We start from the raw sequence: 72,089 nt of genomic DNA on the forward strand, positions 1-72,089 counted from the left end.
TGACTTAGCTAAGCGACCCAAGTGGCCGACACAAACACCTGGCCCATCTAGGAGAGGCACTGCAGTGTCAGACAGGATGGCATATTAAAAAAATTGTCCCCAAACAGCACATGATGCAAAGAAAAAAAGAGGCGCAATGAGGTAGCTGTGTGACTAAGCTAAGCGACCCAAGTGGCCGACACAAACACCTGGCCCATCTAGGAGTGGCACTGCAGTGTCAGACATGATGTGCAGATTAAAAAAATTGTTCCCAAACAGCACATGATGCAAAGAAAAAAAGAGACGCAATGAGGAAGCTGTGTGACTAAGCTAAGCGACGCAAGTGGCCGACACAAACACCTGGCCCATCTAGGAGTGGCATTGCAGTGTCAGAAAGGATGGCACTTCAAAAAAATAGTCCCCAAACAGCATTTGATGCAAAGAAAAATGAAAGAAAAAAGAGGTGCAAGATGGAATTGTCCTCGGGCCCTCCCACCCACCCTTATGTTGTATAAACAGGACATGCACACTTTAACGAACCCATCATTTCAGCGACAGGGTCTGCCACACGACTGTGACTGAAATGACTGGTTGGTTTGGGCCCCCACCAAAAAAAAGAAGCAATCAATCTCTCCTTGCACAAACTGGCTCTACAGAGGCAAGATGTCCACCTCATCATCATCCTCACCCCTTTCACTGTGTACATCCCACTCCTCACAGATTATTAATTCGTCCCCACTGGAATCCACCATCTCAGGTCCCTGTGTACTTTCTGGAGGCAATTGCTGCTGGTGAATGTCTCCACGGAGGAATTGATTATAATTCATTTAGATGAACATCATCTTCTCCACATTTTCTGGAAGTAACCTCGTACGCCGATTGCTGACAAGGTGAGCGGCTGCACTAAACACTCTTTCGGAGTACACACTGGAGGGAGGGCAACTTAGGTAGAATAAAGCCAGTTTGTGCAAGGGCCTCCAAATTGCCTCTTTTTCCTGCCAGTATACGTACGGACTGTCTGACGTGCCTACTTGGATGCGGTCACTCATATAAATCCTCCACCATTCTTTCAATGGTGAGAGAATCATATGCAGTGACAGTAGACGACATGTCAGTAATCGTTGGCAGGTCCTTCAGTCCGGACCAGATGTCAGCACTCGCTCCAGACTGCCCTGCATCACCGCCAGCGGGTGGGCTCGGAATTCTTAGCCTTTTCCTCGCACCCCCAGTTGCGGGAGAATGTGAAGGAGGAGATGTTGACGGGTCACGTTCCGCTTGACTTGACAATTTTCTCACCAGCAGGTCTTTGAACCTCTGCAGACTTGTGTCTGCCGGAAAGAGAGATACAACGTAGGTTTTAAACCTAGGATCGAGCACGGTGGCCAAATTGTAGTGCTCTGATTTCAACAGATTGACCACCCGTGAATCCTGGTTAAGCGAATTAAGGGCTCCATCCACAAGTCCCACATGCCTAGCGGAATCGCTGTGTTTTAGCTCCTCCTTCAATTTCTCCAGCTCCTTCTGCAAAAGCCTGATGAGGGGAATGACCTGACTCAGGCTGGCAGTGTCTGAACTGACTTCACATGTGGCAAGTTCAAAGGGTTGCAGAACCTTGCACAACGTTGAAATCATTCTCCACTGCGCTTGAGTCAGGTGCATTCCCCCTCCTTTGCCTATATCGTGGGCAGATGTATAGGCTTGAATGGCCTTTTGCTGCTCCTCCATCCTCTGCAGCATATAGAGGGTTGAATTCCACCTCGTTACCACCTCTTGCTTCAGATGATGGCAGGGCAGGTTCAGGAATGTTTGGTGGTGCTCCAGTCTTTGGCACGCGGTGGCTGAATGCCGAAAGTGGCCCGCAATTCTTCGGGCCACCGACAGCATCTCTTACATGCCCCTGTCGTTTTTAAAATAATTCTGTACCACCAAATTCAATGTATGTGCAAAACATGGGACGTGCTGGAATTGGCCCAGATGTAATGCACGCACAATATTGGTGGCGTTGTCCGATGTCACAAATCCCCAGGAGAGTCCAATTGGGGTAAGCCATTCTGCGATGATGTTCCTCAGTTTCCGTAAGAGGTTGTCAGCTGTGTGCCTCTTATGGAAAGCGGTGATACAAAGCGTATCCTGCCTAGGAACGAGTTGGCGTTTGCGAGATGCTGCTACTGGTGCCGCCGCTGCTGTTCTTGCTGCGGGAGGCAATACATCTACCCAGTGGGCTGTCACAGTCATATAGTCCTGAGTCTGCCCTGCTCCACTTGTCCACATGTCCGTGGTTAAGTGGACATTGGGTACAACTGCATTTTTTAGGACACTGGTGACTCTTTTTCTCAGGTCTGTGTACATTTTCGGTATCGCCTGCCTAGAGAAATGGAACCTAGATGGTATTTGGTACTGGGGATACAGTACCTCAATCAAGTCTCTAGTTGCCTCTGAATTAACGGTGGATACCGGAACCACGTATTTCATCTTCCTGGAAGTAGTACAAGTGGTCTTCCGACTTCCCCTCTGGGATGACGATCGACTCCCAGCAGCAACAACAGCAGCGCCAGCAGCAGTAGGCGTTACACTCAAGGATGCATTGGAGGAATCTCAGGCAGGAGAGGACTCGTCAGACTTGCCAGTGACATGGCCTGCAGGACTATTGGCTTTCCTGTGTAAGGAGGAAATTGACACTGAGGGAGTTGGTGGTGTGGTTTGCAGGAGCTTGGTTACAAGAGGAAGGGATTTAGTTGTCAGTGGACTCCTTCCGCTGTCACCCAAAGTTTTTGAACTTGTCACTGACTTCTGATGAATGCGGTCCAGGTGACGTATAAGGGAGGATGTTCCTAGGTGGTTAACGTCCTTACCCCTACTTATTACAGCTTGACAAAGGCAACACACGGCTTGACACCTGTTGTCCGCATTTGTGTTGAAATAATTCCACACCGAAGTGCTGATTTTTTTTGTATTTTGACCAGGCATGTCAATGGTCATATTCGTCCCATGGACAACAGGTGTCTCCCCGGGTGCCTGACTTAAACAAACCACCTCACCACCAGAATCCTCCTTGTCAATTTCCTCCCCAGCGCCAGCAACACCCATATCCTCATCCTGGTGTACTTCAACAGTGACATCTTCAATTTGACTATCAGGAACTGGACTGTGGGTGCTCCTTCCAGCACTTGCAGGGGGCGTGCAAATGGTGGAAGGCGCAAGATCTTCCCGTCCAGTGTTGGGAAGGTCAGGTATCGCAACCGACACAATTGGACTCTCCTTGGGGATTTGTGATTTAGAAGAACGCACAGTTCTTTGCTGTGCTTTTGCCTGCTTAAGTCTTTTCATTTTTCTAGCGAGAGGATGAGTGCTTCCATCCTCATGTGAATCTGAACCACTAGCCATGAACATAGGCCAGGGCCTCAGCCGTTCCTTGCCACTCCCTGTCGTAAATGGCATATTGGCAAGTTTACGCTTCTCTTCAGACGCTTTTAATTTTGATTTTTGGGTAATTTTACTGAACTTTTGTTTTTTGGATTTTACATGCTCTTTACTATGACATTGGGCATCGGCCTTGGCAGATGACGTTGATGGCATTTCATCGTCTCGGCCATGACTAGTGGCAGCAGCTTCAGCACGAGGTGGAAGTGGATCTTGATCTTTCCCTATTTTACCCTCCACATTTTTGTTCTCCATTTTTTAATGTGTGGAATTATATGCCAGTATCAATAGCAATGGCCTACTACTATATATACTGCGCACAACTGAAATGCACCACAGGTATAGAATGTACATGGATAGTATACTTGACGACACAGAGGTAGGTACAGCAGTGGCCTTCCGTACCGTACTGCTATATATGCTGGTGGTCACTGTGTCAGCAAACTGCAAAACTAAAATGCACCACAGGTATAGAATCTAGATGGATAATATACTTGACGACACAGAGGTAGGTACAGCAGTGGCCTTCCGTACCGTACTGCTATATATACTGGTGGTCACTGTGTCAGCAAACTGCACAACTGATATACACCACAGGTATAGAATCTAGATGGATAGTAAACTTGACGACACAGAGGTAGGTACAGCAGTGGCCTTCCGTACCATACTGCTATATATACTGGTGGTCACTGTGTCAGCAAACTGCAAAACTAAAATGCACCACAGGTATAGAATGTAGATGGATAGTAAACTTGATGACACAGAGGTAGGTACAGCAGTGGCCTTCCGTACCGTACTGCTATATATGCTGGTGGTCACTGTGTCAGCAAACTGCAAAACTAAAATGCACCACAGGTATAGAATGTAGATGGATAGTATACTTGACGACACAGACGTAGGTACAGCAGTGGCCTTCCGTACCGTACTGCTATATATACTGGTGGTCACTGTGTCAGCAAACTGCAAAACTAAAATGCACCACAGGTATAGAATGTAGATGGATAGTATACTTGACGACACAGAGATAGGTACAGCAGTGGCCTTCCGTACCGTACTGCTATATATACTGGTGGTCACTGTGTCAGCAAACTGCAAAACTAAAATGCACCACAGGTATAGAATGTAGATGGATAGTAAACTTGACGACACAGAGGTAGGTACAGCAGTGGCCTTCCGTACCGTACTGCTATATATGCTGGTGGTCACTGTGTCAGCAAACTGCAAAACTAAAATGCACCACAGGTATAGAATGTAGATGGATAGTATACTTGACGACACAGAGGTAGGTACAGCAGTGGCCTTCCGTACCGTACTGCTATATATACTGGTGGTCACTGTGTCAGCAAACTGCAAAACTAAAATGCACCACAGGTATAGAATGTAGATGGATAGTATACTTGACGACACAGAGGTAGGTATAGCAGTGGTCTTCCGTACCGTACTGCTATATATACTGGTGGTCACTGTGTCAGCAAACTGCAAAACTAAAATGCACCACAGGTATAGAATGTAGATGGATAGTATACTTGACGACACAGAGGTAGGTACAGCAGTGGCCTTCCGTACCGCTATATATACTGGTGGTCACTGTGTCAGCAAACTGCACAACTGAAATGCACCACAGGTATAGAATCTAGATGGATAGTATACTTGACGACACAGAGGTAGGTACAGCAGTGGCCTTCCGTACCGTACTGCTATATATACTGGTGGTCACTGTGTCAGCAAACTGCAAAACTAAACTGCACCACAGGTATAGAATGTAGATGGATAGTATACTTGATGACACAGAGGTAGGTACAGCAGTGGCCTACTGTGCCGTAATGCTATATATTATATACTGGTGGTCAGCAAACTGTGCAAAACTAAAATGCACCACAGGTATGGATGGATAGTATACTTGACGACACAGAGGTAAGGTAGGTACAGCAGTGGCCTACTGTACTGTAATGCTATATATTATATACTGGTGGTCAGCAAACTGTGCAAAACTGAAATGCACCACAGGTATGGATGGATAGTATACTTAATGACACAGAGGTAGGTACAGCAGTGGCCTTCTGTACCGTACTCCTATATATTATATACTGGTGGTCAGGAAAATTATGCACTGTACTCCTACTATATACTGTCTACAATGCAGCACAGATATGGATTGTTTTTCAGGCAGACAACGTAAACTGGTGGTCACTGGTCAGCAAAACTCTGCACTGTACTCCTCCTATATAATATTATTGTTATGCACACCAGTGCCTGCAGGAAAGTACTGGTGTCAGGACTGTTATGCACTCCAGTGCCTGCAGGAATGTACTGGTGTTTGAACTGTTATGCAAAACAAATGGACTCACAGACAGACTAGGGAATATGACATAATGTACACAGAAGGTGGTAGGGTAACAAAATACACACAACGTGAACAGAGAAGCCCAGAGGCTAAGGAACTGGGTATCTCCCTTGTATTAGAACTGCTCAGATGTGAAAAGCAAGATGTTGTGTTTTAATACATAGAAAACCCGAAATGCTGTTGCTAAGGGCAACAGCAAAACCCTAAAGGGTTACCAACGGGTGTGGCAGTAAACTCCTTGGTCAGAGATGGAATGATAGACACAAGGAGATTCTCCACAATCCTAATTCTCACTTGCAGTGCACAGGTTCGGTTTACTGCCACTAAACTGACCCCTGACACCTAGCACAGTGAGACAGGATTAGACAGGCAAGTCTTAGAATACAGCCGCAAACTTGCTAAGTTCACAGAGTAGTAACAGAACCCCAGCAAGCTAAACGACTGACTCCAGTCTTACTGCTAGGTCTGGATTGGCAGAGTGTAATACCAAATCCCCAGGCCTATTTGCAGTAAGCAACAAACAAATACAAAGCTACACAGTACTGGCTAACTTTCAGAAACTGACTAACCAACAAAGATTCAGCAGCATCTGCTTACCCTGAAAAGAGGCCTTATAAAGCAGGTGCTGTCCACGCCCCACTCAGACCTCACAGACTGTGAGCACAAAAACCAGCACCGGATCCCCTGCCATGCACAGAGCCTATAACCACTGCACAGCAAAAGACCCGAACCGGAGTATCAGCTGCGCTCAGGTTACTCCGCTAGCACTTGTCTCCCGGTTGCCATGACGACGTGGCAGCACAGGGCAGGAGACCCTAACAATTATACTGGTGGTCCCCAGTCCCCACAATAAAGCAGCACACTGAGCACAGATATGGAGTGTTTTTCAGGCAGACAACGTATACTGGTGGTCACTGTCAGCAAAACTCTGCACTGTACTCCTGCTATATAATACAGCTGCTCCCCAGTCCCCACAATTAAGTAGTGTGAGCACAGATTTATGCAGCACACTGAGCACAGATAAGGAGCGTTTTTTTCATGCAGAGAACGGATAAAACTGGTGGTCACTGATCAGCAAAACTCTGCACTGTACTCCTCCTATATTAATATACTGCAGCTCCCCAGTCCCCACAATTAAGCAATAAGTAAAGCAAGCACAAATATTTGCATCAACAATACACGGAGAGGACGCCAGCCACGTCCTCTCCCTAACATTTCCAATGCACGAGTGAAAATGGCGGCGACGCGCAGCTGCTAATATAGAATCCGAATCTCGCGAGAATCCAACAGCGGGATGACGACGTTCGGGCGCGCTCGGGTTAACCGAGCCATACGGGAGAATCCGAGTATGGCTCGGACCCGTGTAAAAAGGGTGAAGTTTGGGGGGGTTCGGGTTTCCGAGAAACCAAACCCGCTCATCACTAATCAGTTCAGTGGTGGTGTATTGTGCTGCATCAGTCCAGTCACAGTGGTGGTGTCCTTTGCTGCCATAAATCCAGTGCTGCTGTATAATAAATCCCTTACAGTGTTGCTGTGTTGTCCTGCATCAGACCAGTGGTAGTGTCCTGTGCATCAGTCAATCCAGTGACCAGTTACAGTGGTGTCCTCTGCTGCCATATACTGTAGCCAGTCCATTGCAGTGGTGCTGTGTTGTCCTGCATCAGTCCAGGGATGATGTAGCTGTGCTGTCGTAAATGTTCAATGGTACTGCCGCATATGTCCAGTGATCCTGCCATATAATTCCAGTAATCCTGCCGTATTATTACAGTAATCCTGCCGTATGATTCCAGTAATCCTGCCGTATAATTCCAGTGATCCTGCCGTTTAATTCCAGTAATCCTGCCGTATAATTCCAGTAATCCTGCCGTATAATTCCAGTAATCCTGCCGTATAATCCCAGTGGTACTGGCGTATAATTCCAGTAATCCTGCCGTATAATTCCAGTGATCCTGCCGTATAATTCCAGTAATCCTGCCGTATAATTCCAGTGATCCTGCCATATAATTACAGTAATCCTACCGTATAATTACAGTAATCCTGCCGTATAATTGCAGTAATCTTGCCGTATAATTTCAGTAATCCTGCCGTATAATTACAGTGGTACTGGCGTATAATTCCAGTAATTCTGCCATATAATTTTTGTAATCCTGCCGTATAAGTACAGTGATCCTGCCGTATAATTCCAGTAATCCTGCCGTATAATTACAGTAATCCTGTCGTATAATTACAGTGGTACTGAAATATAATTCCAGTAATCCTGCCGTATGATTCCAGTAATCCTGCCGTATTATCCTGCCGTATAATTCCAGTAATCCAGCCGTCTAATTCCAGTAATCCTGCCGTATAATTCCAGTGATCCTGTCGTATAATTCCAGTAATCCTGCCATATAATTCCAGTGATCCTGCCGTATAATTCCAGTGAGCCTGCTATAAAAAATTCAGTAATCCTGCCGTATAATTACAGTAATCCTGCTGTTTAATTCCAGTAATCCTGCCATATAATTCCAGTGATCCTGCCGTATAATTCTGGTAATCCTGCTGTATAATTCCAGTAATCCTGCCATATAATTACAGTGGTACTGGCGTATAATTACAGTGATCCTGCCTTATAATTCCAGTGGTACTGGCGTATAAGTAATATTTAATCTAAATAATTTTTACAGGATTTGCCCTGTGAGGTGTAGGGGTACTGTCTCCTGTGCCGCAAATGTTGTTATACAACTCCAGAAAAATAATGGAGAACAAACATGTGAAGGATAAAATAGAGAAAGATCAAGAACCACTTCCTCCTAGTGCTGAAGCTGCCGCCACTAGTCATGACATAGATGATGAAATGCCATCAATGTTGTCTGCCAATGCCGATGCCCAATGTGATAGTAGAGGTCATGTAAAATCCAAAAAGCCAAAGCTCAGTAAAAAGACTCCAAAAAAATAAATTTAAATGGTGTGAGGAGAAATGTTAACTTCCCAATATGCCATTTACGACACGGAGTGGCAAGGAACAGCTGAGGCCCTGGCCTATGTTCATGACTAATGGTTCGGCTTCACATGACGATGGAAGCCCTCATGCTCCCACTAGAAAAATTATAAGAGTTAAGATGGAAAGAGCACAGAAAAGAACTGAGCACTCTAAGATGGTATCACAAATCCCCAAGTAGAGTCCAAGTGTGTCGGCAGTTTCGATGCCTGACCTTCCCAACACTGGAGAGGAAGAGTTGGCTCCTTCCACCATTTGCACGCCCCCTGCAAGTGCTGGAAGGAGCACCCACAGTCCAGTTTCTGAAATTCAAATTGAAGATGTCACTGTTGAAGTACACCAGGAGGAGGATATGGGTGTTGCTGGCGCTGAGGAGGAAGTTGACGATGAGGATTCTGATGTGATTTGTTTAAATCAGGCACCAGGGGAGACACCTGTTGTCCGTGGGATGAATAAACCCATTGTGATGCCTGGGCAAAATATAAAAAAAACGACCTCTTTGGTGTGGAATTATTTCTCCACAAATCCGGACAACAGGCGTCAAGACGTGTGTTGTCTCTGTCAATCTGTAATAAGTAGGGGTAAGTATGGTAACCAGCTAGGAACATCCTTCCTTATATGTCATCTGCTGCACATTCATCAGAAGTCAATGTCAAGTTGTGAAACTTTGGATAAGAGCGTAAGCAGTCCACTGACACCTAAACCCTTCTTCCTTTTGTACCCAAGCTCCTAAAAGCCACACCACCAACTCCCTCAACGTCAACTTCCATCTCAGTCAGGAACGTCAGTAGTCCTGCAGGCCATGTCATAGTCAAGACTGAGGAGTCCTCTCCTAACCGGGATTCTTCCAAAGGATCCTTGAGTGGTATGCCTGCTGTTGCTGCCGCTGCTGTTGTTGCTGCTGGGAGTTGATCGTAATCCCAGAGGGGAAGTCGGAAGACCACTTGTACTACTTCCAGTAAGCAATTGACTGTCCAACAGTCCTTTGTGAGGAAAATGAAATATGACAGCAGTCATCCTTTTGCAACGCGGCTATCTGAGGCCTTGACATCTATGTTGGTGTTAGACGTTTGTCCTGTATCTGCCATTAGTTCAGTGGGACCTAGAGAATTGTTTGAGGTATGTCCACGGTATCAAATCCCATCTAGGCTCCACTTCTCTAGACAGGCGATACCGAGAATGTACAGAGACGTTATAAAAAGGGGCCTCAGTGAACTACAAAATGCAGTTGTACCCACTATCCACTTAACCACAGACATGTGGACAAGTGGAAAAGGGCAGACTAAGGACTATATGACTGTGACAGCCCATTGGGTAGATGTATGGCCTCCCACAGCAACAACAGCAGCGGCACCAGTAGCAGCATCTCGCAAACGCCAGCTCATTCCTAGGCAGGCTACGCTATGTATCACCGCTTTCTGTAAGAGGCACACAGCTGACAACCTCTTATGGAAACTGAGGGACATCATCGCAGAATGGCTTATCCCAATTAGACTCTCCTGGGGATTTGTGATATCGGACAACGCCACCAATATTGTGCGTGCATTGCATCTGGGCATATTCCAGCACGTCCAATGTTTTGCACATACAATTAATTTGGTGGTGCAGAATTTTTTTTTTCAAATGACAGGGGTGGCCCCAAAAAATTGCGGGCAACTTTCCGCATTCAGCCACTGTGTGCCGAAGACTGGAGCGCGATCAAACATGCCTGATCCTGCCCTGCCATAAACTGAAGAAAGAGGTGGAAACGAGGTGGAATTCAACACTCTATATGCTTCATACGATGGAGGAGCAGCAAAAGGTCATTCAAGCCTATACATCCACCTACGATATAGGCAAAGGAGGTGGAATGCACCTGACTCAAGCGCAGTGGAGAATGATTTCCATCTTGTGCGAGGTTCTCCAACCCTTCGAACTTGCCACACGTGAAGTTAGATCAGACACTGCAAGCTTGAGTCAGGTCATTCCCCTCATCAGGCTTTTGCAGTAGCAGCTGGAGAAATTGAAGGAGGAGCTAAGACGTCTGCATTCCGCAATGTATACGGGACTTGTGGATGGAGCCCTTCATTCGCTTTGCCAGGATTCAAGGGTTGTTAATCTGTTGAAATCGGAGCACTACATTTTGGCCACCGTGCTCGATTCTAGGTTTAAAGCCTACATTGTATCTCTCTTTCCGACAGACACAAGTCTGCAGAGGTTCAAAGACCTGCTGGTGAGAAAATTGTCAACTCAAGTTAGAGATGAGCGGGTTCGGTTCCTCGGAATCCGAACCCGCCCGAACTTCATGTTTTTTTACACGGGTCCGAGCGACTCGGATCTTCCCGCCTTGCTCGGTTAACCCGAGCGCGCCCGAACGTCATCATCCCGCTGTCGGATTCTCGCGAGGCTCGGATTCTATCGCGAGACTCGGATTCTATATAAGGAGCCGCGCGTCGCCGCCATTTTCACACGTGCATTGAGATTCATAGGGAGAGGACGTGGCTGGCGTCCTCTCCGTTTATAGTGAAGAGAGTGAGACAGTAGAGAGAGACACAGTAGTAATTTTGGGGAGCATTAGGAGGAGTACTAGACTAGTTACTTGCTGAAGTGATAGATAGTGTGAGTGTGACTGTATTATCTGACTTGTGGGGGAGACACTGACAGTGGGGAGCAGTTAGAGTCTGAGAGCAGGAGTCAGGAGTACATATAACGTACAGTGCACACTTTTGCTGCCAGAGTGCCACACTGCCATTGTGACCACACTGACCACCAGTATAATATATATTGTGATTGTCTGCTTAGGAGTACTACTTGCAAGTTGCTGATAGTGTGACCAGTGACCTGACCACCAGTTTAATAATCACCACCAGTTTAATATATATATATATATATATATATATATATATATATATATATATAAAATTGTATATAATATATATATAATATTGTATGCCACCTACCCGTGTTTTTTTTTTCTTTCTTCTTTATACATACTACTATAGTAGCTTACTGTAGCAGTCTGCGGTGCTGCTGAGCTGACAGTGTCCAGCAGGTCCGTCATCAGTCATTACATAATAAATATATCTACCTGTCCGGCTGCAGTACTAGTGTGATATAATATATATTGATTTCATCTCATTATCATCCAGTCTATATTAGCAGCAGACACAGTACTGTAGTCCACGGCTGTAGCTACCTCTGTGTCGGCACTCGGCAGTCGCTCGTCCATCCATAATTGTACACCACCTACCCGTGGTTTTTTTTTCTTTCTTCTTTATACATACTACTATAGTAGCTTACTGTAGCAGTCTGCGGTGCTGCTGAGCTGACAGTGTCCAGCAGGTCCGTCATCAGTCATTACATAATAAATATATCTACCTGTCCGGCTGCAGTACTAGTGTGATATAATATATATTGATTTCATCTCATTATCATCCAGTCTATATTAGCAGCAGACACAGTACGGTAGTCCACGGCTGTAGCTACCTCTGTGTCGGCACTCGGCAGTCGCTCGTCCATCCATAATTGTATACCACCTACCCGTGGTTTTTTTTTTTCTTTCTTCTTTATACATACTACTATAGTAGCTTACTGTAGCAGTCTGCGGTGCTGCTGAGCTGACAGTGTCCAGCAGGTCCGTCATCAGTCATTACATAATAAATATATCTACCTGTCCGGCTGCAGTACTAGTGTGATATAATATATATTGATTTCATCTCATTATCATCCAGTCTATATTAGCAGCAGACACAGTACGGTAGTCCACGGCTGTAGCTACCTCTGTGTCGGCACTCGGCAGTCGCTCGTCCATCCATAATTGTATACCACCTACCCGTGTTTTTTTTTTCTTTCTTCTTTATACATACTACTATAGTAGCTTACTGTAGCAGTCTGCGGTGCTGCTGAGCTGACAGTGTCCAGCAGGTCCGTCATCAGTCATTACATAATAAATATATATACCTGTCCGGCTGCAGTACTAGTGTGATATAATATATATTGATTTAATCTCATTATCATCCAGTCTATATTAGCAGCAGACACAGTACGGTAGTCCACGGCTGTAGCTACCTCTGTGTCGGCAGTCGCTCGTCCATCCATCATTGTATACCACCTACCCGTGTTATTTTTTTCTTTCTTCTTTATACATACTACTATAGTAGCTTACTGTAGCAGTCTGCGGTGCTGCTGAGCTGACAGTGTCCAGCAGGTCCGTCATCAGTCATTACATAATAAATATATCTACCTGTCCGGCTGCAGTACTAGTGTGATATAATATATATTGATTTCATCTCATTATCATCCAGTCTATATTAGCAGCAGACACAGTATGGTAGTCCACAGCTGTAGCTACCTCTGTGTCGGCACTCGGCAGTCGCTCGTCCATCCATAATTGTATACCACCTACCCGTGTTTTTTTTTTATTTCATCTTTATACATACTACTATAGTAGCTTACTGTAGCAGTCTGCGGTGCTGCTGAGCTGACAGTGTCCAGCAGGTCCGTCATCAGTCATTACATAATAAATATATATACCTGTCCGGCTGCAGTACTAGTGTGATATAATATATATTGATTTCATCTCATTATCATCCAGTCTATATTAGCAGCAGACACAGTAAGGTAGTCCACAGCTGTAGCTACCTCTGTGTCGGCAGTCGCTCGTCCATCCATAATTGTATACCACCTACCCGTGTTTTTTTTTTTCTTTCTTCTTTATACATACTACTATAGTAGCTTACTGTAGCAGTCTGCAGTGCTGCTGAGCTGACAGTGTCCAGCAGGTCCGTCATCAGTCATTACATAATAAATATATCTATCTGTCCGGCTGCAGTACTAGTGTGATATAATATATATTGATTTCATCTCATTATCATCCAGTCTATATTAGCAGCAGACACAGTACGGTAGTCCACAGCTTTAGCTACCTCTGTGTCGGCACTCGGCAGTCGCTCGTCCATCCATAATTGTATACCACCTACCCGTGTTTTTTTTTTTTTCTTTCTTCTTTATACATACTACTATAGTAGCTTACTGTAGCAGTCTGCGGTGCTGCTGAGTTGACAGTGTCCAGCAGGTCCGTCATAGTCATTACATAATAAATATATCTACCTGTCCGGCTGCAGTACTAGTGTGATATAATATATATTGATTTCATCTCATTATCATCCAGTCTATATTAGCAGCAGACACAGTACGGTAGTCCACGGCTGTAGCTACCTCTGTGTCGGCACTCGGCAGTCGCTCGTCCATCCATAATTGTATACCACCTACCTGTGGTTTTTTCTTTCTTTCTTCTTTATACATACTACTATAGTAGCTTACTGTAGCAGTCTGCGGTGCTGCTGAGCTGACAGTGTCCAGCAGGTCCGTCATCAGTCATTACATAATAAATATATCTACCTGTCCGGCTGCAGTACTAGTGTGATATAATATATATTGATTTCATCTCATTATCATCCAGTCTATATTAGCAGCAGACACAGTACGGTAGTCCACGGCTGTAGCTACCTCTGTGTCGGCACTCGGCAGTCGCTCGTCCATCCATAATTGTATACCACCTACCCGTGGTTTTTTTTTTTCTTTCTTCTTTATACATACTACTATAGTAGCTTACTGTAGCAGTCTGCGGTGCTGCTGAGCTGACAGTGTCCAGCAGGTCCGTCATCAGTCATTACATAATAAATATATCTACCTGTCCGGCTGCAGTACTAGTGTGATATAATATATATTGATTTCATCTCATTATCATCCAGTCTATATTAGCAGCAGACACAGTACGGTAGTCCACGGCTGTAGCTACCTCTGTGTCGGCACTCGGCAGTCGCTCGTCCATCCATAATTGTATACCACCTACCCGTGGTTTTTTTTTTTTTTTTCTTCTTTATACATACTACTATAGTAGCTTACTGTAGCAGTCTGCGGTGCTGCTGAGCTGACAGTGTCCAGCAGGTCCGTCATCAGTCATTACATAATAAATATATCTACCTGTCCGGCTGCAGTACTAGTGTGATATAATATATATTGATTTCATCTCATTATCATCCAGTCTATATTAGCAGCAGACACAGTACGGTAGTCCACGGCTGTAGCTACCTCTGTGTCGGCACTCGGCAGTCGCTCGTCCATCCATAATTGTATACCACCTACCCGTGGTTTTTTTTTTCTTTCTTCTTTATACATACTACTATAGTAGCTTACTGTAGCAGTCTGCGGTGCTGCTGAGCTGACAGTGTCCAGCAGGTCCGTCATCAGTCATTACATAATAAATATATATACCTGTCCGGCTGCAGTACTAGTGTGATATAATATATATTGATTTCATCTCATTATCATCCAGTCTATATTAGCAGCAGACACAGTACGGTAGTCCACGGCTGTAGCTACCTCTGTGTCGGCACTCGGCAGTCGCTCGTCCATCCATAATTGTATACCACCTACCCGTGGTTTTTTTTTTCTTTCTTCTTTATACATACTACTATAGTAGCTTACTGTAGCAGTCTGCGGTGCTGCTGAGCTGACAGTGTCCAGCAGGTCCGTCATCAGTCATTACATAATAAATATATATACCTGTCCGGCTGCAGTACTAGTGTGATATAATATATATTGATTTCATCTCATTATCATCCAGTCTATATTAGCAGCAGACACAGTACGGTAGTCCACGGCTGTAGCTACCTTTGTGTCGGCAGTCGCTCGTCCATCCATAAGTATACTAGTATCCATCCATCTCCATTGTTTACCTGAGGTGCCTTTTAGTTGTGCCTATTAAAATATGGAGAACAAAAATGTTGAGGTTCCAAAATTAGGGAAAGATCAAGATCCACTTCCACCTCGTGCTGAAGCTGCTGCCATTAGTCATGGCCGAGACGATGAAATGCCAGCAACGTCGTCTGCCAAGGCCGATGCCCAATGTCATAGTACAGAGCATGTAAAATCCAAAACACCAAATATCAGTAAAAAAAGGACTCCAAAATCTAAAATAAAATTGTCGGAGGAGAAGCGTAAACTTGCCAATATGCCATTTACCACACGGAGTGGCAAGGAACGGCTGAGGCCCTGGCCTATGTTCATGGCTAGTGGTTCAGCTTCACATGAGGATGGAAGCACTCAGCCTCTCGCTAGAAAAATGAAAAGACTCAAGCTGGCAAAAGCACCGCAAAGAACTGTGCGTTCTTCGAAATCCCAAATCCACAAGGAGAGTCCAATTGTGTCGGTTGCGATGCCTGACCTTCCCAACACTGGACGTGAAGAGCATGCGCCTTCCACCATTTGCACGCCCCCTGCAAGTGCTGGAAGGAGCACCCGCAGTCCAGTTCCTGATAGTCAGATTGAAGATGTCAGTGTTGAAGTACACCAGGATGAGGAGGATATGGGTGTTGCTGGCGCTGGGGAGGAAATTGACAAGGAGGATTCTGATGGTGAGGTGGTTTGTTTAAGTCAGGCACCCGGGGAGACACCTGTTGTCCGTGGGAGGAATAGGGCCGTTGACATGCCTGGTGAAAATACCAAAAAAATCAGCTCTTCGGTGTGGAAGTATTTCACCAGAAATGCGGACAACATTTGTCAAGCCGTGTGTTGCCTTTGTCAAGCTGTAATAAGTAGGGGTAAGGACGTTAACCACCTCGGAACATCCTCCCTTATACGTCACCTGCAGCGCATTCATAATAAGTCAGTGACAAGTTCAAAAACTTTGGGTGACAGCGGAAGGAGTCCACTGACAACTAAATCCCTTCCTCTTGTAACCAAGCTCCTGCAAACCACACCACCAACTCCCTCAGTGTCAATTTCCTCCTTCCCCAGGAATGCCAATAGTCCTGCAGGCCATGTCACTGGCAATTCTGACGAGTCCTCTCCTGCCTGGGATTCCTCCGATGCATCCTTGCGTGTAACGCCTACTGCTGCTGGCGCTGCTGTTGTTGCTGCTGGGAGTCGATGGTCATCCCAGAGGGGAAGTCGTAAGCCCACTTTTACTACTTCCACCAAGCAATTGACTGTCCAACAGTCCTTTGCGAGGAAGATGAAATATCACAGCAGTCATCCTGTTGCAAAGCGGATAACTGAGGCCTTGACAACTATGTTGGTGTTAGACGTGCGTCCGGTATCCGCCGTTAGTTCACAGGGAACTAGACAATTTCTTGAGGTAGTGTGCCCCCGTTACCAAATACCATCTAGGTTCCACTTCTCTAGGCAGGCGATACCGAGAATGTACACGGACGTCAGAAAAAGACTCACCAGTGTCCTAAAAAATGCAGTTGTACCCAATGTCCACTTAACCACGGACATGTGGACAAGTGGAGCAGGGCAGGGTCAGGACTATATGACTGTGACAGCCCACTGGGTAGATGTATGGACTCCCGCCGCAAGAACAGCAGCGGCGGCACCAGTAGCAGCATCTCGCAAACGCCAACTCTTTCCTAGGCAGGCTACGCTTTGTATCACCGGATTCCAGAATACGCACACAGCTGAAAACCTCTTGTTTTGCACATACCTTGAATTTGGTGGTGCAGAATTTTTAAAAAAACGACAGGGGCGTGCAAAAGATGCTGTCGGTGGCCAGAAGAATTGCGGGACACTTTCGGCATACAGGCACCACGTACAGAAGACTGGAGCACCACCAAAAACGCCTGAACCTGCCCTGCCATCATCTGAAGCAAGAAGTGGTAACGAGGTGGAATTCAACCCTATATATGCTTCAGAGGTTGGAGGAGCAGCAAAAGGCCATTCAAGCCTATACAATTGAGTACGATATAGGAGGTGGAATGTACCTGTCTCAAGCGCAGTGGAGAATGATTTCAACGTTGTGCAAGGTTCTGCAACCTTTTGAACTGGCCACACGTGAAGTCAGTTCAGACACTGCCAGCCTGAGTCAGGTCATTCCCCTCATCAGGCTTTTGCAGATGAAGCTGGAGGCATTGAAGGAGGAGCTAAAAGGGAGCGATTCCGCTAGGCATGTGGGACTTGTGGATGGAGCCCTTAATTCGCTTAACAAGGATTCACGGGTGGTCAATCTGTTGAAATCAGAGCACTACATTTTGGCCACCGTGCTCGATCCTAGATTTAAAACCTACCTTGGATCTCTCTTTCCGGCAGACACAAGTCTGCTGGGGTTCAAAGACCTGCTGGTGACAAAATTGTCAAGTCAAGCGGAACGCGACCTGTCAACATCTCCTCCTTCACATTCTCCCGCAACTGGGGGTGCGAGGAAAAGGCTCAGAATTCCGAGCCCACCCGCTGGCGGTGATGCAGGGCAGTCTGGAGCAACTGCTGATGCTGACATCTGGTCCGGACTGAAGGACCTGACAACGATTATGGACATGTCGTCTACTGTCACTGCATATGATTCTCTCCCCATTGAAAGAATGGTGGAGGATTATATGAGTGACCGCATCCAAGTAGGCACGTCAGACAGTCCGTACTTTCCTGGCAGGAAAAAGAGGCAATTTGGAGGCCCTTGCACAAACTGGCTTTATTCTACCTAAGTTGCCCTCCCACAAGTGTGTACTCCGAAAGAGTGTTTAGTGCCGCCACTCACCTTGTCAGCAATCGGCGTACGAGGTTACTTCCAGAAAATGTGGAGAAGATGATGTTCATTAAAATGAATTATAATCAATTCCTCCGTGGAGACATTGACCAGCAGCAATTGCCTCCACAAAGTACACAGGGAGCTGAGATGGTGGATTCCAGTGGGGACGAATTGATAATCTGTGAGGAGGGGGATGTACACGGTGATATATCGGAGGATGATGATGAGGTGGACATCTTGCCTCTGTAGAGCCAGTTTGTGCAAGGAGAGATTAATTGCTTCTTTTTTGGTGGGGGTCCAAACCAACCCGTCATTTCAGTCATAGTCGTGTGGCAGACCCTGTCACTGAAATGATGGGTTGGTTAAAGTGTGCATGTCCTGTTTATACAACATAAAGGTGGGTGGGAGGGCCTAAGGACAATTCCATCTTGCACCTCTTTTTTCTTTAATTTTTCTTTGCGTCATGTGCTGTTTGGGGAGTGTTTTTTGGAAGGGCCATCCTGCGTGACACTGCAGTGCCACTCCTAGATGGGCCCGGTGTTTGTGTCGGCCACTAGGGTCGCTTATCTTACTCACACAGCTACCTCATTGCGCCTCTTTTTTTCTTTGCGTCATGTGCTGTTTGGGGAGTGTTTTTTGGAAGGGCCATCCTGCGTGACACTGCAGTGCCACTCCTAGATGGGCCAGGTGTTTGTGTCGGCCACTAGGGTCGCTTATCTTACTCACACAGCTACCTCATTGCACCTCTTTTTTTCTTTGCGTCATGTGCTGTTTGGGGAGTGTTTTTTGGAAGGGCCATCCTGCGTGACACTGCAGTGCCACTCCTAGATGGGCCAGGTGTTTGTGTCGGCCACTAGGGTCGCTTATCTTACTCACACAGCTACCTCATTGCGCCTCTTTTTTTCTTTGCGTCATGTGCTGTTTGGGGAGTGTTTTTTGGAAGGGCCATCCTGCGTGACACTGCAGTGCCATTCCTAGATGGGCCAGGTGTTTGTGTCGGCCACTAGGGTCGCTTATCTTACTCACACAGCTACCTCATTGCGCCTCTTTTTTTCTTTGCGTCATGTGCTGTTTGGGGAGTGTTTTTTGGAAGGGCCATCCTGTGTGACACTGCAGTGCCACTCCTAGATGGGCCAGGTGTTTGTGTCGGCCATTAGGGTCGCTTATCTTACTCACACAGCTACCTCATTGCGCCTCTTTTTTTCTTTGCGTCATGTGCTGTTTGGGGAGTGTTTTTTGGAAGGGCCATCCTGCGTGACACTGCAGTGCCACTCCTAGATGGGCCAGGTGTTTGTGTCGGCCACTAGGGTCGCTTATCTTACTCACACAGCTACCTCATTGCGCCTCTTTTTTTCTTTGCGTCATGTGCTGTTTGGGGAGTGTTTTTTGGAAGGGCCATCCTGCGTGACACTGCAGTGCCACTCCTAGATGGGCCAGGTGTTTGTGTCGGCCACTAGGGTCGCTTATCTTACTCACACAGCTACCTCATTGCGCCTCTTTTTTTCTTTGCGTCATGTGCTGTTTGGGGAGTGTTTTTTGGAAGGGCCATCCTGCGTGACACTGCAGTGCCACTCCTAGATGGGCCAGGTGTTTGTGTCGGCCACTAGGGTCGCTTATCTTACTCACACAGCTACCTCATTGCGCCTCTTTTTTTCTTTGCGTCATGTGCTGTTTGGGGAGTGTTTTTTGGAAGGGCCATCCTGCGTGACACTGCAGTGACACTCCTAGATGGGCCAGGTGTTTGTGTCGGCCACTAGGGTCGCTTAGCTTAGTCATCCAGCGACCTCGGTGCAAATTTTAGGACTAAAAATAATATTGTGAGGTGTGAGGTATTCAGAATAGACTGAAAATGAGTGGAAATTATGGTTTTTGAGGTTAATAATACTTTGGGATCAAAATGACCCCCAAATTCTATGATTTAAGCTGTTTTTTAGTGTTTTTTGAAAAAAACACCCGAATCCAAAACACACCCGAATCCGACAAAAAAAATTCAATGAGGTTTTGCCAAAATGCGGTCGAACCCAAAACACGGCCGCGGAACCGAACCCAAAACCAAAACACAAAACCCGAAAAATTTCAAGTGCACATCTCTAACTCAAGTGCAACGTGACCCATCAACAGCTCCTTCACTTTCTCCCGCAACTGGGGCTGCGAGGAAAATGATAAGATTTCCGAGCCCACCCGCTGGCGGTGATGCAGGGCAGTCAGGAGCGAGTGCTAACATCTGGTCCGCACTGAAGGAGCTGCCAATGATTACTGACAAGTCTACTGTCAATGCATATGATTCTGTCATGATTGAAAGAATTGGTGGAGGATTGTATGAGTGACAGCATCCAAGTAGGCATGTCAGACAGTCCTTACATATACTGGCAGGAAAAAGAGGCAATTTGGAGGCTCTTGCACAAACTGGCTTTATTTTGCCTAAGTTGCCCCCCCTCCAGTGTGTACTCCGAAAGAGAGTTTAGTGCAGCTGGTAACCTTGTCAGCGATCGGCGTAGGAGGTTACTTCCACAAAATGTGGAGAAGATGATGTTCATCAAAATGAATTATAAATTCCTCCGGGAAGACCTTGACCAGCAATTGCCTACAGAAAGTACACAGGGACCTGTGATGGTGGATTCTAGTGGGGACAAATTAATACTCTGTGAGGAGGAGGATGTTCACAGTGAAAGAGGTAAGGAATCGGAGGATGAGAATGAGGTCGACATCTTGCCTCTGTAGAACCAGTTTGTGCAAGGAGAGATTGATTGCTTCTTTTTTGGTAGAGTCCCAAACAAACCAGTAATTTCAGCCACAGTCGTGTGGCATACCCTGTCGCTGAAATGATTGGTTTGTTAAAGTGTGCATGTCCTGTTTATACAACTTAAGGGTGGGTGGGACGGCCCAAGGACAATTCCATCTTGCACCTCTTTTTCTTCTTTGCATCATGTGCTGTTTGTGGACTAGTTTTTTAAAGTGCCATCCTGTCTGACACTGCCATACAACTCCAGGGGTCCTGCCGTATAAGTCCAGGGGTACTGCTGTATAAGTCCAGTCCAGTGGTGCTGTCTTGCGCTGCATCAGTCCAGTGGTGGTATCTTGTGCTGCCATAAGTCCAGTGGTGGTGTCCTGTGCTGTATATTATTTACTCCAAATAAAAAGGTTATATACATTACTTATATTATTATCCAAATAATTTTTACAGGGTTTGCCCTGTGTGGAGTAGGGGTACGCTCGTCTGTGCTGCATATTATTATAATAGCTCCAAGTAAAAGGGTTGTTATTATTATTCAAATGAATTTTACAGGCTTTGCATGTGTGTGTTTGGTTTAGGGGTACGCTATCCTGTGCCACCAATATTGTGCGTGTATTACATCTGGGCAAGTTCCAGCATGTCCAATTTTGTTTGTGCCGCACACTTGTGTCGCTTAGCTTAGACATACAGCTACCTCATTGCACCTCTTTTACAACTTTGCATGATGTGCTGTTTGGGGCCTTCTTTTTTTATATCTGCCCTCCTGTCTGCCACTGCAGTGCCACTCCTAGATGGGCCAATTGTTTTTGTCGCTTAGCTTAGCCATACAGCTACCTCATTGCACCTCTTTTACTTCTTTGCATGATGTGCTGTTTGAGGCATAGTTTTTTCAAGTGCCATCCTGTCTGCCACTGCAAGGATTTCTTGTATGTAGTGTACAGTTTTGGTATTTTGGCTACGGATAGAAAGTTAAATACGCATTTAAAGGTATTTTGCACCAATTATAGGCCAGTGCAGTGGTTCGCAAATGCGGTCCACAAGGCACCCCAACAGTCCAGGTTTTAGTGATATCCCTGCTTGTGCAGAAATGTAATCAAACTGGCTGAGGTACTGTACTAATTAAGTCAGCTGTGCCAAAGCATGGATATCCTTAAAATCTGTACTGTTGGGGTGCCTTAAGGACCGTATCTGGTCTACTGAAAATGTTATCTGGTGATGATGATGACAGCTAGTAGACAACGCAGAGTAGACATTAGCAACGATCTGGTCGCAAAGATGCATACAAGTCTGAATATGGGCAAATACATTTTTTTTCCCCAAAGTATGCCAAGCGGGAGCAACTCAGGCTGAGATCATGTGCGTGGCTAACTACAAAGTCAGGGACAGGTGGATATCAATGTAAATAAGGTTTGAGGTAAAAAATATGTTAAAAAAAAGGGGCAGACTAGATGGGCCCAAGTCGTTCTTATCTGCCTTCAAATTCTGTGTTTCTATGTTTAAATGATAACAAGCAAAAGTTCAGGGCAGGCGGCTAGAGACATATATGATATCTATTCAATGTTCATGGAGGGCGACAGACAAGAGTAATCAGTAACAATGAGAATTTAGAAAAATGGCAGGTATTTTACTCACAGCAAGCAGATTCAATTGTGAGCATGGTAAGCGTAAAGACCAAACAGTCAGAGGGCACGATTCAATTGTTTCTCCCCACAACTAGCACTAAATGGCACCCAATGGAGCAATTCAATTGTGACTCCGTTTGGGCTTCATAAGCCGCGGAGAACACATTTCAGCTAATAGCGCACTGTGCTGGCAAGCTAAAATGTGTGAAAAGTGACCAGGTGAACGGCACTTTTTCGCGTTGTGCCAGCACTTTGGTTGGGTTTAGCTGTTTTACGCAGCTAAACTTGGCCTATCTAGACATGCTAAACCCGGCTTATCTGGATGTGATCAGCGAGATAAAAAAAAAGAAAAATGAATCCCCCTGAGCTTCCGTCACTTTAGATGGGAGATCGGGCCCGATAAACGACTGAATTCCCACCAGAAAGGCTAAAGGCTAAGACCAGTAATAAGCATGTGCCGCTGATGGAACTGTTGGGATTGTTGTTATTTTAGTCCCTGGTCCTAGTACTACCAACAGAAACATAGCTCACAGGGGACAATGCAGTTCTCCACCGTATGCTGTCACAATGTCAAACTGCCAACATTGATGGTTTTTATTAGATGAGCACTTTGGTTTTGTTGGAATCCAAACAGACCCGAACTTTGGGAATCTGAGTAGAACAGAGTCATGGCTCAGATCAATTTTGGGGATCCGGGTGGACCGAGTTCCGAGTCGGGACTTCCTTCAACTTGGGAACTCAGATTTAAAAAGCAAATCTCTGGTTTTGCATTGCATGTAAGTCCCTCCCTTGTAATTTTAGGTGCCAGAGGTGGGCGAGATTTACTTGAAATGACTGTAAATTAGTGTTATTGATGTTAATAATACTATAGGAACAAAAAGAAGTACAAGTTATATGAATTTCACTCTTTTTATTTATTTGTATAACTTTTTAAAGAAGCCCAGATCCAAACCCAAAACCTAAAACTGAAACCAAGACACCTGAGGTTGGATTTACAAAACCAAAACTCGATAATGATATATAGAGATGAGCAGGTCTTGCTTTCAGAGAACCAGACCCACCCGATCTTCCTGATCCAAGGCCGGATCCAAGTCTGGCTCAGGTTTTCCCGTCAGACTTGGATCCCAAAATGAGGCAAAACGTCATCATCCCGCTGTCGGATTCTTACTGGGTTTTGGATTCTACAAAGATCCCGGCACCATATTCACTCCAGCTGTCGAGAGTGCACTGAATGAACATGTTCGTCTCAGTGCTGGGTTGTGTGGCTATGAACATGGGCATGGGACTGGTGGCTGCTGTAGGGCTGGTGTATCAGTCCAGGGGGGATCTGTCTGTCGTCTGGTGGTGTATCTAACAAGGGGTGATCTGACCATAAAATCCATATACATCCAGGGGCTCTGCCCCAGTATTTAAACCCAGTATACTGTGAGTACATCCAGGAGCTGGTGTGTCCTATCAGTATCACTCTCTATCTATAGTCTGGTGTATCTGACAAGTGGTGCTCTGTCCACCTAGGGGTGATCTGTCCGCCATCTAGGGTCTCCTTCTTAGTTTAAAATGAAAGTAATAGAAGCTAAAAAGCTTAAAATAAGCTAAAAGCTTAATATAAGCTAAAAAGCTTATATATATATATAATACAGGAAATCCCACTGGTCTCCAGTTCTCCTGCAAAGCTGAATTTATCCTGTATCGTTGCCACTGTTGACTGTTTGTATATTCCTTGAAAAAGGCCCCGCCAGGGACCGAAACGTTGGAAATCGCTGGGGATCGCTTTGATACTTCATATGAACTGTGAGATTACCTTTGCATTAAATTTACCTTTTTACTTTATTGGATATTAAGTCTGGAGAGTGCTATCTTTTCCCACGAAAGTGGTATTTCCTGTATTGTACTATGGGCCCGGCCTCTATAGTGGCTGGACTCTGATAGACACCCCAGCAGTTGACTTTAATATTGTGAGAGTGCAGGGATTCCTTGTATATATATATATATATATATATATATATATATACATACAGCTATATATATATATATATATATACTATTGATGAGCGGGTTCGGTTTCTCGGAAACCGAACCCCCCCGAACTTCACCCTTTTTACACGGGTCCGAGCCATACTCGGATTCTCCCGTATGGCTCGGGTAACCCGAGCGCGCCCGAACGTCATCATCCCGCTGTCGGATTCTCGCGAGATTCGGATTCTATATAAGCAGCCGCGCGTCGCCGCCATTTTCACTCGTGCATTGCAAATGTTAGGGAGAGGACGTGGCTGGCGTCCTCTCCGTTATTGTTGAACTTAATTGTGCACTATTGCTTAATTGTGGGGAGGGCTGGGGAGCAGCTGTATAATATAGGAGGAGTACAGTGCAGAGTTTTGCTGATCAGTGACCACCAGTTATCCGTTCTCTGCCTGAAAAAAACGCTCCTTATCTGTGCTCAGTGTGCTGCATATATCTGTGCTCACACTGCTTAATTGTGGGGACTGGGGAGCAGCTGTATTATATAGCAGGAGTACAGTGCAGAGTTTTGCTGACGACCACCAGTATACGTTGTCTGCCTGAAAAACACTCCATATCTGTGCTCAGTGTGCTGCTTTATTGTGGGGACTGGGGACCACCTGTATGATATTATATAGGAGGAGTACAGTGTAGAGTTTTGCTGACCAGTGACCACCAGTATATAATATATAGCATTACGGTACAGTAGGCCACTGCTGTACCTACCTCTGTGTCGTCATTAAGTATACTATGCATCTACATTCTATACCTGTGGTGCATTTTAGTTTTGCAGTTTGCTGACACAGTGACCACCAGTATACTATATAGAGCAGCATAGGCGTGCGCAGCTAATTTTATTAGGGGGTGCACCGCAGGAGGGGCGTGTCTAGCACCACATTTTGGGCGTGTCTAGCACCACACAGGGACATGTCTAGCACTAATTTACATTCAGTAAAATCACATGACTTAATTTAATTTCTCCCTAGTTCCTAATAATAAAGTAGATATAATACACCCCAGAGAAATAAAATTAAATATAATGGTGTGACCACCGGCCGATACTGACTGTCCGCTACGGCATAACCCTGAGTCCTAGCTGCCGCTGCACCCTATCGCTGCTTACACTTCCCCCAATCTATCTCTGACCCAGCAGCAGAACTAGAGAGTGGTGGGCCTAGGTGCATATGCACCACCCTCCCCTTGCACCCCAAGCACCTACACCCTAATTTTGAGTGGGACATTCTGAAAAGTATGGGAGACTTAGGGGGCTGAACATTTGAATATTAATATAGCACAAGTACAGTTTAAAATATACACGTATGCCATCAGAGCCACATCTGCCTCTTTCTATGCCATCAGACCCCACCTCCGCAGGACCCAGCATTTGTCATATGTGTCCCCATGCTCACCAGCTACTGACAGTAGTGCCCCTTATTCACATTATGCCACACGGTATGAGCCAAATTCACATTATGCCACACGGTATGAGCCAAATTCACATTATGCCACATGGTATGAGCCAAATTCATATTATGCCACACGGTATGAGCCGAGATTCATATTATGCCACACGATATGAGCCAAATTCACATTATGCGACATGGTATGAGCTGAAATTCACATCATGCCACACGGTATGAGCCAAATTCACATTATGCCACACGGTATGAGCCAAATTCACATTATGCCACATGGTATGAGCCAAATTCATATTATGCCACACGGTATGAGCCGAGATTCATATTATGCCACACGATATGAGCCAAATTCACATTATGCGACATGGTATGAGCTGAAATTCACATCATGCCACACGGTATGAGCCAAATTCACATTATGCCACACGGTATGAGCCAAATTCATATTATGCCACACGGTACGAGCCGAAATTCATATTATGCCACACGGTATGAGCCAAATTCACATTATGCCACACGGTATGAGCCAAATTCATATTATGCCACACGGTATGAGCCAAATTCACATTATGCGACACGGTATGAGCTGAATTTCACATTATGTCACACGGTATGAGCTGAAATTCACATTATGCCACACGGTATGAGCCAAATTCATATTATGCCACACGGTACGAGCCGAAATTCATATTATGCCACACGGTATGAGCCAAATTCACATTATGCCACACGGTATGAGCCAAATTCATATTATGCCACACGGTATGAGCCAAATTCACATTATGCGACACGGTATGAGCTGAATTTCACATTATGTCACACGGTATGAGCTGAAATTCACATTATGCCACACGGTATGAGCCAAATTCATATTATGCCACACGGTACGAGCCGAAATTCATATTATGCCACACGGTATGAGCCAAATTCACATTATGCCACACGGTATGAGCCAAATTCATATTATGCCACACGGTATGAGCCAAATTCACATTATGCCACACGGTATGAGCTGAATTTCACATTATGTCACACGGTATGAGCTGAAATTCACATTATGTCACACGGTATGAGCTGAAATTCACATTATGCCACACGGTATGAGCCAAATTCACATTATGCCCAGAGCTAGCCCTAATTAATTTGATGCCCCTAGCACTGCCACTACAGATGTCGCAGTGCGTACCCACGAGCATACGCATGACGACAAGCTGCACTGAATGCCATGTTGCGAATAGCTGCAGCCAGCGTTTGCGTGAATATGCATGCGCACATCATAATTGCACACCAGTTCTTTTAGTCTCATCCTGTACTTTTAATAACATCTATTCTGTGCCTCAATAGTCAGGGAAGATGTACAATGCTAGAAACATGCTGATCAATGTAACAGAAAGCCTTACACAGACATAAAGGTAACACATGTAATAAAGATAGCCCTAATACAAACACACACACACACACACACACACACACACACACACACACACACACACACACACTGTCAAATGCACTGACACACACACTGACACAAACCTTACCTTCTCTTTCCTAGCCGGGCACCATTGTATGGCTGCTGTTAGAGATCCACCTGCACCAGCAATAGAAGGCAGAGCTGCACACAGATTGCCGAACCCAGGGAAATATGGGGGTGTGGCCTAACCGCGGACCCCCGTGGCCACGCCCACTTTTAGAAAGACCCCTCTAAATTAGCAGGAACTGCCCTGTCAGGCCGGGAGAGGAGGCACACGGGATTTCAGTCAGTGCAGAGCAGCAAGCCGGGCTCGGCGGCAGACCACAGCAATCACCACTCCACTGTGCAGCAGCAGGCGTGGCGTGTGGGGGGTGCCGCACATTAGGGGGTGCCTGTGCGCACCAGGCACCCCCCCTGCGCACGCCTATGTAGAGCAGTACCGGAGGCCACTGCTGTACCTACCTCTGTGTCGTTATTAAGTATACTATCCATCTACATTCTATACCTGTGGCGCATTTTAGTTTTGCAGTTTGCTGACACAGTGACCACCAGTATACTATATATAGCAGTACGGTACGGAAGGCCACTGCTGTACCTACCTCTGTGTCGTCATTAAGTATACTATCCATCTACATTCTATACCTGTGGTGCATTTTAGTTTTGCAGTTTGCTGACACAGTGACCACCAATATACTATATATAGCAGTACGGAAGGCCACTGCTGTACCTACCTCTGTGTCGTCATTGAGTATACTATCCATCTACATTCTATACCCGTGGTGCATTTTAGTTTTGCAGTTTGCTGACACAGTGACCACCAGTATACTATATATAGCAGTACGGAAGGCCACTGCTGTACCTACCTCTGTGTCGTCATTAAGTATACTATCCATCTACATTCTATACCTGTGGTGCATTTTAGTTTTGCAGTTTGCTGACACAGTGACCACCAGTATACTTTATATAGCAGTACGGAAGGCCACTGCTGTACCTACCTCTGTGTCGTCATGAAGTATACTATCCATCTACATTCTATACCTGTGGTGCATTTTAGTTTTGCAGTTTGCTGACACAGTGACCACCAGTATACTATGTATAGCAGTACGGAAGGCCACTGCTGTACCTACCTCTGTGTCGTCATTAAGTATACTATCCATCTACATTCTATACCTGTGGTGCATTTTAGTTTTGCAGTTTGCTGACACAGTGACCACCAGTATACTATATATAGCAGTACGGAAGGCCACTGCTGTACCTACCTCTGTGTCGTCATTAAGTATACTATCCATCTACATTCTATACCTGTGGTGCATTTTAGTTTTGCAGTTTGCTGACACAGTGACCACCAATATACTATATATAGCAGTACGGAAGGCCACTGCTGTACCTACCTCTGTGTCGTCATTAAGTATACTATCCATCTACATTCTATACCCGTGGTGCATTTTAGTTTTGCAGTTTGCTGACACAGTGACTACCAGTATACTATATATAGCAGTACGGAAGGCCTCTGCTGTACCTACCTCTGTGTCGTCATTAAGTATACTATCCATCTACATTCTATACCTGTGGTGCATTTTAGTTTTGCAGTTTGCTGACACAGTGACCACCAGTATACTTTATATAGCAGTACGGAAGGCCACTGCTGTACCTACCTCTGTGTCGTCATTAAGTATACTATTCATCTACATTCTATACCTGTGGTGCATTTTAGTTTTGCAGTTTGCTGACACAGTGACCACCAGTATACTATGTATAGCAGTACGGAAGGCCACTGCTGTACCTACCTCTGTGTCGTCATTAAGTATACTATCCATCTACATTCTATACCTGTGGTGCATTTTAGTTTTGCAGTTTGCTGACACAGTGACCACCAGTATACTATATATAGCAGTACGGAAGGCCACTGCTGTACCTACCTCTGTGTCGTCATTAAGTATACTATTGTTAGGATCTCCGGCTATGTGCTGCCACGTCGCCATGGCAACCGGGAGGCAAGTGTTAGCGAAGTAACCTGAGCGCAGCTGATACTCCGGTCCGGGTTTTTTCTGTGTAGTGGTTACAGGCTCTGTGCACGGCAGGGAATCCGGCGCTGGTTTTGTGCTCACAGTCTGTGAGGTCTGAGTGGGGCGTGGACAGCACCTGCTATATAAACCATCCTCTCAGGCTAGGCAAATGCTGCTGAATCTTTGTTTGTTAGTCAGTTCCAGAGAGTTAGCTAGTACTGTGTGACTTTGTATTTACGTGTTGCTTACTGCGAATAGGCCTTGGGATTCGGTACTTCATTCTGCCAATCCGGACCTAACAGTAAGACTGGAGTCAGTTGTTTGACCTGCTGGGGTTCTTTTGCTATTCTGTGAACCCAGCAGGTTTGCGGCTGTACTCTCAGACCTGCTTGCTTAATCCTCCCTCACTGTGCAGGGCGTCCAGGTGTCAGTTTAGTGGCAGTAAGCTGAACCTGTGCCCTGCAAGTGGGGGTTAGGATTGTGGATACTCTCCTTGTGTCTATATTTCTATCTCTGACCAAGGAGTTTATTCCCACACCCGTTGGTAACCCTTTGGGGTTTTTTCTGTTGCTCTTAGCAACATCATTTCAGGTGCTCCACATGTTAAATCACTACACCTCGCTTCATTGTCCGCTCTATTCCATCTGAGCATTCCTGACACTAGGGAGACACCCAATTCCTGAGCCTTTGGGCTTCTCCGTTCACTTTGTGTTTATTAGTTATTCCATCACCTCCTGTGTATGTTATGTTATACTGTCTGTGAGTTCGTTTGCTTCGCTTCCCTCTCTGTTCATACACCGGTATACTCCTGTTAGCACTGGTGTGCGTAACAACTATCCATCTACATTCTATACCTGTGGTGCATTTTAGTTTTGCAGTTTGCTAACACAGTGACCACCAGTATACTATATATAGCAGTACGGTACGGAAGGCCACTGCTGTACCTACCTCTGTGTCGTCATTAAGTATACTATCCATCTACATTCCATACCTGTGGTGCATTTTAGTTTTGCAGTTTGCTGACACAGTAACCACCAGTATACTATATATAGCAGTACGGAAGGCCACTGCTGTACCTACCTCTGTGTCGTCATTAAGTATACTATCCATCTACATTCTATACCTGTGGTGCATTTTAGTTTTGCAGTTTGCTGACACAGTGACCACCAGTATACTATATATAGCAGTACGGAAGGCCACTGCTGTACCTACCTCTGTGTCGTCATTAAGTATACTATCCATCTACATTCTATACCTGTGGTGCATTTTAGTTTTGCAGTTTGCTGACACAGTAACCACCAGTATACTATATATAGCAGTACGGAAGGCCACTGCTGTACCTACCTCTGTGTCGTCATTAAGTATACTATCCATCTACATTCTATACCTGTGGTGCATTTTAGTTTTGCAGTTTGCTGACACAGTGACCACCAGTATACTATATATAGCAGTACGGAAGGCCACTGCTGTACCTACCTCTGTGTCGTCATTAAGTATACTATCCATCTACATTCTATACCTGTGGTGCATTTTAGTTTTGAAGTTTGCTGACACAGTGACCACCAATATACTATATATAGCAGTACGGAAGGCCACTGCTGTACCTACCTCTGTGTCGTCATTAAGTATACTATCCATCTACATTCTATACCTGTGGTGCATTTTAATTTTGCAGTTTGCTGACACAGTGACCACCAGTATACTATATATAGCAGTACGGAAGGCCACTGCTGTACCTACCTCTGTGTCATCATTAAGTATACTATCCATCTACATTCTATACCTGTGGTGCATTTTAGTTTTGCAGTTTGCTGACACAGTGACCACCAATATACTATATATAGCAGTACGGAAGGCCACTGCTGTACCTACCTCTGTGTTGTCATTAAGTATACTATCCATCTACATTCTGTACCTGTGGTGCATTTTAGTTTTGCAGTTTGCTGACACAGTGACCACCAGTATACTATATATAGCAGTACGGAAGGCCACTGCTGTACCTACCTCTGTGTCGTCATTAAGTATACTATCCATCTACATTCTATACCTGTGGTGCATTTTAGTTTTGCAGTTTGCTGACACAGTGACCACCAGTATACTATATATAGCAGTACGGAAGGCCACTGCTGTACCTACCTCTGTGTCGTCATTAAGTATACTATCCATCTACATTCTATACCTGTGGTGCATTTTAGTTTTGCAGTTTGCTGACACAGTGACCACCAATATACTATATATAGCAGTACGGAAGGCCACTGCTGTACCTACCTCTGTGTCGTCATTAAGTATACTATCCATCTACATTCTATACCTGTGGTGCATTTTAATTTTGCAGTTTGCTGACACAGTGACCACCAGTATACTATATATAGCAGTACGGAAGGCCACTGCTGTACCTACCTCTGTGTCATCATTAAGTATACTATCCATCTACATTCTATACCTGTGGTGCATTTTAGTTTTGCAGTTTGCTGACACAGTGACCACCAGTATACTATATACAGCAGTACGGAAGGCCACTGCTGTACCTACCTCTGTGTCGTCATTAAGTATACTATCCATCTACATTCTTTACCTGTGGTGCATTTTAGTTTTGCAGTTTGCTGACACAGTGACCACCAGTATACTATATATAGCAGTACGGAAGGCCACTGCTGTACCTACCTCTGTGTCTTCATTAAGTATACTATCCATCTACATTCTTTATCTGTGGTGCATTTTAGTTTTGCAGTTTGCTGACACAGTGACCACCAGTATACTATATATAGCAGTACGGTACGGAAGGCCACTGCTGTACCTACCTCTGTGTCGTCATTAAGTATACTATCCATCTACATTCTATACCTGTGGTGCATTTTAGTTTTGCAGATTGCTGACAGTGACCACCAGTATATATAGCAGTACTGTACGGAAGGCCACTGCTCTACCTATCTCTGTGTCGTCAAGGTATACTATCCATCCATACCTGTGGTGCATTTCAGTTGTGCGCAGTATATATAGTAGTAGGCCATTGCTATTGATAGTTACTGGCATATAATTCCACACATTAAAAAATGGAGAATAAAAATGTGGAGGTTAAAATAGTGAAAGATCAAGATCCACTTCCACCTCGTGCTGAAGCTGCTGCCACTAGTCATGGCCGAGACGATGAAATGCCATCAACGTCGTCTGCCAAGGCCGATGCCCAATGTCATAGTAGAGAGCATGTAAAATCCAAAAAACAAAAGTTCAGTAAAATGACCCAAAAATCTAAATTAAAAGCGTCTGAGGAGAAGCTTAAACTTGCCAATATGCCATTTACGACACGGAGTGGCAAGGAACGGCTGAGGCCCTGGCCTATGTTCATGGCTAGTGGTTCAGCTTCACATGAGGATGGAAGCACTCATCCTCTCGCTAGAAAAATTAAAAGACTTCAGCTGGCAAAAGCACAGCAAAGAACTGTGCGTTCTTCTAAATCACAAATCCCCAAGGAGAGTCCAATTGTGTCGGTTGCGATCCCTGACCTTCCCAACACTGGACGTCAAATTGAAGATGTCACTGTTGAAGTACACCAGGATGAGGATATGGGTGTTGCTGGCGCTGGGGAGGAAATTGACAAGGAGGATTCTGATGGTGAGGTGGTTTGTTTAAGTCAGGCACCAGGGGAGAAACCTGTTGTCCGTGGGACGAATATGGCCATTAACATGCCTGGTCAAAATACAAAAAAAATCAGCTCTTCGGTGTGGAATTATTTCAACACAAATGCGGACAACAGGTGTCAAGCCGTGTGTTGCCTTTGTCAAGCTGTAATAAGTAGGGGTAAGGACGTTAACCACCTCGGAACATCCTCCCTTATACGTCACCTGCAGCGCATTCATCATAAGTCAGTGACAAGTTCAAAAACTTTGGGTGACAGCGGAAGCAGTCCACTGACCACTAAATCCCTTCCTCTTGTAACCTAGCTCCTACAAACCACACCACCAGCTCCCTCAGTGTCAATTTCCTCCTTACCCAGGAAAGCCAATAGTCCTGCAGGCCATGTCACTGGCAAGTCTGACGAGTCCTCTCCTGCCTGGGATTCCTCCGATGCATCCTTGAGTGTAACGCCTACTGCTGCTGGTGCTGCTGTTGTAGCTGCTGGGCGTCGATCGTCATCCCAGAGGGGAAGTCAGAAGACCACTTGTACTACTTCCAGTAAGCAATTGACTGTCCAACAGTCCTTTGCGAGGAAGATGAAATATCACAGCAGTCATCCTGCTGCAAAGCAGATAACTCAGGTCTTGGCAGCCTGGGCGGTGAGAAACGTGGTTCCGGTATCCACCGTTAATTCAGAGCCAACTAGAGACTTGATTGAGGTACTGTGTGCCCGGTACCAAATACCATCTAGGTTCCATTTCTCTAGGCAGGCGATACCGAAAATGTACACAGACCTCAGAAAAAGACTCACCAGTGTCCTAAAAAATGCAGTTGTACCCAATGTCCACTTAACCACGGACATGTGGACAAGTGGAGCAGGGCAGACTCAGGACTATATGACTGTGACAGCCCACTGGGTAGATGTATTGCCTCCCACAGCAAGAACAGCAGCGGCGGCACCAGTAGCAGCATCTCGCAAACGCCAACTCGTTCCTAGGCAGGCTATGCTTTGTATCACCGCTTTCCAGAAGAGGCACATAGCTGACAACCTCTTACGGAAACTGAGGAACATCATCGCAGAATGGCTTACCCCAATTGGACTCTCCTGGGGATTTGTGACATCGGACAACGCCAGCAATATTGTGCGTGTATTACATCTGGGCAAATTCCAGCACGTCCCATGTTTTGCACATACATTGAATTTGGTGGTGCAGAATTATTTAAAAAACGACAGGGACGTGCAAGAGATGCTGTCGGTGGCCCGAAGAATTGCGGGCCACTTTCGGCATTCAGCCACCGTGTACAGAAGATTGGAGCACCACCAAACATTCCTGAACCTGCCCTGCCATCATCTGAAGCAAGAGGTGATAACGAGGTGGATTTCAACCCTCTATATGCTTCAGAGGATGGAGGAGCAGCAAAAGGCCATTCAAGCCTATACATCTGCCCACGATATAGGCAAAGGAGGGGGAATGCACCTGACTCAAGCGCAGTGGAGAATGATTTCAACGTTGTGCAAGGTTCTGCAACCCTTTGAACTTGCAACACGTGAAGTCAGTTCAGACACTGCCAGCCTGAGTCAGGTCATTCCCCTCATCAGGCTTTTGCAGAAGAAGCTGGAGACATTGAAGGAGGAGCTAAAACAGAGCGATTCCGCTAGGCATGTGGGACTTGTGGATGGAGCCCTTAATTCGCTTAACCAGGATTCACGGGTGGTCAATCTGTTGAAATCAGAGCACTACATTTTGGCCACCGTGCTCGATCCTAGATTTAAAACCTACGTTGTATCTCTCTTTCCGGCAGACACAAGTCTGCAGAGGTTCAAAGACCTGCTGGTGAGAAAATTGTCAAGTCAAGCGGAACGTGACCCGTGAACATCTCCTCCTTCACATTCTCCCACAACTGGGGGTGCGAGGAAAAGGCTAAGAATTCCGAGCCCACCCGCTGGCGGTGATGCAGGGCAGTCTGGAGCGAGTGCTGACATCTGGTCCGAACTGAAGGACCTGCCAACGATTACTGACATGTCGTCTACTGTCACTTCATATGATTCTCTCACCATTGAAAGAATGGTGGAGGATTATATGAGTGACCGCATCCAAGTAGGCACGTCAGACAGTCCGTACGTATACTGGCAGGAAAAAGAGGCAATTTGGAGGCCCTTGCACAAACTGCTTTATTCTACCTAAGTTGCCCTCCCTCCAGTGTGCACTCCGAAAGAGTGTTTAGTGCAGCCGCTCACCTTGTCAGCAATCGGCGTACGAGGTTACTTCCAGAAAATGTGGAGAAGATGATGTTCATCAAAATGAATTATAATCAATTCCTCCGTGGAGACATTCACCAGCAGCAATTGCCTCCACAAAGTACACAGGGACCTGAGATGGTGGATTCCAGTGGGGATGAAATTAATAATCTGTGAGGAGGGGGATGTACACAGTGAAAGGGGTGAGGAATCGGAGGATGATGATGAGGTGGACATCTTGCCTCTGTAGAGCCAGTTTGTGCAAGGAGAGATTGATTGCTTCTTTTTTTGGTGGGGGCCCAAACCAACCAGTCATTTTAGTCAGTCGTGTGGCAGACCCTGTCGCTGAAATGATGGGTTCGTTAAAGTGTGCATGTCCTGTTTATACAACATAAGGGTGGGTGGGAGGGCCCAAGGACAATTCCATCTTGCACCTCTTTTTTCTTTCATTTTTCTTTGCATCATGTGCTGTTTGGGGACAATTTTTTTGAAGTGCCATCCTGCCTGACACTGCAGTGCCACTCCTAGATGGGCCAGGTGTTTGTGTCGGCCACTTGTGCCGCTTAGCTTAGTCACACAGCGACCTTGGTGCGCCTCTTTTTTTGTTTGCATCATGTGCTGTTTGGGGACTATTTTTTTGAAGTGCCATCCTGCCTGACACTGCAGTGCCACTCCTAGATGGGCCAGGTGTTTGTGTCGGCCACTTGTGTCGCTTAGCTTAGCCATCCAGCGACCTCGGTGCAAATTTTAGGACTAAAAATAATATTGTGAGGTGTTCAGAATAGACTGGAAATGAGTGGAAATTATGGTTATTGAGGTTAATAAAACTATGGGATCAAAATGACCCCCAAATTCTATGATTTAAGCTGTTTTTAAGGGTTTTTTGTAAAAGACACCCGAATCCAAAATACACCCGAATCCGACAAAAAAATTTCGGTGAGGTTTTGCCAAAACACTAGAGATGAGCGCCTGAAATTTTTCGGGTTTTGTGTTTTGGTTTTGGGTTCGGTTCCGCGGCCGTGTTTTGGGTTCGAACGCGTTTTGGCAAAACCTCACCGAATTATTTTTGTCGGATTCGGGTGTGTTTTGGATTCGGGTGTTTTTTTCCAAAAACACTAAAAAACAGCTTAAATCATAGAATTTGGGGGTCATTTTGATCCCAAAGTATTATTAACCTCAAAAACCATAATTTACACTCATTTTCAGTCTATTCTGAATACCTCACACCTCACAATATTATTTTTAGTCCTAAAATTTGCACCGAGGTCGCTGTGTGAGTAAGATAAGCGACCCTAGTGGCCGACACAAACACCGGGCCCATCTAGGAGTGGCACTGCAGTGTCACGCAGGATGTCCCTTCCAAAAAACCCTCCCCAAACAGCACATGACGCAAAGAAAAAAAGAGGCGCAATGAGGTAGCTGTGTGAGTAAGATTAGCGACCCTAGTGGCCGACACAAACACCGGGCCCATCTAGGAGTGGCACTGCAGTGTCACGCAGGATGGCCCTTCCAAAAAACCCTCCCCAAACAGCACATGACGCAAAGAAAAAAAGAGGCGCAATGAGGTAGCTGACTGTGTGAGTAAGATTAGCGACCCTAGTGGCCGACACAAACACCGGGCCCATCTAGGAGTGGCACTGCAGTGTCACGCAGGATGGCCCTTCCAAAAAACCCTCCCCAAACAGCACATGACGCAAAGAAAAAAAGAGGCGCAATGAGGTAGCTGACTGTGTGAGTAAGATTAGCGACCCTAGTGGCCGACACAAACACCGGGCCCATCTAGGAGTGGCACTGCAGTGTCACGCAGGATGTCCCTTCCAAAAAACCCTCCCCAAACAGCACATGACGCAAAGAAAAAAAGAGGCGCAATGAGGTAGCTGTGTGAGTAAGATTAGCGACCCTAGTGGCCGACACAAACACCGGGCCCATCTAGGAGTGGCACTGCAGTGTCACGCAGGATGTCCCTTCCAAAAAACCCTCCCCAAACAGCACATGACGCAAAGAAAAAAAGAGGCGCAATGAGGTAGCTGTGTGAGTAAGATTAGCGACCCTAGTGGCCGACACAAACACCGGGCCCATCTAGGAGTGGCACTGCAGTGTCACGCAGGATGTCCCTTCCAAAAAACCCTCCCCAAACAGCACATGACGCAAAGAAAAAAAGAGGCGCAATGAGGTAGCTGACTGTGTGAGTAAGATTAGCGACCCTAGTGGCCGACACAAACACCGGGCCCATTTAGGAGTGGCACTGCAGTGTCACGCAGGATGTCCCTTCCAAAAAACCCTCCCCAATCAGCACATGATGCAAAGAAAAAGAAAAGAAAAAAGAGGTGCGAGATGGAATTATCCTTGGGCCCTCCCACCCACCCTTATGTTGTATAAACAAAACAGGACATGCACACTTTAACCAACCCATCATATCAGTGACAGGGTCTGCCACACGACTGTGACTGATATGACGGGTTGGTTTGGACCCCCCCAAAAAAGAAGCAATTAATCTCTCCTTGCACAAACTGGCTCTACAGAGGCAAGATGTCCACCTCATCTTCACCCTCCGATATATCACCGTGTACATCCCCCTCCTCACAGATTATCAATTCGTCCCCACTGGAATCCACCATCTCAGCTCCCTGTGTACTTTGTGGAGGCAATTGCTGCTGGTCAATGTCTCCGCGGAGGAATTGATTATAATTCATTTTAATGAACATCATCTTCTCCACATTTTCTGGATGTAACCTCGTACGCCGATTGCTGACAAGGTGAGCGGCGGCACTAAACACTCTTTCGGAGTACACACTTGTGGGAGGGCAACTTAGGTAGAATAAAGCCAGTTTGTGCAAGGGCCTCCAAATTGCCTCTTTTTCCTGCCAGTATAAGTACGGACTGTGTGACGTGCCTACTTGGATGCGGTCACTCATATAATCCTCCACCATTCTATCAATGTTGAGAGAATCATATGCAGTGACAGTAGACGACATGTCCGTAATCGTTGTCAGGTCCTTCAGTCCGGACCAGATGTCAGCATCAGCAGTCGCTCCAGACTGCCCTGCATCACCGCCAGCGGGTGGGCTCGGAATTCTGAGCCTTTTCCTCGCACCCCCAGTTGCGGGAGAATGTGAAGGAGGAGATGTTGACAGGTCGCGTTCCGCTTGACTTGACAATTTTGTCACCAGCAGGTCTTTCAACCCCAGCAGACCTGTGTCTGCCGGAAAGAGAGATCCAAGGTAGGCTTTAAATCTAGGATCGAGCACGGTGGCCAAAATGTAGTGCTCTGATTTCAACAGATTGACCACCCGTGAATCCTTGTTAAGCGAATTAAGGGCTGCATCCACAAGTCCCACATGCCTAGCGGAATCGCTCCCTTTTAGCTCCTTCTTCAATGCCTCCAGCTTCTTCTGCAAAAGCCTGATGAGGGGAATGACCTGACTCAGGCTGGCAGTGTCTGAACTGACTTCACGTGTGGCAAGTTCAAAGGGCATCAGTACCTTGCACAACGTTGAAATCATTCTCCACTGCACTTGAGACAGGTGCATTCCATCTCCTATATCGTGCTCAATTGTATAGGCTTGAATGGCCTTTTGCTGCTCCTCCAACCTCTGAAGCATATAGAGGGTTGAATTCCACCTCGTTACCACTTCTTGCTTCAGATGATGGCAGGGCAGGTTCAGCAGTTTTTGGTGGTGCTCCAGTCTTCTGTACGTGGTGCCTGTACGCCGAAAGTGTCCCGCAATTTTTCTGGCCACCGACAGCATCTCTTGCACGCCCCTGTCGTTTTTAAAAAAATTCTGCACCACCAAATTCAAGGTATGTGCAAAACATGGGACGTGCTGGAATTTGCCCATATTTAATGCACACACAATATTGCTGGCGTTGTCCGATGCCACAAATCCACAGGAGAGTCCAATTGGGGTAAGCCATTCCGCGATGATCTTCCTCAGTTGCCGTAAGAGGTTTTCAGCTGTGTGCGTATTCTGGAAAGCGGTGATACAAAGCGTAGCCTGCCTAGGAAAGAGTTGGCGTTTGCGAGATGCTGCTACTGGTGCCGCCGCTGCTGTTCTTGCGGCGGGAGTCCATACATCTACCCAGTGGGCTGTCACAGTCATATAGTCCTGACCCTGCCCTGCTCCACTTGTCCACATGTCCGTGGTTAAGTGGACATTGGGTACAACTGCATTTTTTAGGAGACTGGTGAGTCTTTTTCTGACGTCCGTGTACATTCTCGGTATCGCCTGCCTAGAGAAGTGGAACCTAGATGGTATTTGGTAACGGGGGCACACTGCCTCAATAAATTGTCTAGTTCCCTGTGAACTAACGGCGGATACCGGACGCACGTCTAACACCAACATAGTTGTCAAGGACTCAGTTATCCGCTTTGCAGTAGGATGACTGCTGTGATATTTCATCTTCCTCGCAAAGGACTGTTGAACAGTCAATTGCTTACTGGAAGTAGTACAAGTGGGCTTACGACTTCCCCTCTGGGATGACAATCGACTCCCAGCGGCAACAACAGCAGCGCCAGCAGCAGTAGGCGTTACACGCAAGGATGCATCGGAGGAATCCCAGGCAGGAGAGGACTCGTCAGACTTGCCAGTGACATGGCCTGCAGGACTATTGGCATTCCTGGGGAAGGAGGAAATTGACACTGAGGGAGTTGGTGGGGTGGTTTGCGTGAGCTTGGTTACAAGAGGAAGGGATTTACTGGTCAGTGGACTGCTTCCGCTGTCACCCAAAGTTTTTGAACTTGTCACTGACTTATTATGAATGCGCTGCAGGTGACGTATAAGGGAGGATGTTCCGAGGTGGTTAACGTCCTTACCCCTACTTATTACAGCTTGACAAAGGGAACACACGGCTTGACACCTGTTGTCCGCATTTCTGGTGAAATACCTCCACACCGAAGAGCTGATTTTTTTGGTATTTTCACCTGGCATGTCAACGGCCATATTCCTCCCACGGACAACAGGTGTCTCCCCGGGTGCCTGACTTAAACAAACCACCTCACCATCAGAATCCTCCTGGTCAATTTCCTCCCCAGCGCCAGCAACACCCATATCCTCCTCATCCTGGTGTACTTCAACACTGACATCTTCAATCTGACTATCAGGAACTGGACTGCGGGTGCTCCTTCCAGCACTTGCAGGGGGCGTGCAAATGGTGGAAGGCGCATGCTCTTCACGTCCAGTGTTGGGAAGGTCAGGCATCGCAACCGACACAATTGGACTCTCCTTGTGGATTTGGGATTTCAAAGAACGCACAGTTCTTTGCGGTGCTTTTGCCAGCTTGAGTCTTTTCAGTTTTCTAGCGAGAGGCTGAGTGCTTCCATCCTCATGTGAAGCTGAACCACTAGCCATGAACATAGGCCAGGGCCTCAACCGTTCCTTGCCACTCCGTGTGGTAAATGGCATATTGGCAAGTTTACGCTTCTCCTCCGACAATTTTATTTTAGGTTTTGGAGTCCTTTTTTTACTGATATTTGGTGTTTTGGTTTTGACATGCTCTGTACTATGCCATTGGGCATCGGCCTTGGCAGACGACGTTGCTGGCATTTCATCGTCTCGGCCATGACTAGTGGCAGCAGCTTCAGCACGAGGTGGAAGTGGATCTTGATCTTTCCCTAATTTTGGAACCTCAACATTTTTGTTCTCCATATTTTAATAGGCACAACTAAAAGGCACCTCAGGTAAACAATGCAGATGGATGGATTGGATACTAGTATACAATTATGGACGGGCTGCCGAGTGCCGACACAGAGGTAGCCACAGCCGTGAACTACCGCACTGTACTGTGTCTGCTGCTAATATATAGACTGGTTGATAAAGAGATAGTATACTCGTAACTAGTATGTATGTATAAAGAAAGAAAAAAAAACCACGGTTAGGTCACTGGTATATACAATTATGGACGGGCTGCCGAGTGCCGACACAGAGGTAGCCACAGCCGTGAACTACCGCACTGTACTGTGTCTGCTGCTAATATATAGACTGGTTGATAAAGAGATAGTATACTCGTAACTAGTATGTATGTATAAAGAAAGAAAAAAAAACCACGGTTAGGTGGTATATACAATTATGGACGGGCTGCCGAGTGCCGACACAGAGGTAGCCACAGCCGTGAACTACCGCACTGTACTGTGTCTGCTGCTAATATATAGACTGGTTGATAAAGAGATAGTATACTCGTAACTAGTATGTATGTATAAAGAAAGAAAAAAAAACCACGGTTAGGTCACTGGTATATACAATTATGGACGGGCTGCCGAGTGCCGACACAGAGGTAGCCACAGCCGTGAACTACCGCACTGTACTGTGTCTGCTGCTAATATATAGACTGGTTGATAAAGAGATAGTATACTCGTAACTAGTATGTATGTATAAAGAAAGAAAAAAAAACCACGGTTAGGTGGTATATACAATTATGGACGGGCTGCCGAGTGCCGACACAGAGGTAGCCACAGCCGTGAACTACCGCACTGTACTGTGTCTGCTGCTAATATATAGACTGGTTGATAAAGAGATAGTATACTCGTAACTAGTATGTATGTATAAAGAAAGAAAAAAAAACCACGGTTAGGTCACTGGTATATACAATTATGGACGGGCTGCCGAGTGCCGACACAGAGGTAGCCACAGCCGTGAACTACCGCACTGTACTGTGTCTGCTGCTAATATATAGACTGGTTGATAAAGAGATAGTATACTCGTAACTAGTATGTATGTATAAAGAAAGAAAAAAAAACCACGGTTAGGTGGTATATACAATTATGGACGGGCTGCCGAGTGCCGACACAGAGGTAGCCACAGCCGTGAACTACCGCACTGTACTGTGTCTGCTGCTAATATATAGACTGGTTGATAAAGAGATAGTATACTCGTAACTAGTATGTATGTATAAAGAAAGAAAAAAAAACCACGGTTAGGTCACTGGTATATACAATTATGGACGGGCTGCCGAGTGCCGACACAGAGGTAGCCACAGCCGTGAACTACCGCACTGTACACTGGTTGATAAAGAGATAGTAGTATACTCGTAACAACTAGTATGACGACGGTGTAAAGAATGAAAAAAAAACCACGGTTAGGTGGTATATAATACAATTATGGTTGGACGGACTGCCTGCCGAGTGCCGACACAGAGGTAGCCACAGCCGTGAACTACCGCACTGTACACTGGTTGATAAAGAGATAGTAGTATACTCGTAACAACTAGTATGACGACGGTATAAAGAATGAAAAAAAAACCACGGTTAGGTGGTATATAATACAATTATGGTTGGACGGACTGCCTGCCGAGTGCCGACACAGAGGTAGCCACAGCCGTGAACTACCGCACTGTACACTGGTTGATAAAGAGATAGTAGTATACTACTAACAACTAGTATGACGACGGTATAAAGAACGAAAAAAAAACCACGGTTAGGTGGTATATATTATAATACAATTATGGATGGACGGACTGCCTGCCGAGTTCCGACACAGAGGTAGCCACAGCCGTGAACTACCGCACTGTACACTGGTTGATAAAGAGATAGTAGTATACTCGTAACAACTAGTATGACGACGGTATAAAGAACGAAAAAAAAACCACGGTTAGGTGGTATATATTATAATACAATTATGGATGGACGGACTGCCTGCCGAGTGCCGACACAGAGGTAGCCACAGCCGTGAACTACCGCACTGTACTGTGTCTGCTGCTAATATAGACTGGTTGATAAAGAGATAGTATACAATACTACTAATATACTGGTGGTCAGGCACTGGTCACCACTAGTCACACTGGCAGTGGCACTCCTGCAGCAAAAGTGTGCACTGTTTAATTTTAATATAATATTATTTATCATGTACTCCTGGCTCCTGCTATAACAACCTGCAGTGCTCCCCAGTCTCCCCCACAATTATAAGCTTTATATACAATACATTGATGTGCAGCACACTGGGCTGAGCAGTGCACACAGACTGAGTCACTGTGTGACTGTGTATCGTTTTTTTCAGGCAGAGAACGGATATATTAAATAAAACAAACAACTGCACTGTCTCTGGTGGTCACTGGTCACTGTGGTCGTCAGTCACTAAACTCTGTCTGCACTCTGCACTCTCTTCTAATCTACAGTATCACAGCAATCTCTCTCTCTCTCTCTCTTCTAAATCTAATCTAAATGGAGAGGACGCCAGCCACGTCCTCTCCCTATCAATCTCAATGCACGTGTGAAAATGGCGGCGACGCGCGGCTCCTTATATAGAATCCGAGTCTCGCGATAGAATCCGAGCCTCGCGAGAATCCGACAGCGTCATGATGACGTTCGGGCGCGCTCGGGTTAACCGAGCAAGGCGGGAAGATCCGAGTCGCTCGGACCCGTGAAAAAAAAAGTGAAGTTCGTGCGGGTTCGGATTCAAAGAAACCGAACCCGCTCATCTCTACAAAACACGTCCGAATCCAAAACACGGCCGCGGAACCGAATCCAAAACCAAAACACAAAACCCGAAAAATGTCCGGTGCACATCACTAATATATACATATATATATACTGTATATATATATATATATATATATATATATATTGTTTGTGCTATACCCCAGTGAACTATACAAGTTTTAATTTATTTTCATAAGTACCGTGACACTGCCGGTCAGTCCGCCGTATAGTATTATTTCGTACTCGTACATGTATTGTGCAAAACTGTGGGTAAAGGTGGTACCGCAGTAATATATTTTTTTTAACTTAACTAATTTTTTTCTCCGTTTTTGGCATAGATACAAACATACATATAACAATACACAGAACAATCAAGTAAAAAGCATTTATCAAGCTATTACAGTGTTGATTGATTCCATAATTAATCACTCACCGTGTGTATATCTGTGTACACAACACTTCATTCTCCTGTATATTAAATTTGCACTAGGTATACATGACTCCCACCTAAATTTCTTAACACTTATCATAAAACTATTATTTAATCTTTCCCCTTTTAAATTATTTTTAGTGACCCTACTACTGTGTAATTAATACGAGATCAAATCGACGCAATCATTCAACAATTTGTTACCTACTACTAAATACATGTTTCTTTAACCACTTAGTTGAACCTATTCAACCATCCAGTGTCTCCTCAATCACGTGCAATTTGAAACACATTTGCCTCCTTACAATTACGAGTGCACATCTACAAGTGGCCCCTCTCTTTTTCTTCCCCTTTACTTAGTCAATCCAATTTAAATATTACAGTGTTATATTTTCTAACTATATTACCACTTTTGATTCTGTAAATATATATATATATATATATATATATATATATATGTCATATGTGCTTATGTGCTGCAACCTCAAATTAGCCATTGGCTTAAATATACTAATTTCTCAATTACCAGTGCCTCATATACACCCAATGCAATATCCATATTTGCAATAGCTATCCTTGTAAACTTAAATACGTGACGGGCCCAGGGCTGCCAAGAGAAATCCTGGGCCCCGATACAGTAATTTCCCAGGGCCCCCCCCTGCAGGGTGTGTGGCCACAACCTGTTAGTTGCATGGCTGCACCATTTTGGGGGCATGTCTAGCACACGAGAAGGCCCCTCTCACAGAAGCATGACATACCTCCAAGCAGGTGGGACCATAGTTGCCTACCATCCCTCATTCTTCAAGAGACTCCCTGAAATAGCAGCAATCTCTCTGACTCCCTGAATAGTCCAGCAATCTGCCTGATTGTACCTTACCCACATTATATAGCTGTTACATTCTTGGGGGCGGGGGGTGGGGGGGATAAATCAGAATAAAATTCAAGTGCACAGTCTGGAACCTGATCCTTAGAGCAGGAGGTGGGGCCCCCAGGCAGTGGGGCCCACCGGTGGTTTCCTCTGTACCCCTGTGGGCCAGTCCAAGCCTGAACCCATTTAATAAATCCCGATTCCAAAAGCACTCATAACTTCCCATAAAAAGGTCCATTCTACAGCATCGAATGCCTTAACCGTATCAAGTGAAACTATTTCTGGAGAGGGTTCATTCCCCTGGAAAATATGCAAATGCTTGAACAATCTTTTGAAGGTTCACTGTGGTAGATTTCCCAGGCATGAATCCTGTCTGATCGGAATGTATTATTGTTGTTATAAATTTGCCGAGTCGGGCTGCAAGAACCTGCGCTAGTATTTTAGCCTCTGTGGAGATTAATGAAATCGGCCTATATGAATCTTGTAATTCAGGGTCATTACCCGATTTTGGGAGAACAACTATAACTGCATCTGACATAAAATCTGGGAAAGCATTTTCCTCATAATAAGCATTAAACATCTGTAACAATTTCGGAGCGAACAATGGGGGTAATTCAGACCTGATCGCTCACTAGTATTTTTTTGCAGCGCTGCGATCATGTCAGAACTACGCATGCATATGCACCGCAATGTGCAGGGGTGTCGCACGGGTACAAAGCGGATCGTTGCTCTGCGATGGGTTTTATGAATAATCCATTTGCACAGCCGATCGCAAAGAGATTGACAGGAAGAAGGTGTTTGTGGGTGGCAACTGACCGTTTTCTGGTAGCGTTTGGAAAAATACAGGCGTGTCCAAGCGTTTGCATGGCGGCTGTCTGACATCAATTCCGGCCCCGGACAGGCTGAAGTGATCGCAGCGGCTGAGTAAGTCCTGGGCAACTCAGAAACTGCACAAAGTTTACTTGTAGCGCTCGGCTGCACATGCGATCGCTCACTTGCACAGCTAAAATACACTCCCCTGTAGGGGGCGACTATCTGATCGCAGCAATGCAAAAAACTGCTAGCGAGCGATCAGGTCTGAATTACCTCCAATGCCATATGCTTCTTATAAATTTCTATTGGAATACCGTCTGACCCAGGCACTTTACACCCGGGGGAACACTTAATGGCTAGTTCGGTTTCCGCTATTGTTAGAGAGGCTTCCAAAACTTTACATTCTATCGCTGATAGTGTTGGGAGTTCCTATATCAGAGACACATCTTAATATATCTGTCTGATTGCATTTTAACTTTGTTTTATACACCTCTCTAAAATAATTTGCAAAGGTTTCCACAATCTCAGGAGTAGTATTAACTAGATTCCCATTGGTAGTCTGAATTTTTGCAATCACATTTGAAGGTCTATCTAAATAAGCCAAATAACTACCCGATCTATCTGCGTTTGAAATATCGAGAGTGGGAAGTAAATAACATTCTATGGGCTGCCCTTTTGCCTAGGTGAGCTGTCCATTCCCTTTGTGCTTCTAGCGACACATCTTTGGAAGATTCTAACTTATCATTTAAATACGCTAATTCCAGGGTATTACACTTAATTTCTAGTTCAGAGGCCATTTTCCTATGTGCCATTTCAATTCAGCAATTCATTTTATCAATGATCCATGTACAAAAAGCCTTAAATGCGTCCCAAACTACTGTCGGGCGGGCGGAATCCATGTTCTCCTTTAAAAACTCAGCCCACATCAACTCTAATTCAGACCCAGTCCCCATCTGCATTAACCATGATGGGTGGCATTTCCAATATGATTGTCTCCTTTCCTTTTCTATGGCTAGTTGCAGGGCCGGTGCTAGGGTGTTTGGCGCCTCCCTGCAAACTATAAATTTGCGCCCTCTCTCCAATACTTAATAATGGGACACGCAAGAATTGAAGGCACGTGCTCCAAAAAGGGGTGTGGTCTCACAAGGAAGGGGTGTGCCCAATTTTACCCCCAATTTACATTACTCCACACAGTAGCACAATCTTATTCACATTACACCGCACGCAGTACTCCTGATTCATATTATACCACATAGCAGTGTCACTTAGTCACTTTACGTCATACAATAGTGCCCCTTATTCAGGGCTTAAAGTGGACCTGGAGAGTTGGTGGAACTACATATTTGTGCCCTAACCCCCATATCATCTAAAGGAACAGTGTGCGCCGAATGCCGCTTATACACACAATAATGCCCAAGTATCAGTGCCGCCTATACACCTAATAATGTCCACGGTAGCAATGCCGCTTATGCACATGCCCGCCGTATCTGTGCTGCTTATACATATAATAAATGTCCCCCCCGTGTGTATATGTATCACACACACACACACATACATATATACATAGTCATACACACACACATGCAATATATAGCTCTCGTAAACAATACAACTTGGAAGCATACACTTGCAGCAGGAGAATCCATCACAGTAGAAAAGTTTTCAAAGAGTTAAACTCACTTGGCAGAGTCAGGCTGCCCTGAACACAATTCAAGCTCCTGCATCAGCATGTAGAGGCCAGGGGGAGGGCTCAGAAACCGGAGTGCAGGAACGGAGAAGGCTTCAGTCATAAATCATTTCCCAGCAGGAATAGAAAGTGAAAGTGCCGTGGCCAGCCTGTGCGGACGCAGTGAAACCCTTACTGTGTTCTCTGCTACTACTAGGAGGGAGAGGGGGAGGGAGGAGAGATCAGCGCCACGGGTGGACTGGACTGTGGAGCCTCATGCTGCCGGCACTACTGCCTGTAGAGTCTGATAGACGCTGTGGCAGCTGGCAGCAGCAGTAGCACACAGCAGCAGAGTCTCAGTGCAGGGAGAGCGCCTCTCTGATGCCGGCGCCTCCCTGCTTTGCAGGCTCTGCTGAGTGGGTTGCGCCGGCTCTGGCTAGTTGTATTATAATTGGTGAGTGGTCAGATATACCTCTTGTTTTGTATTCTACGGTAGATACACTAGGCAGCAATTTCCTTGACAAAAGTACCATGTCAATTCTACAAAAGTTATGATAAGATTAAGAAAAACATGAACACTGTTTCACATTAGGGTATCTATCCCGCCAAGGATCCACCTATCCCGGATCTGTTACAAATGTTGCCAGACCTCTATTACCTTGTGGAGTATGAGTGGCCGATTTCCACCATCTATCCATATGGGGGTCTAATACATTATTAAAGTCACCCATACATACAACCGGGGAATCCGGAGAGGAGGCCACAAATTCAACTGCCCTTTTTATCACCTCATATGAAAATGGTGGAGGAAAATAAATTGACAATATATAAATCTGACTCAAATTTATAGCATAATCTAGGAACACATAGCTACCTCCTTGGTCTACCTTGACCTCATTGCATATAAATGGAACTGTCATTTTTTATAAGAACAGACACTCCCCTAGAGCAGGCATTCCCAACCGCGGTCCTCAAGGCACACCAACAGTGCAGATTTTAGTGATATTCTGGCTTCAGCACAGATGGTTAAATCAAAATAACTGAGGTACTAATTAAGTCACCTGTGTTCAAGTCTGGATATCACTAAAACCAGGACTGTTAGTGTGCCTTGAGGACCGTGGTTGGGAAACACTGCCCTAGAGGATGAGGTATAGGGGGGCATGAAACGCCCATCCAACCCATGACCTCTTTAGAGACATAAGTCTTCCCCCCATTAAATGTGTTTTGGTAATATACACACAATGTCTGCTCCATATTGTTTTATTTGTTTAAGAATTAAGGAGCGCTTTAATTTATCATTTATTCCTCTCACATTCCATGTTACTATTTTAACAATCTGTATGTCAGTCACATGGTAACCATATGACTTCCTTGTAAGCTATCCCATCTTTCCTCCAAAACATAAAGAGTACTGTTGCCCATAACCAAGGACCATCTTACTCGTACTTCCCTTATATCCCTTATGTATTTGCACATCACATTGTTGTATACAATACAGACAGACATTAAGATACAAACAAACATTAATAATACAAAACCAATTTCCCCCCTCCCTGTATACCATCCCCTCTGTGGCATACCTAATTCCCCTTTATCAACAAACATCCCGTTGGGAACAATAAACCCCTTACATCCACCCTAGTAGGGGCAAAAATGCTAATAGCCACCAAGACACTGTGGGCTCTCTGGCATGATAATTATGATTACTATATATCACCTTCTGCGGCTTCAAACCTTAAGAATAAAAATTAGAAAGAAAAAAAAAAGAAGAAGCACATTTTCCGCTTATAATTCAACTATGCATATATATTGTTGATGAGCTGCCAGCCCATAATGGGCACTATTTACCCATAAGTAGATCTTACTACAAGCAACTTCTGAACAGGCGTGGAAGCAAAAAACATTTCCATAATTCAGCTACAAGTATTTAGTTGTTCCTTACAAAACTGCTCATTCATAGCTCTAATTGATCACAGATGGATCTTGAAACCTCAATCTCTGAGCCGATTATGGAAAGGTAAAAAAAGAAAAATTTTTTACACATATACACACACACACACACACACACACACACACACACACACACACACACACACACACACACACACACATATATATCTATCAGGGCCGGCTCTAGGCATGTTCGAATAGAGCGGCCGCGCAGGGCGCCACCCTTAATGGGCGCCGCGCGCTGGCGCCGCCATATTCGAACATGAAGCCGGCCCTGTGCACTGCAGCATCGTCCTTGACTTGTGTGCGCTATACGCGCTAAGCGGCGCCGGTGTCTAACGTCAGACGCCGGCGCCGTGCAGAGCGCACAGCGCACACAATCGCCTTGGACTTGGAGGCCTCCTGGCCGCCCGCCCGCACCCGGACCTGCACTGCACCCGCCCGCCCGCACCCGGACCTGCACCGCACCCGGACCTGCACCCGCCCGCCCGCACCCGGACAGCAGTACTCCTCCCCCTCCAACGCAGCAGGTATGGGGGGGGTGAATCATTTATCTGGCACTGTGGGGACATTTATCTGGCACTGGGGGCATTTATCTGGCACTGTTGGGGCATATATGGCACTGTGGGGGCATATCTGGCACTGTGGGGGCATTTATCTGGCACTGTGTGGGCATTTATCTGGCACTGTGGGGACATTTATCTGGCACTGGGGGCATTTATCTGGCACTGTGGGGGCATTTATCTGGCACTGTGGGGACATTTATCTGGCACTGGGGGCATTTATCTGGCACTGTGGGGTCATATCTGGCACTGTGGGGGCATTTATGTAGCACTGTGGGGTCATATCTGGCACTATGGGGTCATATCTGGCACTGTGGGGTCATTTATCTGGCACTGTGGGGACATTTATCTGGCACTGGGGGCATTTATCTGGCACTGTGAGGGCATATCTGGCACTGTGGGGGCATTTATCTGGCACTGTGGGGGCATTTATCTGGCACTGTGGGGGCATTTATCTGGCACTGTGGGGTCATTTATCTGGCACTGTGGGGACATTTATCTGGCACTGTGGGGGCATTTATCTGGCACTGTGGGGGCATTTATCTGGCACTGTGGGGGCATTTATCTGGCACTGTGGGGACATTTATCTGGCACTGTGGGCATTTATCTGGCACTGTGGGGGCATATCTGGCACTATGGGGTCATATCTGGCACTGTGGGGTCATTTATCTGGCACTGTGGGGACATTTATCTGGCACTGGGGGCATTTATCTGGCACTGTGAGGGCATATCTGGCACTGTGGGGGCATTTATCTGGCACTGTGGGGGCATTTATCTGGCACTGTGGGGGCATTTATCTGGCACTGTGGGGTCATTTATCTGGCACTGTGGGGACATTTATCTGGCACTGTGGGGGCATTTATCTGGCACTGTGGGGGCATTTATCTGGCACTGTGGGGGCATTTATCTGGCACTGTGGGGACATTTATCTGGCACTGTGGGCATTTATCTGGCACTGTGGGGGCATATCTGGCACTGTGGGGGCATTTATGTAGCACTGTGGGGTCATATCTGGCACTGTGGGGTCATATCTGGCACTATGGGGTCATTTATCTGGCACTGTGGGGGCATTTATCTGGCACTGTGGGGGCATTTCTATATCTGGCACTGTAGGGGCATTTCTATATCTGGCACTGTAGGGGCATTTATGTATCGACATATCTGGCACTGTGTGGCCATTTATGTATCTGGCATTGCTGGGGGGCATGTCATGTGTTGCTGGCACTGCTGGGTGCATATCTTGCACTTTGGGGGCATTTATCTGGCACTGTGGGGTCATATGTAGCACTGTGGGGTCATATCTGGCACTGTGGGGTCATATCTGGCACTGTGGGGGCATTTATCTGGCACTGTGGGGGCATTTATCTAGCACTGTGGGGGCTTTTCTGTATCTGGCACTGTGGGGGCATTTCTGTATCTGGCACTGTGGGGGCTTTTCTGTATCTGGCACTGTGGGGGCATTTCTGTATCTGGCACTGTAGGGGCATTTATGTAGGGACATATCTGGCACTGTGTGGCCATTTATGTATCTGGCATTGCTGGGGGGCATGTCATGTGTTGCTGGCACTGCTGGGGGGCATGTCATGTGTAGCTGGCACGGCTGTGGAGCATATCATGTAGTGTTCCCGCTAGGCGTCTGTGGCTAGGCAAAGTGTCTAATGTGCTCTGCCTGGCGCAAAGTGTCTAACGTGCTCTGCCTGGCGCAAAGTGTCTAGGAGGTTCTACCTGGTGCAGTGTGTATTAACTGCACTACTGTGTGGTGTAATGCGAATTGCCACTATTATGTGGCCACGCACCTTCCCCACGAAGCAACGCCCCCCTGTCCATGCTTTACCATGTAGGTAGATGAGCACCAAGCATTACAGTATGTACATCATTTTGCCCTCGTAACTTAAAAATGTGCCCTCCCTGCCCTAAAAAGTGAACACTATCGTGTAGCTGGCACTGCTGGGTGGCATATTGTGTGTAGCTGGCACTGCTGGGGGGCATATCATGTCTATCTGGCACTGCAAATTGTGTATCTGGCACTATACAGGAGATATTATGTGTATCTGACACTATACTGGAGACATTGTGTGTAAGGAACACTACTGTGGCTGTTATGTGTAAGGCTGCTAATTGTGTGCGTAGAGGGGGTGTGAAAACATATTTATTTATAGTCTAATAATATGAAGTTATGAGGCCACGCCCACTTTCCCTGGAGCGCGCATGGGGGGGGGGGGCGCTTTTACATGTTTTCACTCAGGGTACTAGTAGGCCTGGAGCCGGCCCTGATATATATACTGTATATATATATATATATATATATATATATATATGTATATGTGTGTATATATATATATATATATATATATATGTATGTATGTATATATATATATATATATATATATATATACACATACATATACAGTGTATAAAATATAAAAAGATATATTAAAAAAATATTCATATCAAGTTAGGACATAATAGAAAGTTATCAATTTGCGGCCATCTGTCGTAGACCCGAAGCACGTCTGTCCAGCCAGGATACAGCATCCTTTGGTGTCAGGAAAAACATAGGGGGTAATTCCAAGTTGATCGCAGCAGGATTTTTGTTAGCAATTGGGCAAAACCATGTGCACTGCAGGGGAGGCAGATATAACATGTGCAGAGAGAGTTAGATTTGGGTGTGGTGTGTTCAATCTGCAATCTAATTTGCAGTGTAAAAATAAAGCAGCCAGTATTTACCCTGCACAGAAATAAAATAACCCACCCAAATCTAACTCTTTCTGCACATGTTAAATCTGCCTCCCCTGCAGTGCACATGGTTTTGCCCAATTGCTATCAAAAATCCTGCTGCGATCAACTTGGAATTACCCCTATAGAGCCTCTATCTGTCACAAACCTTTACTTAGAGGGGAAAAGCATAGAATATTGTAGATTTAATTTGCGTAACCTCTTTTTTATTGATATGAACTTGGCTCTTTCATTTTGCACCTCGATTGCAAAATCCGGGAACTAAGAGACTTTCATCCCATTACTTTCTAATGGACCTTTGGTGTGGGTCAAACGTAGTACTGAGTCACAATCTTGATAATTCAAACATTTTATAATAAAGGTGCGAGGTGGAGCCCCCGGTGGTAGTGGGTACAACGGAATTTGATGGGCTCTTTCTACTGCAAATTGCCCAGAAAAGGAGTCTCTTCCAAATTTATCACATAACCATTTTCCATATATTTTTCAGGGTTGTTACCCTCCTCCCATTCAGGTAGACTCACAAGTCTCACATTATTGCGACGTAGCCGTCCTTCAATATCGGAAAGCTTGTTTTGCATGCTAAGTACCTGCTCAGGTAGGATTTTTACCTGCCCTTGTAGCTGACCATAAGAGTCCTCTGTAGCAGATACCCGCACCTTTACCTCTTTAACCCTTTCCCGCACTTTCTGCAACTCCTGGCTTATCAGGGAGACATCCGATTGGACCATACCTATTATTTCAAATAAACGTTGTTCACTGCAACTTACTGCATCAATTACCTGCTGTAAGGTAACCTCTGAGGAATTGAAAGAACTGTTAGCTTTAGATGGAGTAGTTTGTGGTATAGAGGAGGGTGTTTGTGAACTACCATTTGTTTGTGAGCGTGCATATTTTTTTCAATCGTGCAGCAGCAGCCGTTTGCCCGGTTTACCCCATTTTTATACCAGGTACCAAAAAAAAAAAGATACAATATCAACAGGTAGTAATTAGATATACTCAGCTTTCCCCGCTGTACTCGATCTATCTGTAGTTAGATTTCTGCTGGGTAATGTCGCTGGTTACTATATTACACAAGTGAAGATTATAGACAGTGTCTCTCTTCTAATTTATAACACAGGGCTCACCCTTTACTTTGTATATAGAGGCTTCCAATGCTGAGTCATTCACCTCTGGATCACAGGGTGCCGTAAGAATTAGTGCAGTTGCTGCCTTTGCTAGCTGGGCTGCTTATCTCTGCACAGGACACAGACATCCAACAGGAATGGGGCCACACCACTCTCACTGCAGACAGAGCTCTCCCGCGCCCACCAGCAGCAGCACGTGTAGCCGGCGTCTCTCCTACAGAGAGCAGAACACTCTCTCCGAGAGCCGGAAACTGTCACGGGAACCAGGAGTACAGCTGCCGACCCCCAACAGGGATCCCTCTCTCCACCGCTGTCCAACAGTGCTGTCACAGCAGGAGATCACCAGTGCAGCACCCAGAGCCATGTTCAGGGAAGCCGCACTGCCTGTTAGCTGCCTCAGGTGGGTCCAGATGTGGCCGGAGAGCCCTCTCACCTACTCCTTACTCTTGCACCACTGTGGCCACGCCCCCCTCCTTATGTCACCACAGTAATATATTTTATTTCACACTCACACATGTATTGTGTGACACTATGGGTGAAGGTGGTACCACAGTAATATATTTTATTTCATACTTACAGTACAGTATACACTTGTTGTGCAATACTGTTGGTGAAACTAAACTGCTGGGTTTAATTACTATTTCTGACTTATACACACATTGTGACACTGTAATTGGTAAAAAAAATTACAAATTGTGGTGTGTGCTGTTTTCCACTTCGTTTGTGTTTGTTAATACTTGATAGATATGGAGGATAAACAATTGAGAGGAGAGCAGGAAGCACAAACTAGTGCTGTAGCTGCTGCCACCAGTCATGAAGATACAAGTCCGTCAATGTCATCTACTAAGGCCGATGCCCAAGGGAATTGAGGGCTTAAGTCAGGGCATATAAATCAAAAAAGCTATATATTTGTACAGCAGTAAAGAAAAAAACATCAAACAGAAAGTTAGCTGCAGAGAAACATAAAATTAGCAATACAGGTTGAGTCTCCCTTATCCAAAATGCTTGGGACCAGAGGTATTTTGGATATCGGATTTTTCCGTATTTTGGAATAATTACATACCATAATGAGATATCATGGTGATGGGACCTAAATCTAAGCACAGAATGCATTTATGTTACATATACACCTTATACACACAGCCTGCAGGTCATTTAATACAATATTTTTAATAACTTTGTGTATTAAACAAAGTTTGTGTACATTGAGCCATCAAAAAACAAAGGTTTCACTATCTCACTCTCACTCAAAAAAGTCCGTATTTCGGAATATTCCGTATTTCGGAATATTTGGATATGGGATACTCAACCTGTATGCCATTAACCATACAAAGTGGCAAGGAAAGACTCAAACCTTGGCTGTTAGCTATAAGTGGTGGTTCTGCAACTGTCATTGAGGCATCTTCTTCTGCTCCTCATGACCAGGGCCGGCTCTAGGCACGTTCGACTAGAGCGGCCGCGCGGGGCGCCACCCTTAATGGGCGCCGCGCGCTGGCGCCGCCGTAGTCTTACCTGGAGCCGGCCCTGTACACTGCAGGCAGCTCTCCCCGCCGTCCCCGGCCTTTCAAAACTGTGCGCTGCGCTGCGCGGCGCCGGCGTCTGACGTCAGACGACGCGCAGCGCGCACCAAGCGGCCGGGAACAGTCGGTGGCCCTCAGGCTCAACAGCAGCACGTCTCCTCCCAGCGTCGCCGCAGGTATGTTGGGATCGTCGGGGCCGGGCACTGTGTGGGGGCACTGGCACTATGTGGGGGCATTGGCACTGTGTGGGGGCATATCTGCACTGTGGGGGCAATGGCACTGTGTGGGGGCATATCTGCACTGTGGGGGCACTGGCACAGTGTGGGGGCATATCTGTCGCTGTGGGGTCATATCTGCACTGTGGGGGCATTTATGAATCTTGCACTGTGGGGGCACTGGCACTATGTGGGGGCATTGGCACTGTGTGGGGGCATATCTGCACTGTGGGGGCACTGGCACTGTGTGGGGGCATATCTGCACTGTGGGGGCACTGGCACAGTGTGGGGGCATATCTGTCGCTGTGGGGTCATATCTGCACTGTGGGGGCATTTATGAATCTTGCACTGTGGGGGCATTTATGTATCTGGCACTGTGGGGGCATTTATCTGGCACTGTGGGGGGCATTCATTTATCTGGCACTGCGGGGGGGGGGGGGGGGCATTTATCTGTGCACTGTGAGGGGGCATTAATGTATCTGGCACTGTGGGGGCATTTCTGGCACTGTGGGGGCATATCTGCGCTGTGGGGGCATTTATGTATCTGCACTGTGGGGGCATGTATGTATCTGGCACTGTGGGGGCATGTATGTATCTGGCACTGTGGGGGCATGTATGTATCTGGCACTGTGGGGGCATGTATGTATCTGGCACTGTGGGGGCATTTCTGTATCTGGCACTGTGGGGGTATTTATGTATCTGGCACTGTGGGGGTATATCTGCACTGTGGGGGCACTTATTTATCTGGCACTGTGGGGGGCATTTATTTATCTGGCACTGTGGGGGGCATTTATTTATCTGGCACTGTGGGGGCATATCTGGCACTGGGGCATATCTGGCACTGTGGGGGCATATCTGGCACTAGGGCATATCTGGCACTGTGGGGGCATATCTGGCACTGTGGGGGCATATCTGGCACTGTGGGGGCATATCTGGCACTGGGGGCATTAATGTATCTGACACTGTGGGGGGCAATAATGCATCTGGCACTGGGGGCATTTATGCATCTGGCAATGTGTGGGCATTTATGTATCTGGCACTGGGGGCATTTATGTATCTGGCACTGGGGGCATTTATGTATCTGGCACTGTGTGGGCATTTTTATATCTGGCACTGTGTGGGCACTTATGTATCTGGCACTCTGTGGCCATTTATGTAGCTGGCACTGCTGGGGGGGGCATGTCGCGTGTAGCTGGCACTGCTGGGTAGCATGTCGCGTGTAGCTGGCACTGCTGGGGGGCATGTCGCGTGTAGCTGGCACTGCTGGGGGGCATGTCGCGTGTAGCTGGCACTGCTGGGGGGCATGTCGCGTGTAGCTGGCACTGCTGGGGGGCATGTCGCGTGTAGCTGGCACTGCTGGGGGGCATGTCGCGTGTAGCTGGCACTGCTGGGGGGCTTGTCGCGTGTAGCTGGCACTGCTGGGGGGCTTGTCGCGTGTAGCTGGCACTGCTGGGGGGCATGTCACGTGTAGCTGGCACTGCTGGGGGGCGTGTCATGTAGTGTTCCCGCTAGGCGTCTGTGGCTAGGCAATGTGTCTCAGTGCTGTGCCTGGCGCAAAGTGTATAGGAGGTTCTACCTGGTGCAGTGTGTATTAGCTGCACTACTGTGTGGTGTAATGCAAATTGCCACTATTATGTGGCCACGTACCTTCCCCACGAAGTAACTCCCCTTAATTTTTGCTGCGCGCCTTCGGCGCGCACTGTCCATTCTTTGACATATAGGTATGGGAACAACAAGCAGTATGTACATCATTTTGCCCTCCTAACTTAAAAATGTGCCCTCCCTGTGATCAGCACCATGCCCTAAAAAGTGAACACTATCATGTGTAGCTGGCACTGCTGCGGGGCATGTCATGTGTAGCTGGCACTGCTGCGGGGCATGTCATGTGTAGCTGGCACTGCTGCGGGGCATGTCATGTGTAGCTGGCACTGCTGCGGGGCATGTCATGTGTAGCTGGCACTATACTGGAGACATTGTGTGTAAGGAACACTACCGTGGCTATGTGTAAGGCTGCTAATTGTGTGAAAATATGTTTATAGTTTGATGATATGAAGTTATGAGGCCACGCCCACTTTTCCAGAGGCCACACCCACTTTTCCGGGGGCGCGCGCATGGGGGGGGGGGGGGGGGCGCTTTCACATTTTCTCGCTCAGGGTGCTAGTAGGCCTGGAGCCGGCCCTGCTCATGACGATACAAGAACTTTTCACTCAGAGTCTGGAAGAGGTGTCAAAAAAATGAAAACAACTAAAGCAGAAGAACAAACTGCGTTCAGAACCGTCACACATTCCTGAGGAACATTTAGGGGTGTCCAGCTATGTGTGAGTCTCAGATTTCTCACATTGTCCTCATAGAGAATCCTCTTTAATCTTCTTTCACCATTTCTACATTATCTGCATATGTGAGGAGCAGTACACGTAAAGATTGTGATGAGGGCATAATAGAAATTGAGGATTCATGTTTGGAAGTGGAACGGGATGAGGGGGATATGTGTATACTACTACTATCTGACACAGAGGATGTTGATGATGTGTGTGTACTGTAAGTCAGCCACCAGTGGCTGCAGTTCTTGCCCGTGGTAAAAAGAAAGCCATTGTGATGTCTGGGCATAAGACCAAAAAAGACACCTCTTGGGTGTGGAATTATTTTTCCACAAATCCCGACAATGGGGTAAATTTACTAAGATTCGTAATTCTCCCGATTTGGTGGGAGAATAATCACGAATGACATCGGAAGTGTAAAACTGCAACTTTTTGAATTGGTTACGACGGATTTACTAAGCTGTCGTATTCGGGTTTTTCTTTTGTTCCGATGTCGATGTCATTCGTGTTTTTATTTTTATTTTTACGGCAGTGATTAGCAAAACACTGCCGACTTTTTTACAATGAATCTCGGCCGGATCTGTGTGATCCGTGCTGGGGTTCATTTTTTTTTTTAAATTAAACACTGTAAAATCCCCCAAAAAAATTGCGTGGGGTCCCCCCTCCTAAGCATAACCAGCCTCGGGCTCTTTGAGCCGATCCTGGTTGCAAAAATATGGGGAAAAAATGACAGGGGTTCCCCCATATTTAAGCAACCAGCATCGGGCTCTGCGCCTGGTCCTGGTTCCAAAAATACGGGGGACAAAAAGGGTAGGGGTCCCCCGTATTTCTAAAACCAGCACCGGGCTCCACTAGCTGGACAGATAATGCCACAGCCGGGGGTCACTTTGATATAGTGCCCTGCGGCCGTGGCATCAAAAATCCAACTAGTCACCCCTGGCCTGGGTACCCTGGGGGAGTGGGGACCCCTTCAATCAAGGGGTCCCCCCCCCAGCCACCCAAGGGCCAGGGGTGAAGCCCGAGGCTGTCCCCCCCATCCAATGGGCTGCGGATGGGGAGGCTGATAGCCTTTTGTGATAATGAAAAGATATTGTTTTTAGTAGCAGTACTACAAGGCCCAGCAAGCCTCCCCCGCATGCTGGTACTTGGAGAACCACAAGTACCAGCATGCGGCGGAAAAACGGGCCCGCTGGTACCTGTAGTACTATTACTAAAAAAATACCCAAAAAAACACAAGACACACACACCGTGAAAGTAAAGATTTATTACATACATGCACACAAACATACATACATACTTACCTTATGTTCACACGAGGGTCTGTCCTCTTCTCCAGTAGAATCCAAGGGGTACCTGTTGAATAAATTCTACTCACCAGATCCCGGGTCCCAGGGTCCTCGGGGCAACCATTTGTAATCCAGGTACTTGCATAAAATAAGAAAACGGATACCCGAGCCACGAACTGAAAGGGGCCCCATGTTTTCACATGGGACTCCTTTCCCCGAATGCCAGAAACCCACTCTGACTTCTGTCTAAGTGGGTTTCTTCAGCCAATCAGGGAGCGCTACGTTGTAGCACTCTTCTGATCGGCTGTGTGCTCCTGTACTGAGTGACAGGCGGCACACGGCAGTGTTACAATGTAGCGCCTATGCGCTCCATTGTAACCAATGGTGGGAACTTTCTGCCCTGCGGTTGACCTAAAGTGACGTCACCGCTGAGCAGAAAGTTCCCACCATTGGTTACAATGGAGCGCATAGGCGCTACATTGTAACACTGCCGCGTGCTGCCTGTCAGTCAGTACAGGAGCACACAGCCGATCAGGAGAGTGCCACAACGTGGTGTTCCCTGATTGGCTGAAGAAACCCACTTAGACATCAGTCAGAGTGGGTTTCTGGCATTCGGGGAAAGGAGTCCCATGTGAAAACATGGGGCCCCTTTCAGTTCGTGGCTCGGCTTTCCGTTTTGTTATTTTATGCAAGTACCTGGATTACAAATGGTTGGCTGCCCCGAGGACCCTGGGACCCGGGATCTGGTGAGTAGAATTTATTCAACAGGTACCCCTTGGATTCTACTGGAGAAGAGGACAGACCCTCGTGTGAACATAAGGTAAGTATGTATGTATGTTTGTGTGCATGTATGTAATAAATCTTTACTTTCACGGTGTGTGTGTCTTGTCTTTTTTTGGGTATTTTTTTAGTAGTAGTACTACAGGTACCAGCGGGCCCGTTTTCCGCCGCATGCTGGTACTTGTGGTTCTCCAAGTACCAGCATGCGGGGGAGGCTTGCTGGGCCTTGTAGTACTGCTACTAAAAACAATATCTTTTCATTATCACAAAAGGCTATCAGCCTCCCCATCCGCAGCCCATTGGATGGGGGGGACAGCCTCGGGCTTCACCCCTGGCCCTTGGGTGGCTGGGGGGGGACCCCTTGATTGAAGGGGTCCCCACTCCCCCAGGGTACCCCAGCCATGGGTGACTAGTTGGATTTTTGATGCCACGGCCGCAGGGCACTATATCAAAGTGACCCCCGGCTGTGGCATTATCTGTCCAGCTAGTGGAGCCCGGTGCTGGTTTTAGAAATACGGGGGACCCCTACTCTTTTTGTCCCCCGTATTTTTGGAACCAGGACCAGGCGCAGAGCCCGATGCTGGTTGCTTAAATATGGGGGAACCCCTGTCATTTTTTTTCCCATATTTTTGCAACCAGGATCGGCTCAAAGAGCCCGAGGCTGGTTATGCTTAGGAGGGGGGACCCCACGCAATTTTTTTTGAAAAAATCATCACTTTCCCACCCCTTCCCACTGATATACATGCACGGATCTCATGGTTCCGTGCATGCCTATCCAATCACGAATAAAAAAAGCAGGTCTGTTTTTTTTAAGCACTTTTTTACGAGTTGTAATTTTTCACGGCAGTGTTTTGTTTTTTTTTGCTTTGCACTTCTTAGTAAATGACCGAGATTCATACTTAAACAGCCGCGTTTTGACCGATGGTGTATTCATTCGTGATTTTTTTCCTAGGACTTCCAAATATTACGAATGCCCTCATCACTGCCGTGATTTGAGTTTAGTAAATTACCGAGATGACACTTTGATGAAAAAACGGCATCTCGGTCAAAATCGGGACCTTAGTAAATTTACCCCAATGATTGTGAAAGCATCTGCTCCATTTGTGAGGCCAAAGTTAGTAGAGGTGGGGATGTTAGCCATCTAAGCATCTCCTCCATGTTATGTCATTTGCGGCGAATTCATGAAATTTATTTTACAAGATTATAATGTAATTAACACCCTCCTTATAAGTGATCGGCGATAGTCCTTTCAAAAAGTTGTTTTGTGGAGGCCCAAACAAAGCAAGCAATTCAGCCACAAAAGTGTCAGTCCCTGTCACTGAAGTGCTTGGTTTGTTACATTGTGCATGTCCTTTTTAATATCCAACATACAGTAAGGATGGAAGGAACATTTCCATCTTGCACCACTTTTAATTTCTCCAGTGCTGTGTGGCAATATTTCATAGATGTGATATAAACTGCTGTATGTTTGTGCCGCTGCTCTGCTGGTTAGTAACCAGCCAACTCGCTGCAGCCTTTGACCTAAAATGGATGAAAACAATATTGTGAGGTGGTCAAAATTGACTGGAAATGAGTGGAAATTAATTGAAATTGAGGTTAATAATACTGTAGTAACGTAAACAGGTCAAAATGCTGTGATTTTACCTTTTTTATTTTTTCTAAAAAAATACAGATATAAAACCAAAACTAAAAACCAAAACCTACAAGGACGGTTGGGGTAAACCAATACAGATCCAAAACACAAAGGAGATACAGACCCAAAACCAAAACCCCAAACCCAAGATTTGGGCCGGCACACATCTCTAATGATTTGTAACCAAAACCAAAACACAGGGGTCTGCGCTCATCTGTACTTATTATTACAAGCAGGATTCACTCACTTTCGTACCCATCTCTAAGTGTCAGGAGAAATGAGTGAAAATACATCACTGGAGAGGTCATGCACAACCAGTCTGGAGGCACACTGAAAAGTAATTGAATTGCCACCATAAGATGTTGGATGGTGACATAACAAGACCAAATGGCACATCAAGTATTCCATGTCTCCATAATGGTGATGGAAGATTGCCTTCCACTAGTCCCAGGGATGTAGCCAAATCAATTTTAAACTCTCAAATCCATTTTGTTATATATCTTAGGAGAACGTAGTTCGGAAAAGAGAGGTAAGCTTTATGTTATGTATGCTAACAGCATTTAAAGCAAGGCAGTACACACATGGTCTAAAACCACCATCCTTTTCACAGACAGAGATTATGATTTAGTTGACCCAATGTAGCTTACACAGAGTACAGGTATTGTATAATTCCCAAATACATATTTTGAAGAAACTGCATCCTGAGTGCTACTCAGTGCTGCCCCGAGGGTCCAAAGGACATTTTAGGCATGCACTTGCAGTGTGTAGTGCCACCCAGAGCATGCAGGCAGCACCGCCACTTCCAAATGGTGCCTCCGGACTTGCCCAGTGGCGCAGAGAAGAGGGGGTTGGGTACTAATTACCCGGGAACTCGCTGCCTTAAAGGACCCTACCGGGCCCGGATCCACTACCTCCGCCTCCATCTTTCCCGAGTATACCTATACTTAAGGCTTGCGCCATCTTCCCAGTGATATCTCTGGGAAGATGGCACCCATACATTGAAAGTAAAGACTCTGTCTTTGAGCTCTAATGCACATATGCCATCTTCCCAAATATCACTGGGAAGATGATGCCGACCGAGGAGCAGGGACCCGCTTTCTGCAAGCCAGGTAGGAAGGGGGTACCCTCCCCTTTACCCCCAATTTGGAGGAGGGGGGGTCCCTAACAATACCGGGCCGCGAAGCAGCCCCTGTGGAGCTGAATAATTAGTCGCTGTGGTTTAGAAAACTATGTTTCCAGTTACCTGTGCACCAGATCTGTCACTCGATAAATCTCAAGACAATTTTGTAGCATTATTCAGTAACTGGACATGTCCACAGGCGATGACTCATCCTGGCCTTTACATATAATCATTTAAGACGCACATTAGAGTCTACCTGCCCTTTTGGCTTCGTAATGTTGATTGCTGAAATGCTCTGTGGGCAATTTCAAATAGTAATTCTCTGGATAGCTCATTAAAAGATAATTTATGCAATGTTGAAATAATGTTCTGTAATATTTCTGAAGAAAGCTACACGTCCAGCTCATCATCCAAAGACCAGCTTTTTTTAATTTCATATTTCATGTTTTTGCAGCACTGTTAATATTTTAGGTGTAAAACGTGGCTACCTCTCTCTGCAGTATAAAACCCAGATTGAAAATTTAGCTTTGCCAGATTTTACATGAACAAAGTTAACCTGAAATGTGTCAGTCATGGGCTGGGAAGTAATGAAGTCCGAGTTCGATGTCCTGCACGGCCGCCGAACTCATTACATCCCGCCCTTAATCTGAAAACTTACTTGAGCTGTGAATGGGCCATTTTTTGCAATTTCGGAATGGGCCTACAGTGGCCTCAGCTTACAGTCTACATTTATGAAGCACAATATAGGTTGAAGTTACTTGCTCTCCGTGGCACTAACCCCTGTAGCATCAGCCATTAGGCTACACTGTCCATTCCTGTTGATCTGCCAATGAGGGTTTGGCAGAGCCGTAACTAGACTTTTTGGTGCCCTTTGCCAGAAAGAGAATTGGTGCCGCCTACCTATTTTTCCAATAGGGACATAAGTGGCACATCTCATAGGGAAGAGGCATGACAAAATGTACCCCAGAGAAAGCCCATGCTATGATGCCCCTTCCTATATATATATATATATATATATATATATTTCTTTCCAGAAATATATATATATTTCTTTCCATATAGCGTGTGTATATATATATATATATATATATATATATATATGTAAAAGAGGGGTGGGGGTGCTTGCGACTAACAATGTCTATACATAAAGGATATAAATATGAAGAATAAAGGATACATATTTATATAAAAAGGTAAGATATTTATTTATAAAAATAGAAGATAGTTATATATATAAAAAATATTTTGTTGTTATATAGAAAAAGGGGGGATATATAAAAGAATGGGCTTAAATACTTAAGACATATAATATAGCTAAAAATAAAATAAAATCACAACTGGAAACACAACAACAGTAAAAAACGTTAGAATGCTTGAGATAAAAGAAAAGTGCTTATCTTAAAATGGAGAGTCACTTGAGGTACACCCAATGCGTTTCATCCATCTGACTTCATCAAGGGGTAAAGGGCCACTGAGCAATGACTCTATTTATAGCATAGGTAATTAGCAGACTGACTATGACATCACTTCCAATTAGGACTGCATGTTATTAGAGTTACATAAAACACAATAAAATTTAAATAAAAGCAAGTATCAGGAATGGATGATACAACAATAGTTCCACAGGGCTGAGTTTGGTGTAAAAACGAGTGTAAGAACTTGGAATATAAGTAAAATAAGTCCAGGGGCGCATGTGTACGGTGCCCCACTTTCGGAAACAGCGTCTGTGTTCGGGCGCTATGCTGCCCCACATCCAGCATAGCGCCCGAACACAGACGCTGTTTCCGGAAGTGGGGCACCGTACACATGCGCAGTGGGAAAGCGCGGACACAGGAAGCGGGGCGAAAATGACGTTAAATGCGCCCCCCGGACTTATTTTACTTATATTCCAAGTTCTTACACTCGTTTTTACACCAAACTCAGCCCTGTGGAACTATTGTTGTATCATCCACTCCTGATACTGGCTTGTATTTGAATTTTATTGTGTCTTATGTAACTCTAATAACATGCAGTTCTAATAGGAAGTGATGTCATAGTCAGTCTGCTAATTACCTTTGCTATAAATAGAGTCATTGCTCAGTGGCCCTTTACCCCTTGATGAAGTCAGATGGATGAAACGCGTTGGTTGTACCTCAAGTGACTCTCCATTTTAAGATAAGCACTTTTCTCTTATCTCAAGCATTCTTACGTTTTTTATTGTTGTTGTGTTTCCAGTTGTGATTTTATATTCTTTTTAGCTATATTATATGTCTTAAGTATTTAAGCCCATTCTTTTATATATCCCCCCTTTTTCTATATAACAATAAAATATGTTTTTATATATATATATATATATATATATATATAACTATCTTCTATTTTTATAAATAAATATCTTACCTTTTTATATAAATACGTACAGTATCCTTTTATTCTTCATATTTATATCCTTTATGTGTAGACATTGTTAGTCGCTAGCACCCCCACCCCTCTTTTACATTTTTTTAATAGGCAGCTTATCCCTACCACCTTTTTGGGGTCAGCTGACGCCTTCTACCTCTAAAGGAGTGTCTACACCTTTGGTTATTTTTAAACCCTGTATTTGGCCTGCTCACACATACCTGTGGCGCCATACTTCTACCATTTTATATATATATATATATATATATATATAAATCAAGCAGATCCATGCAGTATGCAGCCATACATCCAAACCATTGCAGCCAGACACTACATAGATCTGCCCAGCCACAATGCTGATCACCCGTTCACAAAGTACAAGGTACTGTAAGCTTAAAATAGTTAAAACTCTCCAGCTTGGAATTCTCCAGGTTATTATGCAAAGGAAGACAGCTCAATGAATAGAGGGTCTGACTGATATGTCATAGACAATGGGTTTGAATCCTGGGCACATCAGCATCCCAAAATGTAATAAAGGACAGTGCGACTGAACAACAAAGAGCTCCCAAGTCAAGTCCAGGAATGTTGTATAGGTATTAGCGACAAAAGAGGTGATGGTAGGAGACAGGGATGGTCAGGAGATGCTGGGCTTCAAAAAGGGAGGAAGCTGCAAGTGAAAGTAATTTGATAATTCATAATTGACAAGTGCTGCCGACAGAACCCCCTACCCTGCGGCACTATGTGTGGCGCACACTCAGCACACACTTAGTTACAGCCCTGGGGTTTGGTCAGTGATTTATGCCTTGGCCAAAGTTTCCCTTAGTAGAAAACTTGCATCACAACTAGAGATGAGCGCCTGAAATTTTTTGGGTTTTGTGTTTTGGTTTTGGGTTCGGTTCCGCGGCCGTGTTTTGGGTTCGAACGCGTTTTGGCAAAACCTCACCGAATTTTTTTTGTCGGATTCGGGTGTGTTTTGGATTCGGGTGTTTTTTTCAAAAAACACTAAAAAACAGCTTAAATCATAGAATTTGGGGGTCATTTTGATCCCAAAGTATTATTAACCTCAAAAACCATAATTTACACTCATTTTCAGTCTATTCTGAATACCTCACACCTCACAATATTATTTTTAGTCCTAAAATTTGCACCGAGGTCGCTGTGTGAGTAAGATAAGCGACCCTAGTGGCCGACACAAACACCGGGCCCATCTAGGAGTGGCACTGCAGTGTCACGCAGGATGTCCCTTCCAAAAAACCCTCCCCAAACAGCACATGACGCAAAGAAAAAAAGAGGCGCAATGAGGTAGCTGTGTGAGTAAGATTAGCGACCCTAGTGGCCGACACAAACACCGGGCCCATCTAGGAGTGGCACTGCAGTGTCACGCAGGATGGCCCTTCCAAAAAACCCTCCCCAAACAGCACATGACGCAAAGAAAAAAAGAGGCGCAATGAGGTAGCTGTGTGAGTAAGATTAGCGACCCTAGTGGCCGACACAAACACCGGGCCCATCTAGGAGTGGCACTGCAGTGTCACGCAGGATGTCCCTTCCAAAAAACCCTCCCCAAACAGCACATGACGCAAAGAAAAAAAGAGGCGCAATGAGGTAGCTGTGTGAGTAAGATTAGCGACCCTAGTGGCCGACACAAACACCGGGCCCATCTAGGAGTGGCACTGCAGTGTCACGCAGGATGTCCCTTCCAAAAAACCCTCCCCAAACAGCACATGACGCAAAGAAAAAAAGAGGCGCAATGAGGTAGCTGACTGTGTGAGTAAGATTAGCGACCCTAGTGGCCGACACAAACACCGGGCCCATTTAGGAGTGGCACTGCAGTGTCACGCAGGATGTCCCTTCCAAAAAACCCTCCCCAATCAGCACATGATGCAAAGAAAAAGAAAAGAAAAAAGAGGTGCAAGATGGAATTGTCCTTGGGCCCTCCCACCCACCCTTATGTTGTATAAACAAAACAGGACATGCACACTTTAACCAACCCATCATTTCAGTGACAGGGTCTGCCACACGACTGTGACTGATATGACGGGTTGGTTTGGACCCCCCCCAAAAAAGAAGCAATTAATCTCTCCTTGCACAAACTGGCTCTACAGAGGCAAGATGTCCACCTCATCATCACCCTCCGATATATCACCGTGTACATCCCCCTCCTCACAGATTATCAATTCGTCCCCACTGGAATCCACCATCTCAGCTCCCTGTGTACTTTGTGGAGGCAATTGCTGCTGGTCAATGTCTCCGCGGAGGAATTGATTATAATTCATTTTAATGAACATCATCTTCTCCACATTTTCTGGATGTAACCTCGTACGCCGATTGCTGACAAGGTGAGCGGCGGCACTAAACACTCTTTCGGAGTACACACTTGTGGGAGGGCAACTTAGGTAGAATAAAGCCAGTTTGTGCAAGGGCCTCCAAATTGCCTCTTTTTCCTGCCAGTATAAGTACGGACTGTGTGACGTGCCTACTTGGATGCGGTCACTCATATAATCCTCCACCATTCTATCAATGTTGAGAGAATCATATGCAGTGACAGTAGACGACATGTCCGTAATCGTTGTCAGGTCCTTCAGTCCGGACCAGATGTCAGCATCAGCAGTCGCTCCAGACTGCCCTGCATCACCGCCAGCGGGTGGGCTCGGAATTCTGAGCCTTTTACTCGCACCCCCAGTTGCGGGAGAATGTGAAGGAGGAGATGTTGACAGGTCGCGTTCCGCTTGACTTGACAATTTTGTCACCAGCAGGTCTTTCAACCCCAGCAGACTTGTGTCTGCCGGAAAGAGAGATCCAAGGTAGGCTTTAAATCTAGGATCGAGCACGGTGGCCAAAATGTAGTGCTCTGATTTCAACAGATTGACCACCCGTGAATCCTTGTTAAGCGAATTAAGGGCTCCATCCACAAGTCCCACATGCCTAGCGGAATCGCTCCGTGTTAGCTCCTCCTTCAATGTCTCCAGCTTCTTCTGCAAAAGCCTTATGAGGGGAATGACCTGACTCAGGCTGGCAGTGTCTGAACTGACTTCACGTGTGGCAAGTTCAAAGGGCATCAGAACCTTGCACAACGTTGAAATCATTCTCCACTGCGCTTGAGACAGGTGCATTCCACCTACTATATCGTGCTCAATTGTATAGGCTTGAATGGCCTTTTGCTGCTCCTCCAACCTCTGAAGCATATAGAGGGTTGAATTCCACCTCGTTACCACTTCTTGCTTCAGATGATGGCAGGGCAGGTTCAGTAGTTTTTGGTGGTGCTCCAGTCTTCTGTACGTGGTGCCTGTACGCCGAAAGTGTCCCGCAATTCTTCTGGCCACCGACAGCATCTCTTGCACGCCCCTGTCGTTTTTTAAAAAATTCTGCACCACCAAATTCAAGGTATGTGCAAAACATGGGACGTGCTGGAATTTGCCCATATTTAATGCACACACAATATTGCTGGCGTTGTCCGATGCCACAAATCCACAGGAGAGTCCAATTGGGGTAAGCCATTCCGCGATGATCTTCCTCAGTTGCCGTAAGAGGTTTTCAGCTGTGTGCGTATTCTGGAAAGCGGTGATACAAAGCGTAGCCTGCCTAGGAAAGAGTTGGCGTTTGCGAGATGCTGCTACTGGTGCCGCCGCTGCTGTTCTTGCGGCAGGAGTCCATACATCTACCCAGTGGGCTGTCACAGTCATATAGTCCTGACCCTGCCCTGCTCCACTTGTCCACATGTCCGTGGTTAAGTGGACATTGGGTACAACTGCATTTTTTAGGACACTGGTGAGTCTTTTTCTGACGTCCGTGTACATTCTCGGTATCGCCTGCCTAGAGAAGTGGAACCTAGATGGTATTTGGTAACGGGGGCACACTGCCTCAATAAATTGTCTAGTTCCCTGTGAACTAACGGCGGATACCGGACGCACGTCTAACACCAACATAGTTGTCAAGGCCTCAGTTATCCGCTTTGCAGCAGGATGACTGCTGTGATATTTCATCTTCCTCGCAAAGGACTGTTGAACAGTCAATTGCTTACTGGAAGTAGTACAAGTGGGCTTACGACTTCCCCTCTGGGATGACCATCGACTCCCAGCAGCAACAACAGCAGCGCCAGCAGCAGTAGGCGTTACACGCAAGGATGCATCGGAGGAATCCCAGGCAGGAGAGGAATCGTCAGAATTGCCAGTGACATGGCCTGCAGGACTATTGGCATTCCTGGGGAAGGAGGAAATTGACACTGAGGGAGTTGGTGGGGTGGTTTGCGTGAGCTTGGTTACAAGAGGAAGGGATTTACTGGTCAGTGGACTGCTTCCGCTGTCACCCAAAGTTTTTGAACTTGTCACTGACTTATTATGAATGCGCTGCAGGTGACGTATAAGGGAGGATGTTCCGAGGTGGTTAACGTCCTTACCCCTACTTATTGCAGCTTGACAAAGGGAACACACGGCTTGACACCTGTTGTCCGCATTTCTGGTGAAATACCTCCACACCGAAGAGCTGATTTTTTTGGTATTTTCACCTGGCATGTCAACGGCCATATTCCTCCCAAGGACAACAGGTGTCTCCCCGGGTGCCTGACTTAAACAAACCACCTCACCATCAGAATCCTCCTGGTCAATTTCCTCCCCAGCGCCAGCAACACCCATATCCTCCTCATCCTGGTGTACTTCAACACTGACATCTTCAATCTGACTATCAGGAACTGGACTGCGGGTGCTCCTTCCAGCACTTGCAGGGGGCGTGCAAATGGTGGAAGGCGCATGCTCTTCACGTCCAGTGTTGGGAAGGTCAGGCATCGCAACCGACACAATTGGACTCTCCTTGTGGATTTGGGATTTCGAAGAATGCACAGTTCTTTGCTGTGCTGCTTTTGCCAGCTTGAGTCTTTTCATTTTTCTAGCGAGAGGCTGAGTGCTTCCATCCTCATGTGAAGCTGAACCACTAGCCATGAACATAGGCCAGGGCCTCAGCCGTTCCTTGCCACTCCGTGTCGTAAATGGCATATTGGCAAGTTTACGCTTCTCCTCCGACAATTTTATTTTAGGTTTTGGAGTCCTTTTTTTTCTGATATTTGGTGTTTTGGATTTGACATGCTCTGTACTATGACATTGGGCATCGGCCTTGGCAGACGACGTTGCTGGCATTTCATCGTCTCGGCCATGACTAGTGGCAGCAGCTTCAGCACGAGGTGGAAGTGGATCTTGATCTTTCCCTAATTTTGGAACCTCAACATTTTTGTTCTCCATATTTTAATAGGCACAACTAAAAGGCACCTCAGGTAAACAATGGAGATGGATACTAGTATACAATTATGGACTGCCTGCCGAGTGCAGACACAGAGGTAGCCACAGCCGTGAACTACCGTACTGTACTGTGTCTGCTGCTAATATAGACTGGTTGATAAAGAGATGTCTATGTAACTATGTATGTATAAAGAAGAAAGAAAAAAAAACCACGGTTAGGTGGTATACAATTATGGACGGACTGCCTGCCGAGTGCAGACACAGAGGTAGCCACAGCCGTGAACTACCGTACTGTACTGTGTCTGCTGCTAATAATATAGACTGGTTGATAAAGAGATGTCGTAGTAGTATGTATGTATAAAGAAGAAAGAAAAAAAAACCACGGTTAGGTGGTATACAATTATGGACGGACTGCCTGCCGAGTGCAGACACAGAGGTAGCCACAGCCGTGAACTACCGTACTGTACTGTGTCTGCTGCTAATATAGACTGGTTGATAAAGAGATGTCTATGTAACTATGTATGTATAAAGAAGAAAGAAAAAAAAACCACGGTTAGGTGGTATACAATTATGGACGGACTGCCTGCCGAGTGCAGACACAGAGGTAGCCACAGCCGTGAACTACCGTACTGTACTGTGTCTGCTGCTAATATAGACTGGTTGATAAAGAGATGTCTATGTAACTATGTATGTATAAAGAAGAAAGAAAAAAAAACCACGGTTAGGTGGTATACAATTATGGACGGACTGCCTGCCGAGTGCAGACACAGAGGTAGCCACAGCCGTGAACTACCGTACTGTACTGTGTCTGCTGCTAATATAGACTGGTTGATAAAGAGATGTCGTAGTAGTATGTATGTATAAAGAAGAAAAAAAAAACACTGTTAGGTGGTATACAATTATGGACGGACTGCCTGCCGAGTGCAGACACAGAGGTAGCCACAGCCGTGAACTACCGTACTGTGTCTGCTGCGACTGGATGATAAATGATATAAAAAATATATATATATCACTACTGCAGCCGGACAGGTATATATTATATATTATATAATGACGGACCTGCTGGACACTGTCTGTCAGCAGAATGAGTTTTATTTTTATAGAATAAAAAAAACAACAACACACAAGTGAAGTCACACGACGAGTGTTTAACTTTTTCAGGCAATCACAATATAAGTATACTACTAACTATACTGGTGGTCAGTGTGGTCAGGTCACTGGTCAGTCACACTGGCAGTGGCACTCCTGCAGCAAAAGTGTGCACTGTTTAATTTTAATATAATATTATGTACTCCTGGCTCCTGCTATAACCTATAACTGGCACTGCAGTGCTCCCCAGTCTCCCCCACAATTATAAGCTGTGTGAGCTGAGCAGTCAGACAGATATATAATATATATAGATGATGCAGCACACTGGGCTGAGCCTGAGCAGTGCACACAGATATGGTATGTGACTGAGTCACTGTGTGTATCGCTTTTTTCAGGCAGAGAACGGATATATTAAATAAACTGCACTGTCTGGTGGTCACTCACTATATAATATTATGTACTCCTGGCTCCTGCTATAACCTATAACTGGCACTGCAGTGCTCCCCAGTCTCCCCCACAATTATAAGCTGTGTGAGCTGAGCAGTCAGACAGATATATAATATATATAGATGATGCAGCACACTGGGCTGAGCCTGAGCAGTGCACACAGATATGGTATGTGACTGAGTCACTGTGTGT

The sequence above is a fragment of the Pseudophryne corroboree genome, chromosome 6, assembly GCF_028390025.1.
Source record: "Pseudophryne corroboree isolate aPseCor3 chromosome 6, aPseCor3.hap2, whole genome shotgun sequence".
NCBI classification, from domain to species: domain Eukaryota; kingdom Metazoa; phylum Chordata; class Amphibia; order Anura; family Myobatrachidae; genus Pseudophryne; species Pseudophryne corroboree.